Source organism: Lepidochelys kempii, chromosome 8 (genome assembly GCF_965140265.1).
Source record: "Lepidochelys kempii isolate rLepKem1 chromosome 8, rLepKem1.hap2, whole genome shotgun sequence".
Classification (NCBI taxonomy): domain Eukaryota; kingdom Metazoa; phylum Chordata; order Testudines; family Cheloniidae; genus Lepidochelys; species Lepidochelys kempii.
In genome coordinates this window covers 35247273-35313215 of record NC_133263.1, presented here as the reverse complement: position 1 = coordinate 35313215, position 65943 = coordinate 35247273, and the positions used below count along the sequence as shown (strand labels likewise).

The following is a 65943-nucleotide window of genomic DNA, read 5'->3' as shown; positions in this document are numbered from 1 at the left end:
AGTTCTGAGCAGGCTGCATCATGCTGCTTTTCCTTTTGGAGCCCAGTTTCTTCCAATCTGTTAGGTGCACCCCCTTCTCCAGATCCTGCGGCATGGGCTCATGGTACAGGGTGACCTGCAATGTGCACAGCTGCGGGCCGTAGCGCACCAGCACAATGATGACAACAGCCAAGAGGACAAACATGATCACAATGACCGTGATCATGGGAAGGGCATCAGCCTTCTTGGTCACACCCGGGACAACAGAGCCCGCAGTGAATCCAGCCAAGTCCGGAGGCTCGTGTTGCCTTGGCTGGCTGCTCAGGCTGGAGATATTCATTGCTGAAGGATGGACCCTCACCTGTGGAGAAGTAAAGCAGATTGGACATATGTAGCATGTCATTTGAACCATTCTAGTCTGTTACTGCCCAGATGTCACTTGGCTAAGTGAAGTGAGAACCCACCTGCAACTCAATGGCATTTCTCTGTTTGGAGGTAATCCGGTAACTTTTGAATGCTGCAGCTGATCAATTGCAAAATTCCCGGGGATGTTCTAGGCATCAGCAAGCAGAACCCTATTGGTTTGGGTGAACATTGGAAAAGTCTGAATTCCACTAAAATCACCATTTGATCACTCTGGATACAGGGAGAGGCAGGGGAGGGTCAGGGTTAGAGTTCACTTCACTTGACTGTGTCATTCAATACAATTTCAGTGCGATGGGTCCTCCGTTCCTGTCCTGAACTGTGGTGTGGAACCCAGCCCTTGCCCTCCTGTTCCCCTGGCACTTTTGGATCCCGGCCCCATAATGACCCTTCCATGGTATCCTCCAGAGCAGGGAGATCGTGCCGGAGGGCCCGCTATCTGCACTGTGAAGTACCTGGGCAACACCGAAATGCCGCTCTGAAATATGGTGCATTCTGGATCCTCTGTGATAGGGGTGGGATTCATCCTGGGTTATCAAGAAGGAAGAACCCTGTAGCCCTCACTGTGGGGGAAGGGCTAAGACCTGCGCAGTTTGCTTTCTCCGACCTTGCAGAAGCTATCTTGGATAAACAACATTGACAGTAAAACTAGAGCAGCACAGCAGATGTGCCATTATTATCCACGGGCAACTTGACACCAATTGCCAGCAGATTATCTGAAGAAAGGGATTATTTAAATGCCTGGTACAATGGCTGCCAGCTCACCATCCTGTGGGTGGGAGTGGCTGTTCGTTGAGTGAGGTGTTTAAACACACAAGGATGCTCAAGCTAGCAGATCATTTTTTCATTCCATTTGCCCAAATTCTGTTTGTGGGGTAGTGCTGGGTCACTGGTACCCTGCAGCGTTCTGTCTGCACAGGGCAGAGGCAGGTAGCTTCCCTCAGGGTCTACAAAGGCAGTATAGCCACACCTGTCCCTACCACTTCTTTATCAAGGATCTGCAGAGGCAGATTAAGGTTTCGTGGGGCTCTGGGCCAGAGCAAGTGGAGGGGGCCACTCCACCCCTTCTGCCTGTTGTCCCACCCCTGTTCTGCCCCTTCTGCCTGCAGCCCTGCCCACAGCCACACCCCATTTTGCCCCTTCCCCCCGCAGCCCAGCCCTTGTCCACCCACGGTCCCATCTCATTCTGCTCCCCACCCCCTGCTACCCGTTTACTCCTTTGCTCCCCCCCTCCGCCCCCGTTGGCCCAGTGGCTAATCCGCTAGTGGCAGCAAGCACTGCCCTCAGGGCCTGTTGCACAACTGGGACTGGAGCCATGGCCAGGTCCCAGCCCATCCAGTGTGCTGGCCAGCCCAAAGTCTAGCACTGCAGGCAGTGCTGGGTCTAGAGCCCAGGGGCAAGTGATTAGTGGCTCATCGAGGTAGGGTGACCATACATGCCATTTTGGCTGGGACAGTCCCTTTTTTGGCCCTCTCTTGACAGCCCCGACTTTTCTGACGAAACTGGGCATTTGTCCCATTTGCTCTTACCAACTGATCAGGGCAAGAGCAAACTGGACAAAGGCACAGTTTTGCCAAAAAAGTGGGGTGGAACCCCTAGCGCGGCGCAGAGGAATGTGGAGGGGGAGCAGCAATGCCAGCCCCGTGCCAGCGGGAGGCCTAGGGAGAGTGGCTCAGGCAGGTGGCAGGGGGCTGGCCCCATGTGCAGGGGGCTTCAGGTTGGGCTTAGGCCAGGGGAAGAGTGGGGCCTCAGGCAGCCCCCGTGCAAGGGTGGCGGGGGGCTCAGGCAGGCCCAGGGCGCTGAGGGGGAAGGAAGACCTCAGGCCAGCCCTGTGCAAGCAGGAGGCAGGGAGGGTTTGGGCTGGCCCTGCGGGAGAGGGAGACCTCAGGGTGCCCCACATGGGGGAGGGAGAGGGAAGTCTTGGGCTGGCCTGTTGGGTGTCCTGTTCTCCCTTTGGGAAAATATGGTCACCCTACTCAGGGGAAACCAGAAGCTAGCCCAGTATTGTGTCACTAATTTCATAGATTCCAAGAAAAGAAGGAACCCTGGGGGTCATCTGATCTGACCTCCTGTGTAACACAGGCCAGAGAAGTTTTGGAGTAGCAGCCGTGTTAGTCTGTATTCGCAAAAAGAAAAGGAGTACTAGTTTCCACGGTATGCATCCGATGAAGTGAGCTGTAGCTCACGAAAGCTCATGCTCAAATAAATTGGTTAGTCTCTAAGGTGCCACAAGTCCTCCTTTTCTTTTTGCGAATACAGACTAACACGGCTGTTACTCTGAAAAGTGGCACCTTAGAGACTAACCAATTTATTTGAGCATAAGCTTTCGTGAGCTACAGCTCACTTCATCGGATGCATTCATCCAATGATGAGCTGTAGCTCACGAAAGCTTATGCTCAAATAAATTGATTAGTCTGTAAGGTGCCACTAGTACTCCTTTTCTTTTTACAGGCCAGAGAACTTGTCCAAAATATTTCCTAGAGCAGATCAGTTAGAAAAACATCTTGATTTAAAACATTGTCAGCTTTAGAATCTACCACGACCCTTGCTAAGTTTTTCCAATGGCTAATTACCTCCCTGTTAACAATGTTTTCCTTCTATCCAGTCTGAATGTGTCTAGCTTCAACTCTCCATGTAAATCGAGTAAACACAACACCCAGCAGCCACCCCTAGAGGGAGTTTGGGGAAGGAGTCAGGAGGGGGAAAGGGAAACGGAAGGATGGGCTCTGACTCAGCAACGCACACGTTTAATGTCAAGCATGTGTAGTCCAGCTGAAGTTAGCGTGAAGTGAGTGGGGCTGCTCATGTGCTTAACGTTACGTGTGTGCTTACATGTGTTACTGAACCCAGACCGTGCAGAGCTTGTGTGAGTTGCTCTAAATAATCCACTGGAGGGCCCCTCCCCCCACGGTCCTCCAGCCACTTGTGTATCTCACTCAAAGTGCAAATTGCTGAAGCACTGTCAGGGAATCAACTGCTCCACAGCAAAGTCAGCCTGAACTGGGAGGCCTGCCTGTCTTTATCAAGCAGGGAATGAGGACTGTAGCTCTTCTGAGCTGCCTGGGTCAGTCTCCCAATGCTACCATATCCCATCTCCTGCCAGGGCACGCTGCGTTAATTTCAGGTGATGTAAATTACATTTGAGCAAAGAACTTATTCTGCAACCAGAGTAGAAACTGAAAAATTCTCAGCTCCCTTCCTCTCAACCTTTCCAGACTATTGTACCCCTGTCAGGAGTCTGATTTGTCTTGCGTACCCCAAGTTTCACCTTGCTTACAACTTGCTTACAAAACTACTTGCTTACAAAATCAGACATAAAAATACAAAAGTGTCACAGCTCACTACTACTGAAATGTTACTGACTTTCTCGTTTTTCCATATCATTGTAAAATAAACCAATTAGAATCTAAATATTGTGTTCATATTTCAATGTACGGTATATACAGCAGTATAAACAAATCATTGTATGAAATTTTAGTTTGTACTAACTTCACTCGTACTTTTTATGTAGCCTGTTGTAAAACTAGGCAAATATCTAGATGAGTTGATGTACCCCTGGAAGACCTCTGCATACCTCTAAGAGTGCACGTATCCCTGGTTGAGAACTACTGCTCTATACCCTGCCCCTGCTCTGTCAAATTCCCCAGTCAGGGCAGTCCAGTCTCTTCACAATGCACCAGGATTTGTGTGCAGCTTATTACCAGGACACAGAGTATCACTGAGAAAATGTGTCATAAATGAATGTGAGAAGGGAGGTTGTGAGCTGAGGGGGGAGGAAGTGACTCAGTGACAGGGAAGGGGAGGGGGGTTGAAGAGAAAAGGAAGCAAAGTGAAAGAGTACCCTGCAGCTTAGGTAATACCTTAGCTTTCCAGTCCCGGTGGGAGTCCAATTCATCTCTGGGGAGAAGCTCTGAGCCTCAGGGTAGAACTCCATAGAAATGGCTCCCGGCAGGTCAGATGGGGACTGAAAGTGCTTTACTGGAACCGGACTCACCCAAGAAACTGCCACATCATTACACACACACACACCTACTCATCCGGGAAAGAGGAAATGTCTTTTCACATGCGCTTATGCTGGACTTGTGCCATGCCACATCACACTTATGTACACACATGAGGTGGAGAGAGGCACTGCATCACACAGGGAAATGCCACATTATTACTCTTTTCAGAGTAGCAGCCGTGTTAGTCTGTATTCGCAAAAAGAAAAGGAGTACTTGTGGCACCTTAGAGACTAACCAATTTATTTGAGCATAAGTTTTCATGAGCTACAGCTCACTTCATCAGATGCACAAAGTGGAAAACATTGAGGATGTTTTTATACACACAGACCATGAAAAAATGGGTGTTTATCACACAAAGCATTCCTCTTCACTCACATGCCAGAGTTATATCCCTTTACCCAGGAAAATACCCCCTCACTGCAGCTACATGTGTGCATTCACAGCACATACACAGATCCAAAAGTTTGTCTCCTGCACCCAATCTTCCTTCATTTCCTGGGAAAAAAATCCTTCCCCCCTCCCCATTTTTATACTTTTCCTTAAACGTTATTGGGTTTTTAAATAAACAAAGTACAAAACTAGCCCAGTCTCTCTCTCTCTCTGTGCACCATGATCCTGGCCAGTTTGTCCAAGCAAACTCATCAGAGTCAGCTGAGACATTGCAAAAAGTGCCCCAGCAGGTGAGCTTTTGGTGAGCACAAGAGGTGCACTGCTGATCTCATGCCCTGGGTGGGTCCCTTTTCTTGGGTGAGTGTTCCCTCTGGTCAGTTTCCTTGTGTGTTCCCTCTGGTCAATTTCTCAGTACTTTGCTGTGGAAAGCCATTTAGGAGAGAGTGGAGTGTCACTGCCTGTTTCCAGGAGTGCCCACAAGGCGCCTGGCTCTGGACAAACACAAAAGGAGGCTCAATCCCTGCCATGCAGCATTTACGCTCCCGATACAGGCTATTCCCTTGCAGTTTTATCAATGAAAAACACCTGTCTGTATATAAAGAGATCAACAGTAGCCTTGATATTCTAGCAGGACTAGGTCCTGTTATAACACAATGGGGAAGTGGATTTAGTCCATTCAGGGCTTATTTTGAACTCACAGGTGATTTCTATAGGGGAGAAAGACTCAGTGCTGTGGAACTTCTGATATACCTCTGTCTGAAATGCCACCCTCTCGTACAAGAGCTCAGAATAGTTCTATGCTGGAGACAACTAGTCTCGCCGGGTGAAACCCACTAAGAATGCACATGATCAGCACTGCACAATCCACCCGCCCCTTTCTCTTAACATGCTTCTGCATGTGCTCATGGATCTAATCCCCACTCTCTGAATGGTCACTGGATCCAGTTTCACTCCCATTGAAACTGAGGAAAGGATGGCAGGACACAGCCAGCACGACGGCAGAAGTAACTACGGCAGGCATCGTGCCGTAAAGACTGAACAATTTATTAGCACACTGCAGGCCTCTAACTGGCTCTATAACACAGCCCTGTCCTGAACTGTTTGTACTAATATCTCACCTGTGTTATTCCACCCAGTATGATGGCTGCCCCTCTCTCAGGTACTTATCTGAGTGCCTCAACTCCTCTGTGGGGCAGGATAGGGCTGTTATACCCATCACTGTTGGGAAACTGAGGCACAGAGCAGCTACGCGACTGGCCCAGGGTCATATAGGAAGTCTGGCAGAGCAGGGACTTGAACCTAGGTCTTCCAAGTCCCATATTAGTACCCCAACCACTGGCCCCGTCTTCTCTTTTCACACCGACCAGCAACTGTGATTCCAATGACACCTGCCTTTTCCAGAGGGAGTCATAAGGGCCACACGACATACAACTGGTACGTAACAACCAGTCAATAACAGCCACTCCAGGGAACATGAGCCCTCTGACTCCAGTTCCACAGATCCGGATACACCTTCCACATCCTGACATCCCAACACAGAGTGATGGGAAAACTGGGGTTTCCCCTTCACTGGAAAGCAATCTGCTAACTAGTCCACAAATTGTCCACTCCCCCCTCTTACACAAATGATTAGAGTTCAACTGCTCTTACCTTGATGGTGGCTTTCAAAGGAGTGAGCTCAGGCAAACATCGACTCAGGACTTCATATTTATGGAGAGGAAGGGGCTGGATATGTCTCTGTCCCTTCCCAGCCCAAGAGGCTTAATGCAGAGATTTAGCTGGGTTGCGGGCTGCTGTGACCTGGAATTTGTACTCATTTCAGAATGAAGTAAAACCTTAATCTAGAGATTAATCTCTGAGTGCCACATCTGTGCAGAAAGGGCTGTAATGGATAATTTGTAAGGCTACGTTTTAGTCACATTTTTGTATTTTTAGTATCATTTTTGTATTTTAGTATCATTTTTGTATTTTTAGTGAAAGTCATGAACAGAGGATGGGCAATAAACAAAAAGTCACGGCCCCGTGATCTGTCCATGACTTTTATTAAAAATACCTGTGACTAAATCTTACCTGCTGGGATGAGGGCTCTCCTGAAGACTGTTGCTTGGGGGGGGCATCATGGGGCCCCTCTGCTGCAGGGGGCGGTCCAGGGCCCCGTGCCGCTGGGCGGGGGGGAACAGCCCAAGGCCCCCTGCCGCTGCTGGGGGGTATGGCCCGGGGCCCCGCTGCTTCTGGGTGGGAGGGGCGGCCCGAGGCCCCGCCGCCACTGCCACTGGTCCCAGACCACTGCTCTGGGGCAGCATTTGGGACCAGCTGCCTGGGGCTGCCAGAGCACCAGCCAGTGCAGCTGGCCCCAAGGCTTCCCCTGCTGCTGGGTGGTCTTGAGGTCAGCCGCACCAGCACTGCAAAATTCACAGAAGTCATGGTGTGACGTTATTGACGTGAACTGTGACTGTATAGATCATTGTTGCAACCAACGTCCTACAGTTTCACCAAATCTTGTACAAAGGAGGTCAAGTAAGGTGTCTATGGAAAGGTTGTAATTTGTTAGTTATAATTATGCTGTCTGTATGTGTGTATCATTTTTGTATTTGAAGTTATGAATATTGGCTATGTACTTGTATCTCAATGTGTTTGATTCTAAGTAGCCTGAGTGAAGCATTTGGTCAGCTTCTTGAGAAAGGACTATTCTGAGTAAGTGCCCAATCAAGAAACACTTACCTGACAATGGACTTTGGGAGATGCCAACCCACATCTGAGCTTTCCTGGGAACATTCGAACAAACATGTAAACAATGGCATAGGTCTGCAAAAAGCTGAATCATTCATGGACATGGGACTTGCCCAGGTGGCTACAAACTCCATCTTGTGATTTTGCACAAAAGAACAAAGGGGTTTCTGCCCAAATGAGAGAGAGAATATAAAAGGCCCTGGAAGCCTCTCCATTTTGTCTTCAGCTGGCTCAAGAGATGGCCTCTCCACCACAAAGAGCTGACTGAAAGAAACTGGAACAAAGGACTGTATCTATGGGGGTGTGAGTGATTTCTGGACCCAGGCTATAAATCACAACGCTGGTCTAAAAAGGATTGGCCCAGACCAGGAAAGAGTCTAGTCTGTGAAAGAAGCTTATTGGGACATCTCTGAAGGTGAGATTTGCCTGTATTCAGTTTCCTATTGTATTATGCTTAGACTTGCCTTGTTTGTTTTATTTTGTTTGGTAACTTACTTTGTTGTCTGTTCTTACTTGGAACCACTTAAATCCTACTTTTTGTACTTAATAAAATCACTTTTGCTTATTAATTAACCCTAAGTAAGTAATACCTGGAGGAGCAAACAGCTGGGCATATCTCTATCAGTGTTATAGAGGGTGGACAATTTATGAGTTTAACCTGTTTAAACTTTATACAGAGTAAAACAGATTCATTTGGGGTTTAGGCTCCCAGAAAGACTGAGTGCTGGGAAAGTCCCCATTAACTGAGAACCCCTGGGCTAAGTGAATCTTAGTTTCTGTGAACTGCAAGGGGGCATGGCCCAATCTCTTGGTCTGTGCTGTAGTTCACTGGTGTGTCTAGCTCAGCAAGACCGGAGTGAAGGGAAGCCTCCTCTGACAGGGGGGGTTTGTTCTCAGTGGTATCGCAGCAGATCTAGGGACACTCTAGAGGGATCAGAGTAGCAGCCGTGTTAGTCTGTATTCGCAAAAAGAAAAGGAGTACTTGTGGCACCTTAGAGACTAACAATTTATTTGAGCATAAGCTTTTGTGAGCTACAAGGAGTTTCTGTGGCCAAACCTGTCACACACGGAAAGTGTGACTTCCATGACCTCTGTGAATGATTTGCAGCCTTAATCATTTGCAAAGGCAGTTCTGGGGAACTAGCTAGCTCCTCTGTGTGTGTGTGTGTGTGCTTGTTTGTTTGTTTGTTTGGATAGCTTTAAAGTGGGCCATTGAAATGTAATGAACTGGAAAGCACATACCAGCCACGCCAAAAGCACCGTGCAGCCCCTGTGTGGCGTGCTCTTGCTGCAGCCTTGCCAATGGCACAGAGACCAGACGCCTTGCACGTGCCAACAGATGGGGCAGTTCTTAAAGTGATGGTGGAGAACAACACACTGGGACTTGGGGGTGCCCCAGGCATGGAGACTCCCAGGCACTTTAGCGAACTCAGCTGGAAACGAGGCAATGGGCCATACTGGACCGTGGAGTCAACAGGGGCAACGCCATTGACTTCACTCAGAGCTTCACCTGTTTTCACCAGGGTTCAGGTTGTCCCATCACACCTATAAACTTCAAGAAGGACCATTTGGATCCTGAGCCAGAAAGCAGAACCCTCAAAGTCTGGGGTGGTGGGATGCAGGGGTTTGGCACAGCTGTGGTCCAGGTGTGCACGGCAAATCTGGATTCGGATTCCAACCTCTGTCCCAACTCCACTGCAAGCCTTAGAGAGAGTTTGTAACCCATGGGTTGGTTTTAGCCCCTCCCTAATATGAAGCCCAGGGGCTGGTGGAGTGAACGAAACCCACCTCCCCAAAACAAGCCTCCTCCTAAGGGAACGACTGGCCTTTAGCCTTGTTCTGAAAGATGCCATGTTGTGTGTGGGGAAGACCCTGACTCCCATCTTCTATGTATAATTTTGGGAAGCCAGGCCCAGAGGTGGATTAAGGTTTTGTGGGGCCCTGGGCCAGAGCAAGTGGGGGCCTCCTTCCCAGCCCTTCCACCTGCGGACCTGCCCAAAGCCCCACACCATTCTGCCAATTCCCTGGCCCGCCCCTGTTCCACCCACAGTCCCGCCCCATTCTGCCCCCCCCACCCCTTCTTTGCTGCTTTCTGCCCCTCCCACACTGCGGCCCCAAGACCAGAGAAGCTCTGTCCCCCCGCCAAGGTCCCGGGGCTGCAGAGGGGTGTGAGAGCTCCCCAGCCCTGAGGCCGCGGCTTCCCCCACCACCCAGCTCTTCTCCCAGGGATGGAGTCAGGGCACTGGGGCTTCCCCCTGCCTTGCACTGCTGCCAGTGAGTGGGGTTGGGGCACAGAGATTTCCCCTGCCTCGGCACTTGTCTGCAGAGGGTGGGGCGCCCATTTTTCCGGGGTCCCCACAATTGGCCGGGGCCCCTGAGCACGGGCTCCATGGGCCTATTGGCTAATCCACCACTGCAGCCAGCCAGCCATGCCCATTTCATTCACTGTGACAGGGTAGAGGGCAGCAGAGCTGCCCGGCTAGCTGCTGCTGGAATGCTGCCAACCTCGATGGAAGCTTCTGGCTCCATCCCTACTCCCCAGCTGCTGCCACAAACAGCCTTGGGCTCTGTAATGCAGGGGCCTTGCCACCAGCCAGCCTAACTGTGGCAGAGACCCCAAGGGGCACAGGAGTGTTCCCCACCCCATGGCTGGGGAAGCACCCCTCTGCGCCAGTCCTGAGCTCTGTCAAAACACGGATGGTACCTCCGGGCAGGGAGGAGAGCCGGGGATGTCTCGGAGACTGGGATGCTGGTGGTAGGGGGCAGATAGTGCCAAAGGGACACCAGTGAGCAGAGCCCTGCAGGAGAAGGCACCTGCTTAGATGAGCCCTAAGCCATGCTGGGGCAAGCTTCTGGTCTGGCAGAGCACAGGGAGTCATCTCAGGTAACACCTTCCCTCGCAGCAGAACTACGGAGGGGTGCAGGAGCGGAGCTCGGCTGTCAGCCGGAGGGCAGCTGCGCCGCATGACCTGCAAAGCAGTGAGAGCTGCAGGGAGTAGCTCCCCTGCATGCTGCAGTCCTGGAGTCTGTGTGATCTCTGTGGCGAGCTCCTGCCCAGACCCTGAACTCCCAAGGTTCGCATGTGGGCATGCCTCAGTCCTGCAGAGATCCTCAGCCTAGGCTCTCAAATGAGATGTCTCAGGCCACAGCCGGGCTGGGAAATATGGTGAGTGAGAGCTGCATTTCCCAGGGTGTTTCGGTGGGAAGCGCAGGGATATGGGACCATTACAAACAAAAGGCCCCAGGCCTGCCATCACCTGACTGGGCCAAGGAACCATCCAACTAAACTAACCCCTTTTCCTCCATATGTTAGGGGGCTTATTCCTTCACCCACTTACTTCCCTGGTCCTTCTCGCATGAACAGAGAGCAACAATACCCGAAGTCCAAAGGTGCAAACAATTCGATGTTTATTGGGGTGAACTTCCAGCAAGCATGATTCCAGTTTCCTTCCTTAGTATCCTCCTTCCCAGCTCTGACACCACAGAGCCTTACACCTGTGTCCCTGTTCCCATTTCCCCCTTTAGCAAAACATGATTCCAATTTTCTTACCCCCATTCCCTGTTCCCATCTCCCCCTTTAGCAAAACATGATTCCAATTTTCTTACCCCCATTCCCTGCTCGCATTTCCCTCACCCACATGCCCATGCCCACCCCCACCCACACCCAGTCACTTCCTCATTGACTACAGATTATATAGTAAAACTTGAAAAGAAAAGGAGTACTTGTGGCACCTTAGAGACTAACCAATTTATTTGAGCATGAGCTTTCGTGAGCTACAGCTCACTTCATCGGATGCATACCGTGGAAACTGCAGCAGACTTTATATACATACAGAGAATATGAAACAATACCTCCTCCCACCCCACTGTCCTGCTGGTAATAGCTTATCTAAAGTGATCATCAGGTTGGGCCATTTCCAGCACAAATCCAGGTTTTCTCACCCTCCACCCCCCCACACAAATTCACTCTCCTGCTGGTGATAGCCCATCCAAAGTGACAACTCTTTACACTTGAGTTCTGCTTAGCTATACCTTAACCAATCATTTTCCTGAAATTTAACTAACCAATCCTAACATATTGTAACATGATTATGTAACCAATTATATCCCACCACCTTAATTAGTTTACACCCAGCAAAATTAATTATACAGCAGACAGGAACAATCACAGAACCAGACAGATTATACAGACAAACAATAGCAAAGTGGGAACTACAATGACAAGACAACACAGAAATGAGGATTTCACATCCCAGCTATTGATAAGTGAGTTCTTGCCAGACAGGATGCTATCAAACTAAGTTTCCTTTTACATTTTCTAGGCACTTCCCTTTCTCTGGAGGTGAAAGGAACTATCAGGACAGGATTGTATTCCTAACAGCCCGATAGCACCTTATTTCAGTGTGACTAGTTTGGAATGTGAGGATGTGACCGTTCGCTTCCCAGCTTATGGCTGCCTCTGCTGCTTAGCCAAAGGCCTTAGCCTAAGAACAGGGCCTCAGACTGTCACACTAAGAGAAGGCCCTTACACCGGCAGACAGTGATTTTGATTCTTTCTTTTATACCTCTAGAACTAGCCAAGCAATAAGAATACACCTAAATTCTTAAAGTACAGGCCTTTGCAGACAGGCCTGAATATCTATATCCTAACACCATACCTGAGAAATGTCCAGTCTGGGCTGGTTCTTCCTGAATCCAAACCTGTTCAGCCACCTGTAAGTTCCATGGGGGCTTCCTGACGGTCTGGGTAGAATTCAGAGCACAGAGTCCAGTGTTCCCCAGTCCTGCAGCTGGACAGGACACTCCTTGTCACAGAACTCAGCTCCAGAATTTATTTCATTTTTTAAAAATTATGTTTCTACCTCTTCCGGGTATGGAGTAACCCTTCCAAATGTGACCTATGCATCAAGCACTGCAGCATGAGCTGCCTGAGCATGCAGACAGCCTGCAACAATAGCTCTGTGAGGCACAAACTCCTCCCATTTGTCTCAGGATATTAACTCTGGTACATAATGATGATACTACAATGTCAACATTGTTAACGATTTCACCGTTCATTATGACAGCAGGAAATTCCAGCTGATGTTCTTAGCCAGGAAACAGTCTCCAGAATCTCCAGCTGCTTCTTACCCAGATGCTAAAACCTTCTGCTTCCCCATTGACAACTTCTAGCATGTGGTTGGCTGTTATCAATACAAAAATCTATGGCACGTTGAAAATGTTGGGGCACAGTGAAATAAACACAGCAACACTGGACTGGATCGGAGTCCTCGTCCATCTAGCCCAGAGTCCTGTCTCTGACAATGGCCAGTATCAACTGTTTCAGAGGAAGGTGTAAACCCCCCCACAAACAGCAGACAGGAAAATCTGCCCTCCAGGAAGGCCTCAGCTTAATCCCTAGGGGCTAGAGATTGAATGTAATACCCAAACGACACCAGTGTCTCCACTGAGTGCAGTGCTCCATTCACATTTAACTCTGCCCCAACCCTCTAGTTTGGTGCTTGCCTGAAGCTGCCCTAGCTGTGCACAGCTGGTGACCTTGCTGCAGAGTTTAGGCTCAGCAGGCCGCAGGGCTCACGCTGGCCTTGCCGAGCACTAAATCGCTGCTAATATTCATGCTGTAGCTCATAGGTGCTGACTCCGTGGGTGCTCCAGGGCTGGATCACCCATGGGGGAAAAATGGTGGGTGCGGAGCACCCACTGGCAACCCCCCCACCAGAACCTCCCCTTCACCCCCAGCGCCTCTTGCTCGCCGGCGGGCCCCGCAGATCAGCACCTCCCCCTCCTTCCCAGCACCTACCGCCTGCTGCGGATCAGCTGTTTTGCAGCGACAGGAGACACTGGAGGGCGGGGGGGGGGGGAGGAGTGAGGGTGCAGTGTGCTAGGGGGCAGAACAGGAAGAGGTGGGCCACAGTGGGGGTGGGAATAAGCAGGGTGGGGCTTTGGGGGGGAAGATGTGGAGTGGGCAGGGGCAGGGCCTGGGCAGAGCTGTGGGGAGCACCCCCCAGTAGATTAGAAACTTGGCGCCTATGCTGTAGCTTCCAGATGCTTCCCAGATATGAACCAGCTGGATCCCCATAGCACCCATGAGCTAGTGCAGAACTGAGCCAGATCAGCCTCTGCCAAGGCCCTGAGTCAGCAAAGCACTTCCCTTGAAAAGCGGGTGCTCAAGTGCCACTGAAGTTAAAGAGGCTTAAGCCCATGCATAAGTGCTTTGCCGAACAGGGACCTAGATCTGTGCATGCTGGAGTTGTCCCTTCCATGCAGAAGGGGTGCTCAGCCCCACCCTCCCAAGGAGCCTGCTCCATGCAGCATGGGGACAGGGGTGGCTAGACTGGGGTAAGGAGAATGCAAACCATCCCCCCCATCTTATCCAACCTTAGGATGTTCATTGTGTAGCTCTTCCCTCCCCCTGGCTCTGCTCCATTCAGAGGGACTCCATCCCAGTTCGCACACTCCACTGGGCCCACCCTGACAAGGGATGGGAGTAGGGGGACAGGCTGCCAGGGCGTTGTAGAGGCACAGGCCCTCTGCAGGGATATAGAGCTTGGTAAACTGGGCATAAGCAAACAATGTGTGTTTTAATATGGCTAAATGTCAATGTATACATCTAGGACCAAAGAATGCAGGCCACGTTTACAAGCCGGGGGACTCTATCCTGGGAAGCAGGTGTTAGGTGAGAAAAATTAAATATGAAGCAGTTATGCCAACCGAACCAAAGTCAGGCCAATAAAGGTTGCTGGGAAAGTCCCTGAACGAGATAAATAGAATAAAAGAATACTTGTTTAAGTTGCAGGGAGTAAGAAAAAAGGGGAGGCCTGCATTTTTGTACCAAATGTTCTGGGAACAGTTTGTTGAGATAGGAGGCACTGTTTTCCACTCCCTGTTTTTGTGCTTCAGACTAACAGCCGTGTTAGTCTGTATTCGCAAAAAGAAAAGGAGTACTTGTGGCACCTTAGAGACTAACCAATTTATTAGAGCATAAGCTTTCGTGAGCTACAGCTCACTTCCTCAGTGTTATGTCTGTTCTTAACTCCTTGTCTCCTGGTTGACACCCATACCGATAAGAAAGTTAGTGAAGCATTACAATTTGCTAAAAGTTATCTACAATAAGGGGTAGAAGTGCATGCATAATAAAGAGAGAGGATTTTAACTAACATAGGGGAGGGGTGGACTGCTTTATGAATAAATCTGTGACGCGACGGAACTGTCTATAAAAACCTATTAGTTTTACTTAGAGGCTGCTGGTTCTCTTTGGAGACGGGCTGCTCTCTATTGTTGTGTGCACTCCTCAATAAAGAGCTTTGTGTTCAGACCTTGCTGGTGTTGCCTGTCTCTCTCCGGTCAGACAACGAACCATGCCATCTGGGGATTGAGTCCTCGTCACAGGGACTCTGAAAAGCATTTGGGCTTCCTGGCAGATAATCAGCTGAATATGAGCTCCTAGTGCTACGCTGTAGCCAAAAGGGCTAATGTGATCCTGGAATCTCGAGCGGGAGCACAGAGGTTTTCACCTTAGTATTTGGCACTGCTGGAATCCCATGTCCAGTTCTGGTGCCCACAGTTCAAGTAGGATGCTGATAAATTGTGGAGGATTCAGAGAAGAGCCATGAGAATGATTAAGGAATAGACAACATGCTTTATAGTGACAGACTCAAGGAACTCAATCTATTTAACTTGACAAAGAGGTGACTTGATTACAGTTTATAACCCTCAGGTGGGGGATCGTTGGGGAGACTTTCTCCTACAATAGCCTTTACCCCAGCAGTGGGTGCTCGCACCCATGATGGGCACTTTTCCCATACACAGTCACCCTCTGAGATAAGCAGCAGAAGTAAATTACTCAAGGCTAACGTCAGAGGCAGGATTAGAACACAGGACCTCCCGGCTGCTAACCTTGTGCTTAGCCCACTAGGTAACACCACCAAAGCACTGGTATTGTTGTTACACAAATAGATACCATAAAGAAGCTATGTAAGCACACAGCAAACTGGGCCCGCTGTGTACATTTATTGCTGTTCACCTCCAGCCTGAGAAGAGTTCCCTGACAAAAATGCTGCCAAGGTTTCCTTTGCATTCAGTAAACTATGTCTCATATCCTTTTAAACCATAATGGGCGAAAACAGAGTTCCATGGCATGAGCTCTCCTGTGGATTCAGTCTGTTTCCTTCTATTATTTAACAGGAAGTTCCAAAAGAATCAACCCAGGCCAGCAAATTTCTCCTCGCACCTCTTTCACTCACAGTATGGATAGAGCAGGCTGTGCAGGCACAAGTTACCGAGAAGATGCTGGCCCTGAATATCCATCTGCTCTTGTGGGTATTTGGCTGCGTTCATTTTATAGGTAAGGCAATTAAATCACACTGCAGAGGGGAGGGGCAGATTTTAAAAAGAGGTTGGCTCCCATTTAGGCAGCTACAAGAAGTGTCTGTCTTTTCAAATGTTCCCAACCCCCAGCAGGTCCAATTGAAAATCTCAGAATCTGTTTAAGTGCTTATATTGGGAGATCAGCTCTTTAGAAAATCTGGCCATGTTAGCACTTGTAAAGTTTATTTCAGAGGGATCACACTGGGATAAAAGAACGCCTATCTTGTGATAACGTAGGGACATTGAGGTGGTTTATAGTATTTAATACACCACTTTGGTATAGAGATAGTTGCTAGAACTACTGCATTTTGAAATGTGCAAAATATTATTGTCCTGTAAAGTATTTTGCCCCTTCCTCTTGATTGTTCATTTCCTGTAGCTGTAAATACAAATAATGTAGGGCTGTGGACAAAACACTGAAATAAGAACATGAATCCCCATCCTTATCCAACTGAAGTTTTGGAAGCAGACAGAGATTTAATATTCCAGATTTTAACTGTTTGTTAACACCTGATGTTTGGATGCAGGGGCAGAGCAAGTGTTAATCCAGAGTCAGCGATTAATGTTTTGAAGTGTGGCCTGCTGCTTTTCCCTTTGTTGTAGGCAAGCGGGGCGTGTGTTGTATTGACAGAGTGTGGAGTAGCTGTGTTTGTTTCTCTATTTAACTGGAGGCAGTAGAAGGGACTGCAAAGTTACTTACTGCTGTTTCTATAATAAAAAAAAACAAACTCTTCCTGCATTTTTTGGATGAGAGGTTTTCCTTATATAACGAAACCATATGAAAAGTTGTCCATGAGGCCGAGGAATTGCAGTGTGGTGAGAATAGGGTTTACAGCATGCAGATCAGAAAGCCGAGAATAAGCCTGTGCAGGTCACACAGAATAATGCTATTGACTCTTCAGTTGCTAGCTGTTCATTTATCATGTCATTCTCAGGAGCAAGAGCCTATGTCTTTGAAATTATATCCAGATGATGACTAGACCAAATTCATCCCAGATGTAACACCCCTGGCTTCAGGGGAAGAAGGGATTTTTGCCCAGTAACTAGGTAAATGATTTTAACCGAATTAGAGGGGTTCCTTAGTATGCTATTAAGCTTTCTAGCAGTTCTGGAGAAGTTGGCCTCTCAGCAACAATGCTGGTTATTCCACAGAAACCTCTCCTGTGGCTTGACAGACCTGCCGTGTCACCCAGCTCTCCAGCTGCATTTTGGATCCCTTGGCTGGTATTTAAACTCAAATCCACCTGCCTGTTTACTTCTCTCCAGAAGGCCTGTATTCTTGGACTACCTCCCCGGGCTTATCCACCGTGTTGGGAGGCACTCTGGCCGAGTAGGTAGGGGCCTCAATTAAGTCAGGACACCTGAGTTCTACTCCTGTCACCTTAGGTAAATCTCTGTGCTGGTTTCCCTTTGTCTGTTTAACGAGTACACTCATTTTAAGTTTGTAGGGTTTACTGTAGGATTCAGTTACGGCCTCTGGTCAGCAGCCGGCCATTTAATATGTTGGCATATTTTGTCTCACTCTGTTATTCTTCCATTGATATGACCGTTCAGAATGTAACTCTTCCGGCTTGTCAGTTTTAATTTCAGAGCAAATTCATACGGATGTGTGTGCTGCACTTTATTTCAGTTCCCTCGCAGCTGGTGAAAGGGTCTCTGTGTGACGGCTATATGAGGCTTAGCGCAAATGGCAGAGGACTGAGAGCAGTGCTGTTTGTCATCAGATACTCATCAGCTTGCAGGGGGCAGCTCAGTTCTGCTTTTGAAACAAAGATACCACAGAAGAGCTGTATGTACCAGTATAGGAGGGTGGGAATACCATGGGGAGAGAGACTGTGCTTAGCATGTCACAAGAGTATATAACTAAAAAGTCCTGGGAGGACGTGAAAGAAGATCAGGAAAAAATTCCTAGCAGTGAAATGTATTAGATGGTGGCCTATGCTCCTGAGGAGAAATGGTGGCAACCCCATTGCATGGGCCATTGCAAACTGGGCTGAACAGTCTGGGGAACAATATGTTGCTGGCCAAGGGAGCAGTGTGGGGGACAGGAGGAGTTAAAGCTAGTTTTAGGCTATGTCTACACTACAACCTAGGGCTGTGGTTCCCCTTCTCGTGTACATAGACATATTTGTGCTAGTTCTCATCGAGCTAGCGTGGGTGTAAATAGCAGTTGTCATAAATATAAAGGGAAGGGTAAACACCTTTTAAATCCCTCCTGGCCAAAGGAAAAACCCTTTCACCTATAAAGGGTTAAGAAGCTAAGACAACCTTGCTGGCACCTGACCAAAATGACCAATGAGGAGACAAGATACTTTCAAAGCTGGAGGGGGGTAAACAAAGGTTCTCTCTGTCTGTGTGATGCTTTTGCCGGGACCAGAGCAAGAATGCAGGTCAGAACTCCTGTAAAGAGTTAGTAAGCAATCTAGTTAGAGATGCGTTAGATTCTGTTTTGTTTAAATGGCTGATAAAATAAGTTGTGCTGGATGGAATGTATATTCCTGTTTTTGTGTCTTTTTGTAACTTAAGGTTTTGCCTAGAGGGATTCTCTGTTTTGAATCTGATTACCCTGTAAGGTATTTACCATCCTGATTTTACAGAGGTGATTCTTTTACTTTTTCTTTAACTAAAATTCTTCTTAAGAACCTGATTGCTTTTTCATTGTTCTTAAGATCCAAGGGTTTGGGTCTGTGCTCACCTATGCAAATTGGTGAGGATTTTTATCAAGCCTTCCCCAGGAAAGGGGGTGTAGGGCTTGGGTGGATTTTGAGGGGGGAAAGACGTTTCCAAGCAGGCTCTTTCCCTGTTATATTTGTTAGACGCTTGGTGGTGGCAGCAATAAGGTCCAGGGACAAAAGGTAAAATAGTTTGTACCATGCCAAGTAGGTATCAACTGGTTTTACCATGTTTGTACTTGGCATGGCTCAGCCATGCCTCTGCTCCTGCCACCCTTCCTCCTGCAGCTAGTAGGGTTACCACGTGGCTGGTATTTGACCAGCCTGGCCATTTTTTTATGGATTTGCCAGTTACCAGAAAAATAATTTAATCTGCCAGGTTTTCTTTTCCGTGGGTCTAGAGATTTACATTATTATCACAATGCACTGGGGTATCGAATGTTCAAAGTGTCTATATCCAGCTAAAGGTGCTGCAGTGTTCCCACTTCTGTAGTTTAAGTGATAACAGATCTAAACTGTTGAAAATACAGCAGCTGGCTGCCCACCAACACGCAAGCGCACGGTGCAGGTGTGTGAGAGAGGGTTTGAGTCACAGGAGAGTGAGGAGACGTGCAATGTTACCAGTCTCGTCTATATATAAGATCTCTCTAGAAACTATAAGTGGCTGTTGAAAGGGCGGGGATCACAGAGTTGCCTTGTGGTTGGGGTTGTGGCGGGCCTGACTTGCGGGTGGGTGCATTTCAAAGGTGGTAACTCTAGCAGCTACACTGGCTGGCGCACTGAGAGTTCGTGCGAGTATGTCTGTGTATGCGCCAGGGGAATCACAGCCCGGCTCATAGTATAGTGTCCCACTGGCAGGTGCCTTAGCTCACTGCACTGCCAAGGGGGACCACATTCAGATCCCAGCTGTTGCTCTCCAAAGCTGCTGCAGAGGCCTTCTCTGCCTCCCTGGGTGGGAGCTCCCAGGGTTATTCCCTGGCCATCATCATGACCCACAGGCCTCGAACGTGAGTCCACAGGAGCAGCCACGCTGCAACCCTCCACTTGGCAGCCTGCTGACCTGGGACCCATGAAGCCCAGCCCCAGTTTGAGGCTCCGCCCCTGATACCCCCTTGGCAGAGTCCCAGAGCAGCCATTGGACTGCTGGCCCTATTTAAGCCAGCAACAGGAATGGAAAGCTGTCAGAACAACTGGGATCATAGAATCATAGAATATCAGGGTTGGAAGGGACCTCGGGAGGTCATCTAGTCCAACCCCCTGCTCAAAGCAGGACCAATCCCCAACTAACCCAATCCCTGCTCAAAGCAGGACCAATCCCCAGCTAACCCAATCCCTGCTCAAAGCAGGACCAATCCACCCTACTCTGGACTGTGTACCTTGTGCCTCCTGCTCCTGCTTCCCCGGCTTGACTTCCTGGCATCCTGACCTGCCTTGGCTCTGAACCTCTGACTTATGGGTCTGATCTCTGGTTTGTCTCCTGCCTCTGACCCCCTGGTATCCCAACTCAGTTTGACTCTGGTTACCGACTTGTAGTTCTGATCTCCAGTCTCTCTTCGGCTTCTGACCTCCCAGTATTCTGAGCCAGCTGACTCCCAACTTTGGACTCCAGCTCCAACCACTATGTCTGGCTGTCCACAACCCAGCCCTGACAGCCACCCCCTTTGACCAACACAGCAAGATCCTCCTCCACTCCTTGATCAAAAAAGCCAGGCCAGTCTGACGCGTAGAAGGAAGGGGGAGGGTGAAAAACAGGAGGATCCCAGGAGAACCACCTTTCAAAAACTTTGCTTACTAAGCAGATCTTCCTGAACTAGTCTAGCTCCCGCCCACACATCATTACAGTACATGCTTCAAGTTCCCCAGAGGACTCTTCAGGGAACTTCTGAAAACTGTTAGCAACGACCTGCAGGCTGTGCATCCAGGAATCCTGTTGTGTCACGGTAGCTGAGTCAGCAGCAGGTGTCCTTACGGGAAATAGTTCCAGTAACTGAATACCAGCACATCTCTGCTTTGAAAGTGGATCTTTGCTGTAACCCCAAGCCCGGAGCTGGCAGAAGGACTATGTCCTGTACACACCATAAGCAAGAGGCATCACTGCTGAGGCTTAGCCTCAGGGCCAGGTGGTCCAACCTCTAAGATTTGCTGGCTGTAAACCACGGGTGGACAAACTTTGTGGCCTGAGGCCACATTGGAGTTGCAAAACTGTATGGAGGGCCGGGTAGGGAAGGCTGTGCCTCCCCAAACAGCCTGGCCCCTGCCCCTCCCACTTACTGCCCCCCTCAGGATCCCCAACCCATCCAATCCCCCCTGCTCCTTGTCCCCTGACCGCCCCCTCCGAGGACTCCCCACTCCAACCGCTCCCCTGGGACCCCACCCCCTTTCCAAGCCCCCCTGTCCCCTGACTGTCCCAATCCCTATCCACACCCCTGGACTCCCATGCCTATCCAACCCACCCTGTTCCCTGTCCCCTGACCCATCCAATGGCCCCTGGTGTTTATCCCCTGACTTCCCCATCCTGGGAACCGCCACCCCTAACCACCCCCCCCGGGACCCCAGCCCCTATTCAACCCCCCCCCGCTCCCTCTCCCCTGACTGCCCCCCCGGGTGTCCTTGCACCTTATCCAACCCCACAGCTCCCCACACCTTTACCATACCACTCAGAGCGGCAAGACTGGCAGCCGTGCTGCCCGGCCACAGCCAGCCATGCCACCGTGCTGCCCAGAGCGCTGGCGGCATGGCGAGCTGGGACAGCAGGGGAGGGGCTGGGGCTAGCCTCCCCAGCTGGGAGCTCAGGGGCCGGGCAGGATGGTTCCGCGGGCTGGATATGGTCCGCACGCCGTAGGTTGCCCACCTCTGCTGTAAACCATGCAAGAGACTGGCTGGGACAAGCTTAACTCGGCTGCTGCTGTCTTGGTGAGATGGACCCCCCGCCCCTTTGGCTCATGTGGTAGAGCTGCTGCTTATGAACTAGGAGGGTCCTGGCTGGAGCCTTGCTGGCAATAACCTGCAGGGTATGCACTAAGGGCACACACAGATGGCTTGGCAGAGGGGTTAAATCCAGCCTAGTGTCTGAGCACCACATGCCTGTGGTAGTCTTCAAGGTTAAGGACAACATGGTGACATTCAGGGATCAGAGCCGAGAACACAAGAGTGGCAGAGATCTCTTAGATCTCATCTCCAGTGCAGGATTGTTTCCTCTAGCTAGATAGTGCTTTGACCAAGGGAGAGCACGTGGCCTTTCCAGGTCCATCTGCATCTCTGTCTAGCATCTCTAGCCTAGGAAGGCTGCGGGTGCTTGGTACACCAGACTGCGTCTTGCAGTAGTTGTGAGATGACCACACTTTTCAAGCACTTGGCCACCTGGCCTCCAGCCCTATACCTCGCCGGGCAGCCACGTGGCTAGTTGTAGGGTTTGATGCACTGCTCAGCTCCTGCGTTTAGGGGGGTGCTTCCATCTTTACACTGATGTTCTGGTGAATAGTTTTATTTTTGGATTAGACCCAGCAACTGTGTGGGGCAGTCAAGTGACTGGGGCGCCCTGATCCAGTAGCAGTGAAGGAAGAGGCATGGAATGTCACAATAAGAATTCTCATCCAAGATTCCCCAGAGTCTGGGGGTTTCCAGGCTGGGGGACTGGTCCAGGCCCATCTTGACAAGAAACAAGCGTGGCCTGCAGAGCCCTGGGACTCTACCATTGCACATGTGCTAGAGATGCAGACTGGGGCACGGAACTGGCTGCTACTGGAGTGACATCCACAGGAGCAAAGGTCCTCAAGCAACAGGAGAAATCATAGATCACTTTCTTGGGGTTGTGTGGCCCTAAAGCTAATGGCTGTGAATTACAGACCCAGTAACTGGAATGTTTAGCCCATTTTATGTTTATGTTTACACCATCTGTCAGGGGTGTACAGACCCATCCTACCACAGGAACTAAGGGGTTAACGGGCAGGTTAGACATATCCAGCTGGGGGATAAGAGGCTGCAACTCAGAGGAGAGGGCAGGCTACTAGAGACCCAAGGTACAGAGAGGAGCCACCCTGAGCAACAACCTGGCAGGAAGTCAGACCCTCACCAGGGGAGAATCAGAGAATGTGAGTCTGCAAAGGGCCTATGCGAGAGGGGAGATGGGAGGCAGCAAGGAATTGTGGGGAGCTGGTCCCAGCTTCTTAACGTAGGGTCCTGGGACTGGAACTCGGGGGGGGGGGGATTCCCTTGCCAGCACACCCCCAGCAAAGGGGATAGTAAAATCCAGAGGACACTGCAGGGGCCTGAGATTATTGGGCTCCAGTGTATCAGACTTCTTACTGCCCCGGAAGGGGAGAGACTATAAATAACCTGGCTGCAGTCATAAGAGGAATCTCCTCTGGCATGGAGACAAATGATTGTGGGTGGGGTGTGGGAAACTGAGGCAGGGTCACTGTGATGATGTGTGTGCACTGTGGTGAGAGGGTGCTGGCTGGCAAAGGCACCTCTGGACAGTACTTGAAAGGCCTGGATTGAACTTTTGGGTTAGAGAGCTGGGTGGAACTTTGCATGAGCCACCTGTGCGCTGACACTTGGCTTCTCATGGGCAGCGCATTCATCGTACTCCCCAGGCAGGCCAAGCAGCAGGAAGCAAAGAGGCCTGGCAGCCTTGCAGACCAGCCAGCCTGAACAGTAGGAGCAGTGTGTGCCCCCACCCCAGCAGCAGCCGTAAGGTGAGCCTGGGGAAGGGGACAGTGAATCCTTTGTCTCCGTGATGTGGAACAGGAAGCTAGTAACCTGGATGACTGGACTTGCCCCCTGCCTTCTCCCCCTTCCTCCTGCCTTTGCCTAATCCCGATGTAAGGGACCACAGCACAGCTATGTCCCAGCACATTCCTTAGTGCAGGCAGACTGAGGCTGCTCTCAGATGGAAGCCGGTGAAAGTGTTTACACAACTTCCCAGGGAGTGAAATGGATGAGTTCAGACAGGCCTGCTTCATCAGATACTTTCCCTTCCTCCCTCAGCTTTGGCCAGGAAGAACAGGGTGCTCAAGAAATGTAAGGGAAAGGAATTGGAATTACAAAAATCCACCCCGCACCATCTCCCTGCCCAAACCCAAACCCTAACCCTAAGGGTGGGAGTTAATGCCGGGCCAGGCAAAATAAAATGAGGGGAAAAAAACAAACGCAAGTCTCCAGGAGAGAGCACAATGTATGTTTTCCCTGTAACATGCTGCAGCAGCTCTGAGAACAAAATGGCAGCCAGCCCTGATGCCAGCAGACTCCTTTGAAATTTAAAAGTGCAGTACAAAGAGAAAGTTTTGTACAAAATAACTAGTAGCTGAAAACCTGTATTATTGCACTGGTGTAGCAACTGGGCCAAGTAATCCATCATGTGTGCAGTCTCCCTCATAGAACCAATGAAACTGTTGCATGAAAATTAGCCGTAGAGTAAAGAGGCTGATTGGTTGAGTACCTCTAATATCACAAGAGTCTAGAAAAACAACAAGGAGTGTGGTGGCACCTTAAAGACTAACAGATTTATTTGGGCATAAGCTTTCATGGATAAAAAACCCACTTCTTCAGATGCATGGTTTTTTACCCATGAAAGCTTATGCCCAAATAAATCTGTTAGTCTTTAAGGTGCCACTGGACTCCTTGTTGTTTTTGTGGATACAGACTAACACAGCTACTCCCTGATACTTGACAACGGTCTAGGACTCTTGGCACAGCCTAGATACATGCCTTGCTGCAACTGTACACTGCAAAGGTGTAATTCATAAAGTCAAAATGGCTGAGAACTTAAAAACTGGACCGTACCAGACCATGAAATCCTGGTGATTGACCCTGGGGATAATCTGAACAAAGAGTGCTCTCAGACATGCTTGTACCCGTTCTATCGCTTCACCCTGAGTCAACAGACAGTCCAGACTTCAGAATGACACATAGACAGGTGACAATCCTGGAATCTTATTAGCTAGAAATGCACCCTTTTCGGAGTGAACAGTGTCAGAACCCTGCACGATAGCTCTGTTCGTGGATAACGCTTGGGTTAGACAATAGCCATCAGCTAGCTAGGCTGGGAGCCTGCAGTGGGTTTCTGGTCCCAGCCTGAACAGAAGTTTTTCTCAGCCTATTTCACTCAAGCATGGCAAGCAGCAGATCCTTCCCCAGGCCAATCCCAGACAGACCCAAGAGGCCGAGAGCACCACTGCCATGGAAACCTAGAGCAAACACACCATTTTCCAAACAGAGGTGTCCTTAGGAAACTGGAAGCACTAGTAGGGCAGGGGATCTCCTGGCAGCAGTCAGGGACCTATTCTGAGGACACTGCTTCACAGAACGGATCTGTTTTGCTTGGACAGCTGACAATGTTAAGGAATGTTGGCATGGGGCGGACAAACGCAGGAGGCAGCTCTCCTAGGCCCAGACTTGAGGTTGGCGCTGGAGGGAAGCACATGCCCATGATTCACTGCTAGCTACTTGACTCAATGGAATTGGCAAAACAGGATTAAACAAATACCGTAACATGACTGTCCCGTCCCACACGTGCCACTTCCCCGCATTGTTTGGCTTTCGGCTTGCTGCTTTTTTTTTTTCTTCTTTTTTTTTTTTTTAAGAGTCAAATGGTTTTTAATTGACTTCCCATAGAACACTGATCTGTCTCCAGTATGAGCAGCTAGAAAGCAAACCCAGTGAGTAGTGAACAAATGAGAACCAACCAGCCCACTGCTAGGAACATGGAGTTGTGGTTAAAGCTCTTGATTGGGACTCAGGAGATCAGGGCTCAATTCTTGCCTCTGCTGTCAACTTACTGTGTGACCTTGGGCGAGTCACTTGATCTCTCTAGGTCTCAGCCCCCTGTCTGGGAACTGGGGACAATACTTCTTCCTTTCTCCTCCGCACGTTCTGCGTTAGATGGCAGACTCCTTGGGGCTAGCACTTTCTCTTACGATGTGTGTAGAACCGTAGAAAGGTAGGACTGGAAGGGACCTCGACAGGTCATTAGTCCAGTCCCCTGCACTGAGGCAGGACTAAGTAGAACATTCATGACAGATGTTTGTCTAACCTATTCTTAAAAAGCTCCAGTGATGGAGATTCCACAACCTCCCTGGGCAATTTGTTCCGGAGCTTAACTACCCTGACAGGTTTCAGAGTAGCAGCCGTGTTAGTCTGTATTCGCAAAAAGAAAAGGAGGACTTGTGGCACCTTAGAGACTCTAAGGTCTTAGAGTCTCTAAGGTGCCACAAGTCCTCCTTTTCTTTTTACCCTGACAGGAAGATTTTCCTAATGTCTAACCTGAATCTCCCTTGCTGCAATTTAAGCCCATTGCTTCGTGTCTTCTTCTCAGTGGATAAGAAGAATAACTTAGCACCCGTCTCTTTATAACAACTTTTATGTACTTGAAGACTGTTATCGTGACCCCCCTCAGTCTTCTCCTCTCCAGACTGAACAACCCATTTTTTTTTCCCCAATCTTTTCTTGTAGGTCAGGCTTTCTAGACCTTTAATCTTTTTTTTTGTTGTTGTTGCTGTCCTGTGGACTTTCCCCAATTCGTCCACATCTTTCCACAGTATGGTGCCCAGAACAAGACACAGTACTCCAGCTGAGGCCTTATCAGCGCGGCATAGAGCGGAAGAATTACATCTCGTGTCTTACTTAAAACATTCCTGCGAATACAACCCAGAATGATGCTCACTTTTTTTTTCTTTTGCACAACACGATTACATTGTTGACTCCTATTTAGTTCTAGTGGATCATAAACCCGCAGATCCTTTCTGCAGTACTACTTCCTAGGCAGTCATTGCCTCTAATTTTTCCTATCCATGTGCAGAATGAATTTTGTTATGTGCACCAATATGGAGCTGATGTGTGGCAGGGATGGGGCTGAAGGGTTTGGCGTGTGGGAGGGGTCTCAGGGATGGGGCAGAGGGTTAAGGTGTGGGGGGTGAGGGCTCCAGCTGGGGGTGCGGGCTGGGGATGAGGGGTTTGGGGTTCAGGCTGCCCCGGAGCTGGATCAGTTTAAACTCAGGCTGTGTATAGAAAAAATTCTTTTCTCTGCTTGTCTCTGAAACCCCAGTATGAACTAGTCTCTGCAAGCTCCCCCAGCTGACTGTACTTCTCTGAAGTTGTTTACAGCCTGAATGATTCCTGCAATCAGCTCCCATTCTGTTTAATGCCTGGAGGAGCTGTGGTAGCCCTCCTTCCCATAGAATTATAGGACTAGGAGGGACCTCGAGAGGTCAGCTAGTCCAGTCCCCTGCACTCGTGGCAGGACTAAGTATTATCTAGACCAGAGGTTCTCAAACTGTGGTCTGTGGACCACCAGTGGTCCACGAGCTCCCTTCAGGTGATCCGCAGATGGCTCTCTCTGAGGTGCGCGGCTGTATACAAGAGAATGAAGGGCCACCCACCTCATTAATGGAGCCACGCATGGAGAAGATGCACATGTACAGTGAGGTGGTGGCCTTGGGGGAATAAGGGATAGGTGGGAGGGGGCAGTGGGGTGAGAAGAGTGGGTGGGGGGAATTTGGGACATGCCAGGCTGCGGCAGCCAGAGAAAGAGGCGACTTTCCCCAGCTCCAGGGCTGTGGCTGCCAGGGAGAGACGGCCCTCCTTCCCAGCCTCATCTCTGTGGCTGCTGTGGTGGGGGAGAGAGGGCACATCCATCACTTTAGAAAAATAACACTACTGATATTAAAATATGAGTTGTGTGCTTTTATTTGTAGGACAAAGAAATTTTTTTTTTTATATAGCACTTTTATCCAAAGTGCATGACAATAGTTAGCTAACGATACAAACATTTGGAAAGATCATTAAGTGGTCCGCAGGAAAAAAAGTGACAACCACTGATTTAGACCATCCCTGACAGGTGTTTGTCTAACCTGCTCTTAAAAAATCTCCAGTGATGGAGATTCCACAATCTCCCTGGGCAATTTATTCCAGTGCTTAACCACCGTGGAGTTGCCTACAATCCATGGCCCTCAGTGATATATAAACTTAAAACAATATGGTCCCCAAAGTCTAAGATCCTGCATGTGGTTTCACTTGCTGTGACAGATATTAACTACAAAAATTATATACAGGATTCCACCCATCAAATTAAATTCTACTTAGCAGAATCTCCACCTGCAGCTTCAATGAGAGAGAGGATTTTCCCTCATTGCCATCATAAACTGTTCTTTACTGTTACTGTGTGCTGTTTAGAAAGATCCGCTATGTTTCACCCAAGGAGTGCATATCAACATTTTTGAAAATTGGGTCACTTAAGTGGCTAAATAATTTAGAAAGTGTTGTAGCAACCAGGCAAGGCACTAACAAACTTCAACAGGACTTTATTTTTAAAGTGGAAACCTCTTTACCAAGCTGCTGCTGCACCCTCGGTAGCTCTCACTCCGCCTCCTCAACTTCCCCCTCCCCGCTTCCTGTCTTCTGTCCTTTCAGACTCCCAACAGCCCGTGCTCCCAGTTCTAATAATTACAAGCAGCATCTAAACACCACATTCCCTCCTCTCTTAAGAAACTCTCCCAATAAAATAAACATTCTTGTTCTAATCACAGGAACAAATATGAAACAAGACACTATACTGTTGGCAGAAATATTACACTGAAAACACTGTAGATACTACATAACATAGTCTCTAGTCCAGACAGGTGGTCGTCTGGGTCTGACAGGCAGTCTCTCAAGCCCTGGTTCCAGTATAATGTCTTGTTGTGTTGATACTACGGTGAAGTCATCCAATGCAGACTGGGTGTTCGCCTAATCTCCTCTTGGTGCATAGGCAGGTGCAAGATAAGAAGCATTCCATACCTGCCCATCAGAAGGGATGTAAAGTCCCTTCTTCTCTGATTTTAAGAGGAGCTGTGAATTTATGGTCCCCTTTATGTAAAATTCCAGATTTTCGTATTCTAACAAAGGAACCACACTCAAACTTTGGTTCCTTAGCAGCCTACCGCTTGTCTGTGAAAGCCTTCTACTTTGCTTGGTTCTGTTCAACTGTTTTTCTCACATCATCCTCGATTGGGGCATCAGGTCATGCCTTTAACAATCCAGCAATGTTCAGTTTAGTATTCATCTGTTTCCCATGCAGTAACTCTGCAGGTGATCTTTGCATTGTGGCATGTTGTGTAGCTCAGTATGCCTGCAAGAAATCAGTAGTGAAGGTTATACACAATCACCCTTCCAGTTTAGCCGTTTGCAAACTCTCTTTCAAACTTCTGTTAAACTGTTTGATTTCCCCATTGGCTTGAGGGTAATATAGGGATGACCTTCTGTGTAAAATGTTCCCCTCTGCTAGAAAAGTTTCAAACTCCAGGGAAGTAAATTGACTACCATTATCTGAAACCAGTTCTTTGGGGTTACCTTCCCTGCTAAAAACTGGAGAGAGGAACTTAATTACTGTAGCAGAAGAGATTTGCAATGTAAACACTACCTCAGGCCATTTACTGAAATAGTCTATTAAAGTGATGGCATAACAGCAGTCACTTCATAGAATATCAGGGTTGGAAGGGACCTCAGGAGGTCATCTAGCCCAACCCCCTGCTCAAAGCAGGACCAATCCCCAATTTTTGCCCCAGATCCCTAAATGGCCCCCTCAAGGATTGAACTCACAACCCTGGGTTTAGCAGGCCAATGCTCAAACCACTGAGCTATCTTGGAGCAGCATCAAAGGGTCCGTTAATGTCAATCACCACTTTTTCCCATGCAGATTCAGGAAGAGGAACAGGCTGTAATGGAAGGGTACGTGTCACAATGGAAGGGTACATTGGCCACCAATACAGATCCCATAGTCGTTGTTTGGTTCTGACACTTCCTTGATGAGTATCATGTGCCAGGTGTATGAGTTTTGACTGTAATTCTTCTGGCACAAGTCACCAGTGTATACCTCATAGCACACAGCCATCAAGCAAAGAAAATTCATCCCAAACCCTAAAATAAGGCCGCAAAACTGGGTCAAGGTGTTTAGGGTTACTGGGCCATCTCTTTGTCAGAAATTCCTGTCGTTTTTGTTGAATTGGACACGCTGAACAAGCAGCTTGAAATTGTTCTTTTGTAACTGCAGTAAGAGTGCTTGTAATAAGCGCAGCTACTACATCCTCATCCTCCGGTGGACCATCTGGTGAAGGCAAAGACAGGTGAAAAAGGCAATCAGCTACGACATTTTGGTTTCCAGGCTTATATTCCAGTTCATAATTGAAAGAGTAGTCTTGCAGACCATCTAGCAAAACAATATCCTGCTCTTCCCAGTCCTTTAGTAGTGAGCAATGTCATCAAAGGGCTGTGGTCTGTGCGCAACTTGAATGTGTGGCCCCACAGGTAAGTTCTCCATTTTTCAGTAGCCCAGACACAAGCAAGTGCTTCTTTTTCAACTGTAGAATATTTTCTCTCAGCATTACTTAGTGTCCTTGAAGCACATGCAACAGTCCTCTCTGTGTTGTCCTCATGAAGTTGTGTGAGGACAGCCCCAAGTCCATAATCAGAAGCATCAGTAGTTACAATTCTGGGTAATGCAGGAGTGAATAGTGCAAGTACTGGACTATGTACAATCAAGTCTTTCACCGTTTCAAAACTAGTTTGTGCATCCGTTGTCCACACGCAGGTTGAACTTCTCCGTAGTAACTCTCGTAATGGTTCAATGACAGAAGCATAATTGGGAATGAATTTTGCATACCAGGAGGTAAGACCTAAGAAGGAACGTGATAAAGAAAAGAACCAGAAAACAACCCTGTAATCATGTAAAGCTAGGCTTCTGTCTTTTTCCTATGCTTATCTGTCCTTTCCCTATGTTTATGGGTAGAAAGAATTTGAACTATGTGTAACCTGTACTCCCCGTTTGGGGAAGGAATTCCTTATACAGATGGGCCTCCATGTTCATACCTCAGGACTCAGACCAACAGGGATTGACCGGTTTGAACTGGAAGAGATATCACAAAGTATGTTGAACCAAGCTATAAAAGCTCTACCTTGTTCTTTGTTCTGGGCTTCGCCATATTCCTCTGTGTAGGAATTGGTGAGCCCTGCAGCTGTCGTACTTGTTAGCATTAAAGTGCCTCATTTTATCTAAGAGTCCTGACTCTGTGTTTGTTTGGCTAATACAGAAGTCCAGGGAAGGCTACCCTCCCAACCCTAGACGGGAGGGAAACCCTTTTTCCCTAACAAACGTAAGGTTTGCAAATCTGTTGGAGGAGGAGCATTTGAAATTGCCAGGATATGATCTGGATCAGGATTTTAGTCCAGCCTGTGAAATTGTATGCCCCAGAAAGGAGAGTTCAGTTTGTCTAAATTTGCATTTGGACATATTGAGCTTGAGGCCTGCTTTGCTGATGCAGTTTAGTACAGACTGCAGGTTGTCATGCTCCTCAGAAGTATTTCCAAACATGATAATATCATCCAGATAGCACTGAACTCCACGTTGATTCTTCAGAATCAATGACATCATTTTTTTGGAAGGCACTTAGGGCTGATGCAAGACCGTATGGAACATGGTTAAAACGAAATAGCCCCTCATGTTTAATAAATGCTGTGAGGTCTCTGCTATCTTCATGCAACATAACCTGGTAGTATGCGGTCTCCAAATCAAGAGTAGAAAACATCTTTGCTCCACGGAGTTCTGCAAATACTTCTTCTGTGTGAGGAAGAGGATGGCTGTCAATCACAATAGCTTTATTTGGCTCCCTTAAGTCCACACAAAGCCTCCACCCTTCTTCTGCGTCACTACTATAGGTGAAACTATTCCGAGGAGTCAATCTCTTCAATAATGTCCTTTTGAACAAGTTTTCTAAGTTCCTCTGAAACAGCTTCCCTGACTGAAAATGGTAAGCGCCATAACTTCTGTTGTACAGGCATCACATTATTCCATATTTTAACTTTATGCAGAAACCCATAAGCACAGCCAAGTTTCTCCTCAACCTGGTGTTGGGTCCCAGCTGAAACTGGTGTGTATACTGCAAGAGTGCTTTGCTGAGGAAGATCAATTCATCCATTAACTACCCTGAGATTTAAAGCAGCCAATAAATCTCTGCCACGGATAGGAGTGCCTTTGTGGACAATGAAGAACTCTGCAGTTACACAGCAATCACCAAAAGTAACTATTGCTGGCAGGCAGCCATGTACTAGAATATGTTTTTTTCAAATAGCACACCAAGTGGAGTTTGGGTTCAGTAAGAGACACATCTTTAAAGTAATGCAAATAGATGGAATCCGGTAGTATAGATACTGCAGAGCCAGTGTCCAACATTAGCTGAATAGAGTGTGATTTGCCTGAGGGTACGGCGGAAACGTTTACAGTGCACTTTATTTGTTCTGGAATATGTGCAGTAGTGATTATGTCCATGCTCAGCACAGTAACATCTGGTATTGTAACTGCATGCACCTGTTGATTGAACTGGCTGCTCCGAAATACTTTAGCAAAATGCCCAATCTTTTTGCAATGATTGCACTGAACTACTTTTGCTGGACATAGAATCATAGAATATCAGGGTTGGAAGGGACCCCAGAAGGTCATCTAGTCCAACCCCCTGCTCAAAGCAGGACCAATTCCCAGTTAAATCATCCCAGCCAGGGCTTTGTCAAGCCTGACCTTAAAAACCTCTAAGGAAGGAGATTCTACCACCTCCCTAGATAACGCATTCCAGTGTTTCACCACCCTCTTAGTGAAAAAGTTTTTCCTAATATCCAATCTAAACCTTCCCCACTGCAACTTGAGACCATTACTCCTCGTTCTGTCATCTGCTACCATTGAGAACAGTCTAGAGCCATCCTCTTTGGAACCCCCTTTCAGGTAGTTGAAAGCAGCTATCAAATCCCCCCTCATTCTTCTCTTCTGCAGGCTAAACAATCCCAGCTCCCTCAGCCTCTCCTCATAACTCATGTGTTCCAGTCCCCTAATCATTTTTGTTGCCCTTCGCTGGACTCTCTCCAATTTATCCACATCCTTCTTGAAGTGTGGGGCCCAAAACTGGACACAGTACTCCAGATGAGGCCTCACCAATGTCGAATAGAGGGGAACGATCACGTCCCTCGATCTGCTCGCTATGCCCCTACTTATACATCCCAAAATGCCATTGGCCTTCTTGGCAACAAGGGCACACTGCTGACTCATATCCAGCTTCTCGTCCACTGTCACCCCTAGGTCCTTTTCCGCAGAACTGCTGCCTAGCCATTCAGTCCCTAGTCTGTAGCTGTGCATTGGGTTCTTCCGTCCTAAGTGCAGGACCCTGCACTTATCCTTATTGAACCTCATCAGATTTCTTTTGGCCCAATCCTCCAATTTGTCTAGGTCATTCTGTATCCTATCCCTCCCCTCCAGCGTATCTACCACTCCTCCCAGTTTAGTATCATCCGCAAATTTGCTGAGAGTGCAATCCACACCATCCTCCAGATCATTTATGAAGATATTGAACAAAACCGGCCCCAGGACCGACCCTTGGGGTACTCCACTTGATACCGGCTGCCAACTAGATATGGAGCCATTGATCACTACCCGTTGAGCCCGACAATCTAGCCAGCTTTCTACCCACCTTGTAGTGCATTCATCCAGCCCATACTTCCTTAACTTGCTGACAACTTGTGGGAGACCGTGTCAAAAGCTTTGCTAAAGTCAAGAAACAATACATCCACTGCTTTCCCTTCATCCACAGAACCAGTAATCTCATCATAAAAGGCAATTAGATTAGTCAGGCATGACCTTCCCTTGGTGAATCCATGCTGGCTGTTCCTGATCACTTTCCTCTCATGCAAGTGCTTCAGGATTGATTCTTTGAGGACCTGCTCCATGATTTTTCCAGAGACTGAAGTGAGGCTGACTGGCCTGTAGTTCCCAGGATCCTCCTTCTTCCCTTTTTTAAAGATTGGCACTACATAAGCCTTTTTCCAGTCATCCGGGACTTCCCCGGTTCGCCACGAGTTTTCAAAGATAATGGCCAATGGCTCTGCAATCACAGCCGCCAATTCCTTCAGCACTCTCGGATGCAACTCGTCCGGCCCCATGGACTTGTGCACGTCCAGCTTTTCTAAATAGTCCCTAACCACCTCTATCTCCACAGAGGGCTGGCCATCCTGTGTAGCTTGCAAGGTATTGTGAGGATCCACAACGAAAGCATACTTTTACTGTATTTTGAATTTGCTGATTCAGTGGTTTTCCATTAGTTTTCCTCTTGTAATCATTTGTCTGCAGCGATAGTGAACTTTTCTGCAAAGGAGTCATAGCCCAGACTGTGCCTCCTGTATCCATGCTCATTATTTTGGCTTCAGCTGTAGCTGACTCAATCTGGGTAGCAATGGTTATTGCTTTTTCTAGTGTAAGTTGTGGTTCTAGAAGTACACGTTCTCTTACAAGAAGCATGGTTGTTTTCTCAATGAGCTGGTCTCTAATCATCTCATCTGCCATATTCCCAAAGTCACAAGTTACAATCAAACTCCTCAGGGAAGCAATATACTGCATTATAGTCTCCCCTGTTTTCTGCTGATGCTAGCAAAATCTGAAGCAATTACTACTACATTCACTTTTGGCACAAAATTCTTTAATGCAGAGAGTGCAGTCTCATATTTATCATCTGCAAGGGGAAAAGTGTAAAATATATGCTGCCCTTCTGCTCCAAGGCAGTGGATTAGCATAGCACGCTTTCTTACTTCAGAAATCTCTGTAGCACTGATTGCAAGCAGATAAGTCTCAAACATATGGATCCAGGCAGTACAAGCAATTGGAGGCTCAGCTGGGCTTTGCAGAAAGGGTGCAGGTGGGTTCAGAGGCAGAAGATCCATCCTCAGCACCAAAATGTTGTAGCAACCAGGCAAGGTACTAACAAATTTCAACAGGACTTTAAAAATAAAAGTGGAAACCTCTTTACCAAGCTGCTGCTGCACCCTTGGTAGCTCTCGCTCTGCCTTCTTAACTTCCCACTCCCCTTCCTGTTTCCTGTCCTTTCAGATTCCCAACAGCCAGTGCTCCCAGTTCTAATAATTACAAGCGGCATCTAAACATCACAGAAGCCTAAATTTAGGCTCGTAATTAGGAAAATCTTGGCTCAAGTGCTTTGAAAGACTGAGATGAAAGGTCAAAGTATTATTTGATGATTCCACTCTCTTCTCTGGAATCATGTACTCTGTACCTCATAAAAAACAAAGGGGGGGTGTGGATCTCAGGGCAGAGGGCCGCTATAAGGTAACATAGGCCCTGTACTTACCATTTACAGAGCAGAGTGGGGGGGAGAATAGGAGAGCTCTCTGCACACTGAGAAAGGAAGGATTTCACCCCACTCCCAAACAGGCAAGAATCAGGCCAGGAGAGGGGCTGCTTATGTGACTCCAGTGGCATAACACCCTATATGTGTGATGCCAAGGCACAGGGTGTTACACAGCCCTCCTGCAGCAATGGGATGGAGTTCTGTCCCTCCAACCACATACAGTTTGCCCTCATAAAGCCCAGCTCTGCGTCTTTTTATGGGTGACATGAATTTCCCCCCATGAGGAATCCAGCAATCTGCTAGCATGTGTCACTGAGCAGAAGCCTTCTGGGGCCTGATTCAAAGCCCAGTGAAGTCAAGGGAAAGATCAGGCCTCTGGTCCTGAAGAAGAAAATGAACCACAGCTGTTTGTTAAGTTCCTGCCACTGACTGTAACCTTCTTAAAGAGATCAAGTGCCTCTCTTTATGCTGCAGCAGAGCAGCTGGGAAATATGCCTGAGAGCAAAAACTCTTGAAACATCTGAAGTTCCAAAAATAAAAACCGACCGGGAATATCTAAAACCCACCACATCATTGTTTTAACGTGTGTGTGTGTGTGTATCTCTCTCTCTCTCTCTCTCTCTCTCTCTCTCTCTATATATATATAAAATAGGATTAAAGAAGAAATACCACACATAGAATCCAAAATTCTCCTGCCTCTGGGCTAAAAAAAGTGCTCCATGAGTGAGGGAGGTGACATGTCTGTAGCCCTCTGGGAAGCCTGGATCACTGTTATCAGGACTTTCCTGTTACAGCAGGGCCAGAAACTGCAATATTTCCCGTCATGACTCACTCAGCAGCCTCCCATCCCCCACCTAAAACTGCACCATTTAACCGTAAATCACTCCAGCCTCAAAAAAAAAAGGGTAATTGGGCAGCACTTAAATTCAGTGGCAAGTCATTTGAATTGCTCTGAGGTTTATTGTAATTGCAGCCCTGCTGGAGGCGACCTACCTATTATTGTTACTTACTTCTATTTCAGTAGTGCCTAAGGCTGTTTTCGAGGGTTGGGACTGTGGTATGATTGAGAGGCATTCTTCAAACACATAGAAGAATGTGTTGTATGACCCGAGTCACTCCGCCCCACCCCCTGCAGCGGACAACACGCACATTCTTTGTCAGCATTATTCCCCTCCCCGCACACAAGGATTCACCACGTGGCAAGCCTGGCAACAGTGAGCCTGGATGCTTGGCATTTCCTTTAAACATACCCTTTGTGTCTCACTCCCATGCGTCGTTTGGGCCGGCTTTCATTGGGCCGGCTTTCATTGCTTCCCTGCCTCAGGGTTTAGTTGTCTATCTTGGGGTCCGTGCACTCGAGATGGAAATTAAACCTTAGCTCCAGTGTAGACATAGCTGTAGGTATGACTTGATTAGCATATAAATACTTTCCCCAGGAGAGAATACTGGGTACTAAAGGGCTCTTTAATCTAGAGGAGAAAGGCAGAACAAACAAGTCGGGACATTAAAGGCAAATTCAAATTAGAAATAAAGCACACATTTTCAGTGGCAGGCTTACAATGGCACTGTGGTGCTGGGCCCACACTTAGAAGGGGCCCCGGCCCCCGGATAGTGTCCCTGATCCCCACTATGCCTGCACTCTGCCCTGAGGCCCCACCCACCGCTTGCTCCTCTCCTGCTCCTCTCACCTGTGCGAGTGGCAGGCAGGGCCTCAAGGGGAAGAGGTTGAGCATGGGCGGAGCCTTGGGGAAGACACCAAGCAGGGGCAAGGCCTTGGGGCAGAGCATGGGCAGGGCTTCGGGGGGCGGGGGGAAGAAGCTGAACAAAGGTGGGGCCTCTGAGTGGAGCGTGGGTGGGGCCTCTGGGGGCCAGGCCACGGTCCAGGCACCAGAGCCCACAAAAGATTCATCAGGCCCTGCACATTTTTAATGTGAGGTTGATTTAACCATTGGAACAAACTACAAAGGAAAGGGGCAGATTCTCCATCTCGAAGACTTCTCAACAAGACGGGCTGCCTTACTGGCGTAGATGCTTTATTCAAACTCAAGTTATTGGGCTCAGTGCAGGAGTAGCTGGATGGAAGTCTCTGGTCTGTGTTACACGGGAGGTCCGACTAGATCTAATGGTCCCTTCTATGGATCTCTGCCCTCCCCCTGGCAGACCACTCGTCATGACTCCCTGTCTGAGTGCATGGTACTTCCATCAGGTAGTAGGGCTGATCAGCCCACTGCTCAACAGGTCAGCTGACTGGATGAAAAATCCCATTGTGTCTTTCCTGCTTTAAAGGGCCAGCTCCTAAGTGAGGCCAGGAGCCTGGCTAGCTCAGTCTCACTGGTGTTCTGCAGTCATCAATCTTACAAAGGTCTCTGGGAACTCTCAAGCCCTTCACTGACCTTCCTTTAACTAAAAAGAAAAGGAGTACTTGTGGCACTTTAGAGACTAACCAATTTATTTGAACATAAGCTTTCGTGAGCTACAGCTCACTTCATCGGATGCATACTGTGGAAAATACAGCAGATGTTTGTTTTTATACACACAAATCATGAAAAAATGGGTGTTTATCACTACAAAAGGTTCTATTCAACTGGGCTGAAAACTGTATACATCAATTGCCAACTCAGAAGCCAATTCTCTTAAAAGTGCATTAGGCCCCAGCTAAGCTGTCTGGAAGTTACCAAGCATAAACAATAGCTATTGTAGAAATTCCAGGTGCTTGGAGTGACACGCATGCTCTAAAAAATATGGCTTAATCTAAAAAAGCAAATGCGATGTTACAGGCAGTTAGTCCTCCAGGCAGGGTGACAGAATGGTGCCCTCGGTTTGGAAAAGTGATAGTTTGGGGAAAGAAGAGCTATTTGTTTTTGGGGAAATTTCTGTGGTACATTTGCAGCAGAGTATTTTTCAGGTAAGATATTTACAAACCCTGATGTTTAGGGCATTAATATTGCATCAATGCTTGTTAAGAGGTGTGGGAGGGATTGTGGCCCAGCAGCTGTTGTCAGTGCAGACTAACTTCCATTGAGATTGACGCAAATTGTTTTGCAGCCATGAAACGGAAAAGCAGGGGAGTATTTTCTGGGTAAGGGTGTTTTGTTGGGAGAAACTTTAGCTGGAAAGAAAACTATGGCTTAATATTATTCATCAAATTGTACGTGCTGTTACGCTCCTCATCTGGCTGGGATACTTTTAAAATGACTTTGAAAAAAACCTTCTAGCTGAGGAACTTCCATCTGAAAAATATGTGCTAAGCATAAATTCCCAGGGGCCACACAAGCACAATCCAGTGGCTGGAAGTTGAAGCTAGACAAATTCAGACTGGAAATACAGTATACATTTTGAACAATGGGGATAATTAACCATTGGAACAACTTACCAAGGGTCATGTTAGATGTTTTTCTAAAAGATCTGCTCTGGTTCAACCAGGAATCAGTCCAGGGAAGTTCTTTGGCCTGTGCTATACATGAGGTCAGACGGATGGTCCCTTCTGGCCTTGTAAACTATGAAAGCCCCATAAGCTTGGGTTCAGCAGGGCCAGGGTGTGATTTCACATCCACACCCACTAGTACTGCCCTGTATGGGTATCACTTCCATTACTCTACTTGTGGGAGATCAGGGTCTGCTTGGCTACTGCTCCCTTCCCATGCAGGTGGGCGAGGGGGGGTATGCTGGTGGGGAAGGGGACTGACCAGAACTTTGACTCCACTCCTACCCCTAGGGGCTGGTCAGAGAGTTTTGCTGCTGTGGAGGAGATATTAATCTGCGGCAGGCATAGGCAGGGTCAAAATAATGGATAAGCAAACTAGGCACGTGCCTATGGCCCAAATTAATGGGGGGTGCCTACATTTTAAAAATGTAGTTATTTTATTTAACTGATGCAGATTTGCATGCAAAGTGAAAGACCGTCACTCCCCTGGATGAATGGCATTGTGACCTTGTAAAGCTGTTCAAATGTGCGGTTTCAGAGTAGCAGCCGTGTTAGTCTGTATTCGCAGAAAGAAAAGGAGTACTAGTGGCACCTTAGAGACTAACCAATCGGCACCAGTGGATGAGTGGGCAGATAATTCTTACTCACAGCTGAGACTCACTTTGCCTTTCCCAACCCTGCCAAGGAGAGGGGAGGGGACTGAGTAAAGAAACCACTTCCTCCTCCAACCAGATAGGGGCCCAGGCATGTGTGTCTGCCTAGGGCCCAGTGGTGGGTTAATCTGGCCCTGGATATAGGCTGATTTATCGCTTCTCTCCACGGGCAAAGGGAGAACCAAATGTGAGGTCCAAGCCTCCAAAACGATTTCTCTGGCCTGTCTGAAAGGGATTGGGTGGTCTTAATTATTCAGTGATGACAATGGGTCAAATTTTCAGAAGGGCCTAAATCCCATTTTTAAATAGAATTTAGGCCTGCCCCTGGGGCCTAAATGCCATTGACTTTAGGGTCCTAAATCACTTAGGTACTTTGGGTCAAATTTTCAAATGTGCCCAGCACTGTACAAAGCTCAAAAATGCAGTCAGCCCCAGTATCACCAACCCTAAACTTTCAAAACTCACAAGTTAGACCCCTCCAAGATCATGAGATTATCTTAAAAATCACAAGATTGCAAAATAAATAGAGTTAGAGTTCTTTTGTTTGCCTTCTGAGCCTCTAAGGCAGTGGTGGGCAACCTACAGCCCGCGGGTCACATGCAGCCTGTCAGGATAATCCGCTGGCAGGCTGCGAGACACTTTGTTTACATTTGCACGGCCGCCCGCAGCATCCCAGTGGCTCTCTGCATTGGCCGGGAATGGCGACCTGCGGCCACTGGGCGCTGCAGGCAGCCGTGCAAATGTAAACAAACTGTCTGGCGTCCCACCAGCAGATTATCCTGATGGGCAACATGCAGCCCGCGGGCCACAGATTGCCCACCCCTGTTCTAGGGTACATTCAAGTGTCATTTTCAAGCATCTTCCCACAATCAGGAGGGCTAGATTTTTTTTTTTTTTTTTTTCATCAAATGAAAGGAGATTCTCATGTAAGCACAAGTGTCCAGGAGCTGGAGTGTGAATGAAACAGCAAACGCCTAACGGACAGTGCAGAGAGGCCAGGCACCCTGGGGAATCCAGGGAAGGGACTCATGGTAAAATTGTTAGTTAATTATTATTACGTCTGAACTCACATTTTGGGGGCATTGTGGAAGGTCAGTTCCTAGCGAACAGGTGTGCACATCGCCGAATCCTGCACTCAGTCCATGCTCTCTGGGCTGTTATAATTCACCGGGCTCCAACCAGCGGGAACAACGTCAGTAATGTGGTTTGCAGAGAGACGATACAAGAACAAGGTGTCAGCCGCCCGTTTGTCGGGCTACTCTCTGGCTTTCAGCCACGGGACCTGCATGGGAGGAGAGGCCCAACGTTTTCATTCTATAACCATGCTTTGGCAGAGGAATTATGGAAGGGATCATTATCATTCCTTCTGTATTTTTCCCTTCGTGTGTGTGTGTGTGTGTGTGTGCGCACATGAGTGCTTAATGATAATCCTGGGCTATGCTCCGTCTGTGTGTAATAGCAACCACGGTGGGATACGCTCTGTGTGAGCACACAGACGCGTATGTGCCTGAGAACAGCAACGCTAGGGTACATCCTGGGCTTGCACTGTGAGGACAGAGCCTGTGTCGTGATGGGGCTGATTCAACCTCTGGGCGCTGTCTCTCAGCACCTGCAAAACAGTTTTCACCTGAGTATTGAAGAACTGACCTGGAACAATGGGTGCAAAGTCTCTGTGGCCTTGGCCTGTTTCAGGTTATATTACGTGCAATGATACTGCCGTGCATGGGACTGATTGGAGCTGTAGGAGCCTAAGGATCACTTCCCCTACAGGATTCACTGCTCTTAGAGCTATATGTGACTACTCCCTCCAACTTCTTCTACTTCTCTGGTCTGGTGGGAGGCCAGGTTGTGCCTAGAGAACAGGGAAGGGGAGATAGGACTCCTGGGTTTTCAGTCCTGCCTCTGCCACTGAGCTGATGGGGGTTTTGATCATGAGCAAGACATTCCAGCTGTAGACAGTTCCCTGGCTATGGCGGTGCAAAGCAGCTGTAACCTTAGTTACACCCAAGGAGACGGTGCTTGTGTGAGGAAAGGAGCATTGGCTAGGGTGAATAGGGGATGTGCTGCTCCACTGCCTCCCATCTACAGAGCCTCACTGGGAACTAGACTCACTCCCCTAGCAGAAACCCAGAGGGTGGGGAATGGGGATGAGAACAAGGGATGAAGCACTCCTTTGGGAATAGGGAGGGGCGAGGTATTCCTGGCTGCACCCGCTTCGCCAGACTTGATCCACAGAATGCCCCACAGGCTATGAGGCTGCTCTTTGCCTAGGCAGCTGGGGGCTTTCCCACCTACACAGAGCCAGGTGCCTAGGGGTGGATTTATAGAGACCTGTTACAAATGGAGCCAGAATGGCCTGAGGGGCTCTGCCAAAAGAAATTCCCTCCCTGCCAGCCTCAAGGAAAATACCAGCCCATTGTTTCATTGACAAGCTGCCTTTTTTCTCTTTCAGATGCTGAGAACATAAATGCATCTCTCACTAAAGGAGGCCCAGCAGGTAAAAAACAAATCATCCTAGGATCTCAGCCCCTCCCTCTTCATATGTGTCTCTTAGAACAGTCACTAACTAGAGAACAGCTGGGATTATGCTTTAGGATGAAATTTACTCCTGGCTGCAGGGGCAATATAAGGTCCCCAGCATAGTGGGGTACTTCTGCTATCCAAGGGGCAGGCACATGGAGGTGGACTGGCTCCCCCTCCACCAACCCCACCCCACCCCACCCCGCCTGTGGTGGAGCTGAGCTCTGCACCAACTCCACCAAGCCCACCATGTAGAATGTGGGGAGGGATGGGGGCATAGCCATTGGGAGCCCAACTGGAGGGGTGGAGAGTCTGTCAAAGAGCTATATTACTTGAACTGCCCCCACACGCAGGATCCATCCCCTGTCCCCACGTAGGTTCCTACTTACACTGCCTTTGTGCTGAGGCACGGAAGGCATCATAGTGAACAATCTGGCCCTCAGTTTGCAGACCGAGGGCCTGGCTTTCAAGGGAGTACAGTGCCCAGCAGCTCCCATTGTGACAGTCAGCATGCCGGGCATGTCAGAAACCCTAGCCCTGGCTTTAGGTGATGGGCTCACCTGAAAATCCAGCATTAAGACCCAGATCCTCAGAGGGATTTAGGTGCCTAACTTTCATGGAAACCAATGGCAGTTAGGCACCTAAATACTTCTAAGGGTCTAGGCCTAAGAGCCAGGTTTGTATAAGTATTTAGACATTGAGAGGTGCAGACAGGCACCCAGTGGAACAAAGCGGGTTGTTTTCCCCCATTAATGCGAACACTTTTGAAACTGCGGACCTTTAAAAATTCCACGCATGAAAACCCGCAAGGGCGAGGGAAACTGGAGCTCCAAGGAGAGCAAGGCAGGTCCAGAAGTGGGACAAACTAAAACGAGCTTTGTGCAATGCAGGAGAAATTGGGGACTCAGCACTGGTGGGTGTTGGCTGTGCTGTGCATAAGGAAGTTTACAAGGCCATTGGTTCTCTCTCCACAGCGGTGCAATCAGTTTTCCCACTACCTCACTCCAGATTCCCCTCCCCAGATGTTATCTCCCTGTTTACCATCAGAAATGTTGTATCTGGAAACCGGAACGTTATCTGTAAAAAAAGAATGGTGCCCCCAAGCTCCCTGGCTGGGGACTAATTCCTGTTGTGTCCCTTGTTTTGAGCTTCTGCTGCACATTTGAAAGCTGCTGTCACTTATCTAGGCACCATCGAGTTAGGAGCAGTGGATGCAAACTTGGACTCAGTATTGCTAACTTATGCATTCAAAAATCATGGGTTAGGCTCCCAAAATTATGAGATTTGAACCAAATATTATAAAAATAATAATAATAAACTTCTGGATTTATTTATCTGGCCTTTGATTTCTGAGCTTTTAGGGGGCACTCAGCTCTTCTCTATAACCACGAGGACTAAACTTACTTTTTTAAAAAAATGGAAGCTGAGACCCTGCCCTAATCACAGGATTCCAAGAGCTGGGGGTTGAAGGCAAACACCAAATAGCACAAGATTCATGGTAAAATCGTGAGAGTTGGCAGGACTGGCTAGATGTGGGAAATGGTGCTTCTCACACATCCAGAACGGAGCTATCAGGTGGGAAGGACAACATGGTCAAGAGAAGAAAGGAAAAGGAATTGGGGTTACCAGAACCCACTGTGTCTCCAGCTCCCTGTCCCACCCAGGCCCTAGAGTAGGGGTGGCCAACCTGTGGCTCTGGAGCCACATGCGGATCTTCAGAAGTTAGTATGCAGCTCCTGGTATAGGCACCAATTCCGGGGCTGGATCTACAGACGCCAGCTTTCCATGTGCCTGGGGGTGCTCACTGCTCAACCCCTGGCTCTGCCACAGGCCCTGCCCCCACCTCATCCCTTCCCACCCCCTCCCCTGAGACTGCTGTGCCCTTGCTCCTCCCCCCAGAGCCTCCTGCACACCACGAAATAGCTGATTGGGATGTGCGGGGAGGGAGGGGAAGGTGTTGATTGGTGGGGCTGCCGGCAGTTGGGAGGTGCTGGGAGCAGGAGGTGGGGAGCTGATGTGAGGGGCTGCTGACGTATTATTGTGGCTCTTTGGCAATGTACATTGGTAAATTCTGGCTCCTTCTCAGGCTCAGGTTGGCCACCCCTGCCCTAAAGCATAGTGTGAGAGTTAAAGCTGAGCCAGGCAGAACCGGGTCCGGTGGGTGAGGGGCCCACTGGGGCAAAGACACCCCTCCCCAGACAATCCTGGGGGGCTGGGCCCCTTGCCCCCACACTCCATCCACTACAATAAGTTTTTGAGAGGGTGGCTCTGACTCAGTTCCCTAAGCCCCTGGCCTCTTTGGGTATGTCTACACTGTAATTAGACACACGTGACTGGCCTGTGCTAGCTGACTTGGGCTAAGGAGCTATTTAATTGTGGTGTGGATGTCTGAGCTAGGACCCCATGAGGGGGGAGGGTCCCAGAGTTTGGGTTGCAGCCTGAGCCCAAAAGTCTACACCACAATTCAACAGCCCCGCAGCCTGAGCCCCAGTCAGCTGGCAGGGGCCAGCCACGGGTTTGTAGTTGCAGTGGAGACATACCCTTAGTCTTCCCCTACAGCTCATGCTGTGGGAGCTAACCCAACCCCAAGGCTGCAGTAGGCTTCCCAAAGCTGAGACAAAGGGGCCAGGAACCACAAAGAGCTGCTCAGGGAGTGGGGAGCTCTTTGGCAGCAAGGTGCTAATGCAGCCCTCGGAGCCCAGAGCTCCCGCATAAACCCTTTGCATGCCAGTAGGGACCAAGGTCACAGTCTTTACTGCTGTTGGCACAAGCAGCAGCGTGAAAGATGCAGCTACATTGAATGCCCCCTCCTCCCACTGCCACATCCACAGGCACTGAGATGGGCGTTTGGCTTCCAGGGAACAGCTTGTGTGCGTTGTGTAAGGGGGGGCGGGGGTTTCATTCCTGGAAAGAATACGAAAGAAGAGAAGATGGATGCTTGTTCTGTAGCAGAGATGGGCCTGACCTGGATCTGTGCTCTCCCAGGCTCTGGGGTGAGCGTTGTTCTTGAGATTCCCAGTCAGGAATGGCTCCGCTCTTCCATCGCCCCCCAGAGAACAGATTTGCCTGAAAGGTTTCTGCACACACAGGGTAGGATCCCATTCTCCACCCCGCATGGCAGATCTCAACTCCTCTGTCCCTGCTCACATGGAACTTTGGGAGGGTGGATCTGACAGCCAAATGTTGGCCTTACTTTGTTCCGGCCAGTCTAATCCGGGTACAGGGACACTCCCTGGCCCCTCGAGAACAAGGGGTTAACCTCAGCTCAGCTTCCCCCTCCCTTTGCAACACTGCTCAGGAAAAGACCCATAACTTGGCTGCTGGGGAAAGGAGGGAATGCTAATGGGAAGGTGGGTTCCTCCCCTAAAGGCAGAGGGCTGGGTTGCATCATAATCAGTGGGAATTTTGATAGGTTTCAGAGTAGCAGCCGTGTTAGTCTGTATTCGCAAAAAGAAAAGGAGTACTTGTGGCACCTTAGAGACTAACCAATTTATTTGAGCATAAGCTTTTGTGAGCTACAGCTCACAATTTTGATGTTACTCTTTTTTGCTTATGTTAACTACAGTTGATTTCCACTGAAGGACATCCTCCCTGGAGGACAAGCTCTTGCTTGACTGTCCCTGTGTTTTCTTTCTAATGGTTGCTCCACCATCATAGAGGTGGGAAAGGTGATTGTGACAGCACAAAAGAGAGGCTTGGGAATTAGATTTCAGTAGTGTTAATGGCACCTGTCCTTGCCAGAACTGGTCAAGGGCATGCAAGCCCTTCCCCAAATACTGGAAATACTTTCCTTCCCCCGTCCTCCAAGGGGCTTTACTATGAAATATTGCTGATTTTCATATGCTTATTCCTGTCCCCTGAGGTTTATATTTTAATGAATTACTGGAAAGAAAGGATCTGAGAAGTTGCAGTTGGAAAACCGCTCTAACTAGGGCCCAAGGTAATTCTGGCATCTGCAGTCCAGTCCGGAGATGAAAACTCTGAGGAGACAGGCAGATTTTTAAAGCACCAGGTGGGATGCCTAGCTGCTTTTGAAAACCCCATTGAGCACCCAGCTGCATCTTTAGGTCCCTAAATATCTGACCCATGGTGCTCAACAGCATTAAGATCCCAATTTAACAAAGTGCTTTAAGTATTGCCTCAGCTCCAGAAAACCTCTCAAATGGCCTTTCTCCACCAAGATAGAGCAATGGGCACTAGTTTATTATTGCACGATGCCAAGCATTGGAAACACCCCAAGGAGCAGCACAAGAACAATAAGAGACCCACAAAAAACAGTTACCCTAAAATGAAGCACTGTTATACCCTCCTCTTGTAGCCCTGACCATTAGGAACCTGACTGATTATATTGCTGAGTTATACGTACCTGTGGGCCTTGTTCTTGGGGGATGAATTCACCCCAGGGCAGAGGTGTGGCACAAGACCTAGGCACCACTTAAATGAATTTCCACATGAGCGAAATCATATCTGCACTTTTTGATTAAATAGAGAATAAAAATAAGATAGATTCCAACGGTGAAACATTGTGACCATCTAGTCTGACCTCCTGTAGCACACAGGCCAGAGAGCTGCCCCCAAATAATTCCCAAAGCAGATCTTTTAGAAAACTTCTAATCTTGATTTAAAAATTGTCCGTGGTGGAGAATCCACCTCGACTCTGAATAAATTGTTCCAACGGTTAATTATTCTCCCTGTTATAAATTTACTCCTTACTACATATACCTACAGCTCCTTAAACAATACCAGGTGTCGCATTCTAAACAGTTCATCACCTCTCACTATCTGCTGCTTTTGGGAAGTGGGATTAAGTGTCTTCTGAAGCCTGACCAGACAGAAGATGGGACAGAGGACACAATCCAAACGATTAGCGGAGAAAAACATGGGAAGTGGGGTAGCTTGACTCTCCAGCCGTGACTCTGCACAAACTACCTTGGTCATGTCATTTCAGATACTACAGCCATGCCACGAATCACAGCCAGCGTCACAGCAGGTACAGTCAGCGCCTCGATCCAGTTACAACATCCAGCACTAGCCGGTGGTGGTTTGAGAATAAATGGGGCCCAGATCCAATACAACCTGAGGGCTCCCTTCCTGCTGAAGGGTCTCTGTCTTTCCTATGGGACTGCATTTCCTCTCCAGTGCTGACTGCTGTGCAATGCAACCCCTCCTCTCTCAAGTCTCTGGGGTCAGAGGAAAGAGCAGACCCCTAATGGGGACATGAAGCATGGCCCCAGTCTGGCTCCTCCTCTCCTGGTCTGTCTGCCCAGGAGCAGTGAGTGGGAGGCTTAGCTTGGCTGCCTGTGGAAGGGAAGACTGCTAGCTGGGAGGAGAGTGAGCCAGAAGAAGCTATGAGGCAGGGATGGGGCCTACAAGTGGTTGTGTGGTGGCCCTCCTGGCTCCGTGCCTTGCCAATGCTCACCAGTCCCCTCTCTCCCTGGGGCAGACCTCTGTGCTCTCTGGCAATGGGCCCCCACCCAGTCCAGGGGCTGGACCTGCCCTTAGCTACATCAGCCTGTCTTAGGTCTGGTGATGGATGAAGTCCTCTTCACTGCTGCTTCCTCCTCACCACATCAATTTCTGAACCCTATGCTGCATGGAAGGCCCCTTCCCATCGACCCATCGCAGCCTGCCTTGGGCCCAGCAGGATGACACCTGCTGCTGGGGTGTGAAGGATCTAACTTCATCACTTTGCTCCTGTTTCAGCTAGTGTTTCCTCACCATCGCCAGTCCCTGCAGGCCAGAACCACAGCTCAGGTAAAGTTGGCCAAAGGGGAAGAGCCTGAGGGATACTATGGACGTATAGACCATGTGGCACTGGATGCCAGCAGAACCCACAGAGCAGTAGTGGAGGGAACATCCTGGCTGGCTTGTCCAGTAATTGGCCTGTGTTGTAGCCTGCTGGGCAGCTTTTGTGTTCAGCCAAGTGAAAACAGAAGCCATTTAGCAGGCAGGTGAACGGGCCAATTGTGGGCCTGCATTCAGGAGGCCTGTCTGCTATGGCCTGCTGAGTGCCTAACTTTGAGGCAGGTCTTGCTTTCAATGCTTACCTTCTCCTCCCCCAGGATTGAGGATTTTTTTTATCCACCTGCTGGTTCACCATATGTATTGACTGTGAGCTCTTCAGGGAGGAGACTTGGTGTGGGTATGTGGGCCAGAAGGATAAAGTGTCCCTGGTGTCTGGCCTGGGCCTCTGAGTGCTACTGCAATAGAAATAAGGATAGCAACCACATCCTTCATTAGAAGAGGCTTCCCTGCACCACGCTCACTTTATAAAAAATTAAGTTTGAGTTACACAGGTGTCACTTTTTCATTCAAACAAGCTATTAACAATGTGTGGTGCTTGACACCCACTAAACAAACACCCCTGCCGGGTTGTTATCTCCATTTTACTGAGAGGGACATTGAACCAGAGCCGCCCTGTGAGAGTTGGGACTAAACCCACGCTCTAGGCTCCCAGTCCCAGGGTTAATCCATTAGCCCATGCAGGTCTGGCTAGTCAGGGCCGGCTCCAGGCACCAGCTTTCCAAGCAGGTGCCTGGGGCGGCATTCAGACTGGGGCGGCAGTCCGTGTCCCGCCGCGGCAATTTGATGGCAGCTCTGCTGCTCTTCCCGCCACGGCAGCTTTTAGGCGTCAGCTCCGCCGCTCTTCCGGGCGCAGCGGCAATTTGGCGGCAGCAATACGGCAGCGACTGCTTGGGGCAGCAAAATTGGTAGAGGAACCTTGTGGCCAGTAGAGGGTTCCTGTGTCTAGTTCCATGGAAGCAGCTGTCAAATCACTTAGAATGATGCAAAGGATTGAATCAATGGATTTTCAAACGGAAAGTGCTCCCTTACCTTATTTTTGCTTCTCTGCCTTCTGGTTCCACTGAAACTGGCTCAGGGAGGCTGCTGCAGGTGGCTAGAAGCAAGGACTCCTCCCCAGGAGACGGGAGACAAAGGCTGTCAACAGAAAGCTACAAGCTTCAGTCTGCAAATATAAACCCATATGGTAAGCAAGTCTGAATTTTTCCTATTTCGGGTCCACGTTTGCTATCTGGGTAGATTCCTCTGGAAATATACTGCCCCTTTTGTCTGAAAAATTCCTTTAAAAACATAATTTTTCCCCAAACAAGCAAAACAAGTTGTCCTGGCTTAGAAATACCCAACAGTCCTTGGCTGTTCAACTCTGTGCTCTTTTTAACAGATTACCCATAACTCCCAGGAGGCCTGAGGACTTCCTGGGAAGGGCACTGCCTTTAGCTGAGCTGTTTCTAAATGAACATGGGTGACGAGAGCTAATCAAAAATAACCCTACATTTATTCCACAGCTTCAAATGTGTTGACTTTAATTACACCAACTCCCATGCCCTCAAAGCAGACAACAAAAGGCCATCTGTCTGGCCCAGCTGAGGGAAAATCAAAATCGGCATCAAGATCAGCTGCAGTTGGTAAGTGCCTGCTGTGTTCCTAGCACGGTACGGTACACTTAATTGTAGTCACACTGGGACTTTGCACACACCGGCTATGTCTACACTGCATGTGGAGGGTGATTGTAGCACAGGTTGGCATATCGGTGCTAGCTTTAATCTAGCTAGCAGGGTAACACCAGAAAGATGCACGCTAGTTGCTACACTGACATATCTACACTGCGCTACATGCCAAGTGTGCTACAGTCTCATCTTCCCTTGCAGTGTAGGCATACAAAGAGAGTTAGATTGTATACCCCATGCTCCTGTCAGTGAGTGCTTCCTTATACAAGTGATGCCAGGAAGACTGTGTCAGGAAGACTGTGTAAGTAAAGGCCAGATTGTTGCATACCTAGCACCCAGTATCCCTTTGGAATAGCAGGCTCTAAGCGCTCACCAACAGGAGTATGAGCCATGCAGTCTGGCTCATATACTGTCTAGGAACTTCTCAAACTCTTCAGGAAGTTTCACACAACTTTCCCCTGTGTGGCTGTTCAGTTAGGCAGAAGAGTTATAGAATCAAAGAGCCATAGGATTAGAAGGGACCGCAAGGGTCATCTAGACTAACCCCCTGCCAAGATGCAGGATCTGTTGTGTCTAAACCATCCAAGAAAGATGGCTATCCAGCCTCCTTTTGAAAACCTCCAGTGAAAGAGCTTCCATGACCTCCCAGTCTGTTCCATTGTCCTGCTGTTCTTACTGTTAGGAAGTTTTTCCTGAGATTTAATTTAAATCTGCTGTGCTGTAGTTTGAACCCCTTGCCTCTTGTCCTGCCCTCTGTGGTAAGAGAGCTATGACTTTTCTCCATCTTTTTTATGGCAGCCTTTCAAGTATTTGAAGACCACTATAATGTCCCCCCTTATTCTCCTCTTTTCCAAATGAAACATACCCTGTTCCTTCAGCCTTTGCTCATATGGCTTGCATTCCATCCCTCTGATCACCTCCCTTGCCTCTGGATCCTTTCCAGTTTGGCTATATCCTTTCTATACATTAGTGACCAAAACTGGACACAGTACTCCAGCCAGGGCCTAACCAGTGCCGAGTAGAGCACTGAGTCTTTAGTGTAACATCTCGGCCGGTATCGCTGATGGTCACACAGGTAAGTGAATGCATGCCATGGAGGGTTTATTGGCAGGCTATCTGATTTTGGGGGGAAGGGATGAGGAAGAGACAGCGCTTAGTTTCTAACGAAAGAGGTACGGAGGCTGCAGCAATTTTTTTACTTTCCTAAAAGAAGCAGGAAACCCTGGAGTGCCGGGGCTATGAACTGCCAAGCTAGAGGTGCCAGGACTATGAACTGCCAAGCCTAGAGGTGCCAAGGCTCAGCCCAAGCAAGCCCTGGCACAAATTAAGCACTGGGAACAAAGTTTGTGGTTAAATTCAGGTTGAAAAAAAAATCATCTGAAAGAATGCAGTAACAACTGCAGAGTTTTTTCCAGCTTGCAGTGTTCTCTTGTGAGCTGACTTTTGTGGGAGGTTTCAGTGAAAGCGACAGTTTCCCCAAGGAACTTTAAAAAACAAAGGGCAGCCCTACAGTTGACTCCCCTGCGCTGACACGCATTGTCTGGTGCCTCTTCAGACCACGTTCTCCCACACTGCTGCGTTCAGGGTTTGCACTAATTTGTTCCCAACCTTGGCATTCAGCGTGGCAGGGTGGGGACTGTGGCACTGCAGAGGCTCAGGAAGCTCTTTGGGGTGGAGGGTGGTGGCAGCTGGCCAGCCGAGGGGTGGAATTTTCAAAAGCACCTCAATTGACTTATGATCCTGAGAGATCAGTGGAACTTGTGCTCTTAGTCACAAACACTTATGAAAATATGCCTCCCCCCGGCCTTTTGTTGGTGAGCTGGCACACAGCCAGCATTAAAGTTGAGCCTTCTGATCAGTCAGTAGCACAAATATCCTTGGCAAATGGCTTAGATAAGTTTTTGATCAGTCACAGGGGAATTTTTAATTCCTTGTTTCCCCATGGTTTCTATCTAACTTCAAAGCATGGAATAGGGGGTGGGGATGGGGTACAACCACAGTAGGGGTTTCGTTTTGTTTGGTGGGGAAGGTGTTAAGCCTAAAAACAAAGCCCTTTTTCACTGGGTGCCACCTTGGTTAGGGAAAACCAGTATTTACCTCCATCTTGGTCTATAATTCTTTTAATCGCTACAAACTGTCCATTGACAAGTCTCGTGCCTTGTGTTTTCCTCATCCAGATCCAGAGTCCAGGGGAATTGGGAGCACAGGCTGTGTCCCTTTATTTAACAACTTTTAATTTAAACAAGAATTCATTATGATTGAACTAGTTGGTTTATGGGGTCCAGTGCTCTAAATATAGTCTGACCTTGGGCTGTCCATAACACCTGGAATAAACAGGGGTGTCCTCCTAGCAGTCAGTATAGACCAGATGACAAAATCCAACCAATGCACCCTGACTGGACTGTGTCTGAATGTGAAAAGAATGACCTCACTTTGAGAGTAAAATGCCCCCTGTAATGTCTTGGAAAGACCTTTGCCATGCTTCTGACATAGGCCCTAACCCTGCAGTCCCTTCAGAGCAAGATTCCTGTAGACTTCAGGGAGAGTTCTCCCAGAGTAAAGGCTCGATCCAACCCTGAAGTCAGTGGAAATACTCCAATTAAGTTCAGTGGGAGTTGGATTGAGCTCTAAATCCTGAGTTTGGGCTTTGAACCCAAGACTGTGGAACAACCAAAGTCCACCCCTGTCCTCTTAAGGGTCCATTCCAGATTTTACACAAGACCCAGTGCATGTGTAAATTAGTTCCATCTCTGTAGATGTTTGTGCTCAGTAAAGCTAATAGTTCTTTAGGGTATCACAGAGCCTGGTTTTAATTTGAATCCTGCTTTATGTAAAAGCTCAGTGCAACTTTAAGTATGGAGTTGCTACTGATATTTCCATTTTTCCAGGCTTTTGGTGTGGGATCTAACATTTCCCAAATACTAAGTACCCAAGCCAGGCTCAGCAAGCAGAGTAGCAAAGAAAGTCCTATAAGACAGTTGTCTAGTGACCATGGATAAATTAGAAGATGCAGCATTTCAGCACAAGGCAAACAACTTGATGACTAACAGAACCATTGTACAGCAACATCTGCAATCTGGATAATCCCACTACCAGTTATGTTCCTCCAGCACAGTTTTACTCTGGGAGGCAGCTGTTGAAGGCTGCTGGAAAATTTCAGTCAAAAAGGCGGTGTGTTTTGGGTTTGGGGGTTTTTGGGGGGGGCGGGGGAATGCGTTGTTGGGAAATACGTTTTGTCTACATTGAAATTTTCCATGGGTAAATGTCAGTCGGCATTAAAAATTTCTCTTTTCCAAAGTGACATTTTGAACCAAAACATTTCCATTCAAATTAAAATTTTATTTCAACTAAAAAGTCAACATTTTTTATTTCAACACTTCCAAATGGAAGTTTTTCAGAATTTTTCATTCCGTGAACATTTTTTTGTCTTGATTTGGACGAAAATAAATGTTTAAACATTGGAATGTTCCACAGGACAAAAATTCCATTTTCTGACTAGCTCCTTTGGTTTCCACTTGTTAAATCTGTTTGTGCTCCAGTGTAGAAGCCCAAAGACGGTGTTACAACCCTTTGCACAGCATATCCTGGATTGGTGCTGTTACATCACTGTGTCTCTGCCTCTGCTTATGGCAATGGCTTTGAGAGCTAACCAGTGTGTCTGATAGTTCCCATATGCTCTCTGGAAAACCTGAAAACACTACAGAAGTTTCCCTTCCTTGGGATGAACTGTTCAGGCGTGAAGGTCAGTTGGTTGAGCTAGGCAGGAAAGCTGGTTCTCTGAGAGGAATGCTGGTCTTGTGGCTAAAGCACACAAATGGAAATTGGGAAGTATGGGCTCTATACTTGGCTCTTGCTGCAGACGTGTCATGCCGCAAATCCCTCAGCCTCTCTGTGCCAGCTGTAAATGGTAGGTTGTGAGCATTCACTCATTCATGTAGATCTTTTGATGAAAAGGGGCACAGAACTGCAAAATACAGTCCCGCTCTCATTGAGGCTAATGGGAATTTTGCATTGACTTCACTGGGAGCAGCTCAGTCTCTCTCTGCAGTAAGGCTAAATGTTCTTTGGGGGAATGAAGGCACCTTGCCAGTGTGGCCTTGGAATTACATTCTCCCTGGATTCTGAGTAGAAAGTCTTTAAGTAAAACTACCTTTTCCACAGGCACTTCGAAACAAGTAACCTTTACAACCATTGCCTCTGACTGGAGCACAGGACCTTCCCTCCCAGACCCTGCCCCGACGGAGGAGAAATCGGCCCTGACGATGGCAGCATTTGGTAAGGGCCTGTCTTTTGGTGACGTGGAGGCGAAGCTTGGTGATGCAGTTGGTTTCAACCCTGGTAGGATTATACCAGGAGTAAACTCAGCCTTTTGGGTTAAAGGTTCATTGGAAGTCAAGATGTATTGTCATTTGAGGAAAATACCAGTGAAGACAAAAGAGCAAGAGGTTTCTCATTCTAGGGAATATCACTTCTCTGGTCAATACACTTTGGTGTTCATTACAACAGAAATAAAAATCTGCTTAATGTTTTTCCTTAAGGATGCAATTCAAGTCCCATAGAAGTGGGGGGGAGGGATAGCTCAGTGGTTTGAGCTTTGGCCTGCTAAACCCAGGGTTGTGAGTTCAATCCTTGAGGGGGCCATTTAGGGAACTGGGGCAAAAATTGGGGATTGGTCCTGCTTTGAGCAGGGGGTTGGACTAGATGACCTCCCGAGGTCCCTTCCAACCCTGATATTCTATGATTCTAAGTCAACAGGACTAACTCATTGACTTCAGTAGGAGTTACACTGGGCCCCAAACAGACCCGTTACATTAACATTGACTAATTATTCTTTTCTCCATTGCTCAGGTGTCATCAGCTTCATAGTCATTCTGGTAGTTGTTGTTATCGTCCTGGCCAGTGTGGTCAGTCTGAGATTCAAGTGTAACCGTTCCAAAGATGCAGAAGGTATTTGCATATGCTTGTGTTGTTACAGTCATTCCAGCAGTTCTATAGGGTGGTTGTATCCAGAGCTAAATGGCATTTCTGGTCCAGATCCCTGTTTTCAGTCACAGATGGGCTTCAGAACTGGGCCGATGTAATTTTGGTATAAAAAGTCTTTGTAGGCCAAAACTGTCCATGTTTGGTCTCATCCTGGAATTATTCCTTTCCCTCTTCCGCTTTACCCCCACTAATTAGCAAAAAAATTGATCTGGCCACTTTGAGTAGAGGGGGAGGGGAATGAGCTTAAGATGCTTTTATTAAAAATGGCTTTGTCTTTCAAAATCAAACGTAATGCAGCGGAGAGGAGTCATTTTTGCCTATGTAAATAAAACAATCCAGTGTGAACGTATATTGAAAGACCAAGTCCTACCCTACACATATAAGGGACAGAGGTAAGTCTGGAGCTGCCTCAGTGCAATTTGCAGATTTTACTGGGTTTAAACCTCTTGCTCCACGTTGCATTAGCACAGATTTTTGCACTGAATTTGTAGAGCCTCAACAAAGAAAACCGACCTTGCGAGCTGCCATCAAGAAGCCTGCCCCCGTCGCCAGGCCAATGGAACAGGAGGCTGCAATCGAGAAGGTACCTGCTGCTTTGGGGAACATTACCCAGGTCCTCGTCAGCAGGAGGCCCGTCTCACCCTCTCATGTTGCCAAGCAAATCTCCATACTGAGACGACTTAGTGCTACCTTGCCACCTGTCCAGCATGTCCCGGTCCCCAGAAGGATCAGCGCCCCACCGCGCATAGCTGCTTGAGATCCTGTCACCGGAAGAGTCAGCGCCGCCCCTCAGACCGCCCTGCAAACTCCAACCACCGGAGGAGCCAGAGTCACACCTCAGACCACCCTATGAGCTCCAGCAGCCAGAGGAGCCAGTGCCAAGCCTCAGACCGCCCTGTGAGCTCCAGCCACCGGAGGAGCCAGCGCCATGCCCCAGATTGCCCTACAAACTCCAGACGTTACTGGAGGAACCAGCCCCGCAGCCACAGCAAAGCACCTAGTCTTCATCGCCAGACGGCCCAGCACGGCCCCCAAGTCCATTCTGTGGGACGCTGCCTATGAGAGATCTCACGCTCCAGCAGCAACCGCCCAGGCAGCAGCCCCTTCTAGAAGGACCAGCGGTGTCCCAGCAACCCCTGAGCCAAACTGCGTCTCTCCGACTGCTAGCAACGCCAGCATCCCACCAGAGATCCCGCCCCAGCACCCAACCGAAGGGAATCCTGACCCACGAGATAGACAGCAGGCCGACCACGCAGGCTTTGAGCCTGCACCAGACGAGGTTGAGGACCATGAGGGCCAGCAGCCGATGGTGAGGGTTGCCACTCCGTGGCAGACTGCCTGGACCAAGGAGCTACAAGCGGCAGCTTCCTTTGACGACTTTGACCTCCTCATAGACAGGCTCACCCAAGAACTGTCTGAGGAAATCACACCCAGGAGAAGTTCGAACCAGGAGAACGCCCCGCCTGCCCACAGAACGCCTGCTCCAAACCACACCACCACCACCAGGGGAACCAGAAGTAGAGACGCCAGCCGCCGCTACGATCCATCAGCGGCTTCAAGGATGCAAAAGCTGTACCGGGTAAACTGCTCCAAGGCCATGAGGGAGATCCTAGATGGGCCCTTGCCCTATTGCACGATCCCATCTAAGCGTCTCTACAGCTACTTCAAGGATGTATTTGACCGCATAGCCCAGAATGACACGCAGCGCCCAGAGTGCCTCCACCCCCTGCCCCGTGTCGACGAAGCAGGTGTCCTGGAAACTGACTATACGCCCAAGGAAGTAATGGCCAGATTCTCAAAAACAAAAAACACCACTCCTGGGAAAGATGGCATCCCCTACAGCCTCCTGAAAAAGTGAGATCCCGGCTGCCTGGTCCTTGCCACGCTCTTCAACCAGTGCAAGCGATTCTGCCCGACTCCCAGCTCCTGGGTGAAGGCCAAGATGGTACTGGTGTACAAGAAGGGCGAGCAGGATGACCCCAGCAACTGGAGGCCCATCTCCCTCTGCTCCATGATGTACAAGCTCTATGCCAGCTGCCTGGCATCGAGGATCACGGAGCGGTCGGTGAGCGGGGGAGCCATCAGCTCCATCCAGAAAGGCTTCATGTCCTGCGAGGGCTGCTATGAACACAACTTTGTCCTCCAAACCACCATCGAAATGGCCAGAAGGGCATGGAGGCAGTGCACGGCAGCATGGCTCGACCTGGCTAACGCCTTTGGGTCCACACCCCACCACCACATCTTTGCCACGCTCCTGGAGTTTGGGATGCCAGAGAACTTCCTTCATGTGATCCGAGAGGTGTACGAGGGATGCAGCACCACCATTTGCTCGGTCAAAGGGGAGACCGCCGAGATCCCGATCCGGAGCGGAGTTAAGCAGGGCTGTCCACTCAGCCCCGTCATCTTTAACCTCGCCATGGAGCTGTTGCTGTGAGCGATCTCCAATGGCACAGATGGCTTCAACCTCCACGGTGAGAGGATGAGCATCCTGGCTTACGCGGATGACCTGGTCCTGACCACGGACGACCCAGAGAACCTCCAACGTATGCTAGATGCCACCAGTCGAGCTGCCAATTGCATGGGGCTTCACTTCAATGCAAAGAAGTGCGCAACTCTCCACATCGACGGCAGCAAAGGGACTCGGTGCAGACGACAGGATTCCAGATCCAGGGCGAGCCCATCATCCCCCTGGCAGAGGGGCAGACGTACCAGCACCTCGGCACGCCAATGGGTTTCCGTGTCTGGCAGACACCCGAGGACACCATCCAGGAGATCTTGCAGGATGCCGCCAAGATTGACGCCTCCCTGCTAGCACCGTGGCAGAAGATAAACGCCCCGAACACCTTCCTTATACCCCGCATCTCGTTCACCCTAAGGGGATTCGCCGTGGCGAAGGTACCCCTCAACAAGGCAGACAAGATCGTCCGGCAGCTGGTGAAGAAGTGGCTGTTCCTTCCCCAGAAAGCCAGCAACAAGCTGGTCTACATCACCCACAGGCATGGCGGTGCCAATGTCCCCCGCATGGGTGACCTGTGTGACACTGCGGTGATCACCCACGTCTTCCACCTCCTGATGTGTCCCGACGCCATGGGATGGAACATCGCAGCAAACGCCGTCCATAACGCAACAAAGAAGTGGATCGGCAGAGCCCCATACAACCAAGACATCACCACCTTCCTGAGCGATTCCCTGGATGGCGAATTCGGACGGGACGGGCGCGACATCGCTTCACTGTGGTCCCGTGCTCGCAATGCCATGCTTCGCCTGGGGAAGCGCATCGGCTGCCACTGGGGGTGGTGCGAGGAGCGCCAGGAGCTGGGAGTCCTGGTGCCGCAGATCAGGTCCGACGACAACACCATCGTCACCCCGAGCGCCAGGGGCATGCTGGAAAGGACCCTGAAGGCAGCCATCTACTCACTGTACATGGAAACCCTGAAGCGTAAACCGGACCAGGGTAAAGCCTTCGAACTGACCAGTAAGTGGGACGCCAGCAACCACTTCCTCGCTGGGGGCGGCTTTCGCCGACTGGCAGTTCATCCACCATGCCCGGCTCAACTGCGTCCCGCTCAATGGAGCCGTCCACCATGGGAACCGAGACAAGCGTTGCAGGAAGTGCGGCTACTCCAACGAGACCCTGCCCCATGTCCTGTGCACCCACTCCAGAGCCTGGCAGCTGCGCCACAACGCCATCCAGAACCACCTGGTGAAAGCCATCGCACCGCGCCTTGGGGAGGTCGCCGTGAACTGCGCCATCCCCGGTACTGACAGCCAGTTGCGACCTGACGTGGTAGTCCCCGATGAGGCCCAGAAAAAGATCATCTTTGTCGACATCACGGTCTCCTTTGAGAACAGGACCCCAGCCTTCCGCGAAGCCCGAGCTCGTAAGCTGGAAAAATACGCCCCCCTGGCCGACACCCTGAGAGCGAAGGGCTACGAGGTGCAGATGGATGCCCTGATCGTCGGAGCCCAGGGTGCTTGGGACCCCTGCAACGAGCGTGTGCTGCGGACCTGTGGGATCAGTCGACTCTACGTACGGCTCATGCAGCGCCTCATGGTCTCAGACACCATCCGATGGTCCAGGGACATCTACATCGAACACATCACCGGCCACCGACAGTACCAGGAGGCGTGAGCCGGTACGACATCATGCATCAACTATGGGAAAGGGACTGAGAGACTTTTTCCATTGGACCATATGAACTGGAACCATAAACTCACTGAACATTAAATCCCACCAAATGAGGGTAAATCCATCCTCATCATCGTATCCACTCATTATACTCCACACCTGAACACAGCCATTATATGAACAACATACCCCCATATCTCAATGTCTGTACTTTGACCCCTTAACTTTTACCCCCAAGCGGGGAGATTGCAGATTATGTATTCCTTACACCACCTGTTCCTAAACCGAATTTTGCACCCCTTGATAATCTGTACCTTATTCCCTGATAACCAGAAACGTCTATGCTTAAACTCTGTACCGTTTTCTTTTTACGTCAACATCATCTTAATAAGTTTCAGAGTAGCAGCTGTGTTAGTTTGTATTTGCAAAAAGAAAAGGAGTACTTGTGGCACCTTAGAGACTAACCAATTTATTTGAGCATAAGCTTTCTTGAGCTACAGCTTATGCTCAAATAAATTGATCATCTTAATAAGATTTCCTGGTAAAGCCTATATTCCAGCTCAAGCACTGTCCACTAGGGGGCAAAGCAGCTCAACCAACAGGACACATCATCTTAGCCAAAAGGCTGAAAAGAAACCAGTAAGGCAAACATCAGCACGCTGTTCAGCTCACTCAGCTTTATACAGTTTTCTCTAACCAGGGCTGAAATGCCTGGCAGAGGCTTTGCATTCCATTGATGGCCATTTACGACACTACTAGGGTCATTCTGAATAACTCTCGCTTTGCTCATTGATAGATTTTTTTTTTCACCCAGCATCAACTTTGTTTTCCCCCCCCCCCCCAACAGATAAACAGAAACCGGGGAGCTCCGTCGTATCAGAAAGGTAAGGCTGCTCGGCAATCACGGCTTTCTTCATGGCCACTATGAAGCATCAGGGATTATTATCACTTATTCGTATTGCCATAGCACCTGCAAGCTCTAAGCATGGACCGATCTCTTTTTTTTTTTTTTTTCAAAACTCACTCTAGCAAGGGAGGGGAAATGTTTAGTGCATTTGGAGTGCAGGGGGATGTTATGATATTTCTTTGGGATAGGTGAAAAGTGACACTGAGCCTGATCCTGCCCCCAATGGAGTTAGTGGAAAAACTGGATCTCGAGCCACGTATATGGGTACCGAATTTCTGAGATGCACTGAGGCCAGTGGGAGCACAGCACCTTCAGGAAATCAGCCTACTTATATTTGGGTACCTAACTCCTGTACTTAGATGCCTACGTTTAGGCCCCCAAATTTGAAAGCATCTTCACTGAGACAGGAGTGGTCCTAAAGACTAAGTTTATATGACACGCCCCATTACCACAGTATCTGAGCACCTCACATTCTTTAAGGTATTTACTCCCAGATTACAAATGAGGGACTGAGAGGCTAAGAGTCTTGCCCAAGGTCACTCAGAAAGTCTGTGGCAGGGAATTAATTCAGGTCTCCCCAGTCATAGGCTAGTGCCCTAGACACTGGACCACCCTTCTCTAAACGGTCTGACAATCCAATATGAATCAACAGAGTAAAGGTAAAGGATGCCTCTACCTGACTCACTTTTTTCCACGCTCCTCCACAGCACAAACGATAGAAATACCCTTGAATGCTGCTGCTACTTTAAAACCATATGTTCCTGGAGCTTCTTTGTACAACACAATCAGTGCCTAATGCAGGGGTCGGCAACCTTTCAGCAGTGGTGTGCTGAGTCTTCATTTATTTCTAATTTAAGGTTTCGCGTGCCAGTAATACATTTTAACGTTTTTAGGTCTCTTTCTATAAGTCCATAATATATATATATTGTTGTATGTAAGGAAATAAGGTTTTTAAAATGTTTAAGAAACTTCATTTAAAATTAAATTAAAAATGCAGAGCCCCCAGAGCAGTGGCCAGGACACAGGCAGCGTGAGTGCCATTGAAAATCAACTCATGTGCCGCCTTTGGCACACGTGCCATAGGTTGCCTACCCCTGACCTAGTGATTGCCAAAGCCCTGGAGGCTGAATGCCACTGTGTAGCCCCAGAACAGACACAGCATGAACGACACTCAGGGCAAGACTCCCCATGCCTAGCAATGTGTTCAACCACGATGTTGAAGGACCATGTAGTGAAAGGGTAATTCAGGCACTCTATCCATTGTGTCTTTGGCCTCTTCACGGAGTCTGCCAACGATGGTGCTAATTGTGCTGATAGATTTGTTACACGAACATTTATCGACTTAGGAATTGGTTTGAAACCACAACTTGAGACCACTGAGGAGACATCGGATGAGAAGAACTTTCATTTATAGCAGAAGAGATGAGTCAAAACCAGAACAGTGATTCCAAGTTCAGATAGAAATTTCACAGGACTGTGCTCTCTGTCACTGATCCAGTTTGGATCCATTAATCCAGATGCCTCCTACCGGGGTGAAAGTAAGTCTAGGGACTTACCGGTACGGGGCTGGGCTGGAGCCGGCTCTGGCCCCCGGAAGGGGCAGGGCCTCAGGCGGAAAGGGCAGGGCTGGGGAGGTCAGAGCCAGCCCTGGCCCACCCTGTACCGGCAAGTGCCTCCTTCCCCCTCCCCGGGGCAACAGCAGCAGCCGGAGACTCTGGCAGCGGTTTAAAGGTCCCGGGGCGGTAGCGGCGGCCGAGCCCTGGGCCCTTTAAATCGTCCCCGGAGCCCTACCATCGCTTCCCCAGGGCTCCGGCTACCATTACCACGTCGGGCCCTTTAAATCAGTCCCTGGAGCCTGCCAGAGCCCTGGGGAAGCGGCGGCGGGGCTCCAGGGTCGATTTAAAGGGCCCAGGGCTCAGCCACCGCTACCACCCCAGGCCCTTTAAATCACCGCCCCAGCTCCGCCGCTGCTACTCCAGGGCTCCGGCAGCAGGGCTCTGGCAGCAATTTAAAGGGCCAGGGGCTCCAACTGCTGCTAGGAGAAGCAGGCCCTTTAAATTGCGCCTGGGGAAGCCAATCCACCCCAATACAGTGCACCGGCTCTTGCCGGTACGCCATATGGGGGCGTACCGGCTTACTTTCACCTCTGTTTCCTACCCATAACTATGGGGAGTGCCAGATCCAGATTTGAATTCTATAGCTTGGGCACCTTTCTTTGTGGATTGGAAATGAACCAGCAACCAAGAGGGGGAAAGCTCTAGCAGCTAGTCTTGGTCCACTGAGCCATCCTTTTCCCTAGCCTTTTCTGATTGTGATGAGAAACCTCTCCTCTTATGACAGTTGCTTTAATGTTCCAAAGACAATAATTGGCCTGCACCTTCTCTTGTTTGGCAGTTGTTCTGCTGCTACAGTCAAGGACAGCATCACTCTGATCTCCATGAAGAACTTAAGCACGAACAACAGTACGAGTTACCCCTCTTCGGAAAAGGTTTCTCTTTCTAGCCTTGCATTTTAGAGAATTGCTTAAGATTTTGTTTCTCTCCGTGGGCAGAAGATCCCTTTGCTTTCTTAATCCACCGGAAAGGTAGTAATAAACAGGTTCATGCAAACTTCCATAGGTCTGAGTTGGTTCAGATGAGCATGGACGAATTTGGGTGCTTATCCAAAGCTTACCTGAACTATCTGAGTCCTATTTCAGAGTACCAGCCGTGTTAGTCTGTATTCGCAAAAAGAAAAGGAGTACTTGTGGCACCTTAGAGACTAACCAATTTATTTGAGCATAAGCTTTTGTGAGCTACAGCTCACTTCATCGGATGCATACTGTTGAAAATACAGAAGATGTTTGTTTTTATACACACATCATGAAAAAATGGGCGTTTATCACTACAAAAGGTTTTCTCTCCCCCCACCCCACTCTCCTGCTGGTAATATCTGAGTCCTATGAAGCCCCATTGGAATGTACTGTCTGTCTTTGTGGGTATAAGTGAGGGTTACGTTGCCATCTAGAGGCCAGCTGACAACACACTGGAAAGGGACTACCACTATGGGCTAAAAAAGGTCTTCTTTAGCTGGAGGTAGAGATCTGTGTTTGAGAGACAAGGATCACTGCCAGAGCCCTGCTCCCAGCTCCCACTGTGGGTATGATGTATTGTGATTGGTGTTTGCAGTATATTGTTTCATTAACATATATGCCCTCCCACAACAGCTGGGCCATCACTTCCCTAGGGCTTACTATTTGACACCTGGTCTAGCATTTGGGATTGTTGGAGGGATGGACAGAGTTCCCAAGTGGCTCTCCAAGGGTTAGTCCCTAGGGATACTTTGCTTGTTTTCTTTTGCCTGCCAAGAAAGCCTGCTGATGCATCATGTTTTGGTTCTTTTGTAGGTGTTATGAAGACAGTGACATGACAGGAGCCAGGAGGAAACACTACTAGCCAATCTGCACTGACTTTCTATTTTGGCAGGGGGTGACATTTCCTTTATAAGTTATTACATCCTTTCCAATCAATATATGTACTCTAAAATCAAGCACAGTAACCCCATGTAGGTTATAAGAGTTTTCTCCAGCCAGAGCCAGCATCTCACAATGTTTCATGTTCTAACTATATTTCTGATAGGCACACAAACTTGCAGCGTGTTCTAGCAGCTCTTAGGGGGAGGAGAGCCAAACAACCTACAGCTTCACCGATGACACAGACCACTCCCTTAATGACTCTTTGGCATCCATGCCAGACAATCATTGGCTTGCCCCACAGCTGATCACAAATGACCCAGTTCAGCTTTGCACTGAAAGGCATGATCCAAAGCCCACTGAAACAAACAGAGAGACTCCCATTAACTTCAGCAGGCGTAGATCAGGCTTGAAGTGCTTTTGCTAAATTGAGGCATAATTGCTGAAAGTCCCTCTCCATGCCTCAGTTTTCCTATCTAAAACAGGAATGATATTTACCTACCTCCCAAGGGTGTTGTGAGGCTACATCAATTAATGCCTGGAAAGCAGTTGGAGATCCATGAATGAAAGCTGCTGGAGAGGTGCAAAGTACTTTTATTATAAATTACTACAAATTAAACTTCAACCAGCAGATTAGCATGTTCCTGTGACTACAGTATGCTCCCTGCAGGGAATAGCCATAACCCTTCCTTGATAGCAAATGTGGTCTTGGAGTATATGATGCTTCCAACAGGCCTGTGCTCTGATCCCTTCTGAATGGGGACAGCAACATCTCTCAGATAAAAGGATTCAATTACTTGGAATAACAGAAGTAAAGTTACTTTAACAGAATGCAGCTCTCTCTTTTCTGCCAGTCTTTGGTTCCTAACAGTTCCAACAATCCACCATACTTAAGTCTATATCTACATTTAAAATGCTACAGTGGCACAGCTGCTCCACTGTAACACTTCAGTGTAGACAATACTGACAACAACCAGAGGGATTCCCCTGTCACCGTAGTTAATCCACCTCCCTGAGAGGTGGTAGTAAGGTCAACAGAGGAATCCTGTCACCTAGCACTGGCTACAGCTCAACTAGTTTGCTCAGGGGTGTGAGTTTTTTCACACCCCTGAGTGACACAGCTGGGTCAACCTAACTTCAGCATAGACCCAGACCACAGGCAGAGAGACCTTGGCACATAATCACTATACACTGGTCGACCTGAACACCAGCCTGGGACAAACAATCAGCCACATGTAGTTACATTTTAGCCCTTTCTTCAGGGCTCTATTTATTCTTCAGCCCACAAAAAGAAATGTGGAATAACAACACAACCAAGTCCTGTTTCTGACTGAGACTGGCCTCCAGTAGCAAATGGGTCTAATCTCCTCCAACCTGGGGGTCTGCTTGCTCCTCAGAGCCTTCTGCTGTAGCCACCAGAGAGGGTATACTGAACTCTCTCCTGGACCCTCAGTGATATCCCTCAGCTGGGAATCAGACCCAATCATTAGCTGCTGTCCAGCTGGGTCAGCTGATCCGCAGCACCTGCCTGCTGGGCTGCCCTCCACAACAGGGCCAGGTGCTCCCTGGCCCAAAAAGCAACACACCACACCCTTGTTACACTCTCTATACAACACTTAACAGGAAACATCAATGACATTCTCTGCCTAGGCATTTATATCATGATCATCACTGTGATGTTTGAGCACTGGTACCTCAGGTTTAACACAGACGTTTCTTTGCTAACATGTCTGTGACCAGACCACCTCCAGAGTTTTGAACTTTCAAAAGCTAAGTGATGCTGAGCCAGGGTAGTATGTAGATTGGAGCCCTCCAAGGAAGATGAAAAGTGCTGCAGGAAATTATATTGATGGCTGCTCCTTCCACCTGCAGTCAGTGCTGAACACTGAGCATGCTGGAGGTGGTATCCTTTGGGCAAGACATAGAACAGAGATCCTGGGACACTTTTGGTAATAGCACAGATGACCTGTTCAACTTCCCAGCCTCCTGGTATGGTAGAATTACATTGTACCTACCTCCTACATTTTCCTCACTTTCAAAGGGATCTGGGGATGTTCTACAACCTAATCCACTGTGCACTGTTAAAGATGATATGCAAAGAACTTTGTAAGTCAGACTTGCTCCTTTTTTTTTTGGCTCCTGTGTGATGTATATGGAGAGTTGGATAGGGTTAATTTCAAAAGTTCTGTTAGTTCACCTTTAATAACAGGAATTACTATTATTTACAAGAGGGTCTCACCCTTTGTTGCTTGTGTTGGCTAAGGCTGAGCTGTACATCCAGTGCCCTTGCAGTCTCCAGTGTGATCTGAGAGATATAGAAGAGAGACAATAACAAAAGTATGCTGTCTCCTGGCATGTGTGTATGCGTGTTGCCTTCCTGCTTATTGCGTCCTGCTCCCTTCCTGGTCCCATTCCTGTTTGTTCCCTGGTTCCTGAACTCAGTGTTCCAGTTCCTGGGGTGTGCTGCTACATTCCTGCCAGTTGGACTGCAGTTAAATTTTGTTTGGACTGTTTTGATCTAATTGGTTCACAGTTGTTACATGTTTTGATTAACCATCTACCTGAGGGCCCTGCTTCCGTTTCCTTGTGTTTAGAGACTGCTCTTCTGGAGTGCATCAGAGTGTAACACCTGGCTCCCCAGAGCAGCCTGGCCTGTCTAAGGAATCCTCCAGCCAGGTAACACATGATAATCCTCGAGGATAGCCCAGACTCTTGTGACTGGCTCCCTGGGTAGCACACCAGCCTAATCCAGATAAGGTTCCTGCAGCCAAGACATCAAAAAGGTTCATGGGTGAGCACCACAGAACCTACGAATACCCAGATGACTAAGGTGCCTAAGGTAACCCCAGCAGAAATCCCCTTGAGGCCAGACAGCACCTCCACTCAACGTAGCCAGCAGAGAACTCACAAAGGCCCTAGCTCAGCAAAGTGGCACTGTGTGGCTATGGGTTATAAACAGGTAGGGGATAAGACAAAACCCACCTACCCCAGTGGAGTTGGGGCACCCCAAAGTTGGTTAAATGGATCCTGAAACCCCTCTGCACTTGCCTCTGATTGGGCCTAAACACATTGGTTCCCTTCTGCAACCTTGAAGAGGCAGGAACTAACCCCAGGAACAAGCACTGCACTCAGCAATGAAACAACAAGCCCTCCAACAGCACCAGAGATGATTTGGGGGGTTTTCTGGAGGGCACGCACACAACTCCCCCAATCCCTGCAATAGTACAACCAAGAGCCAGGCACAGGCCTCAGGGCAAGTGTACTCTTTCTAGCCCCACCCCGGGGCTGGCGATCAGCCCAGAGCCAGTCCGATGTCCTGCAGCCAATGCCCTGCTCCTGCTCTGGAGGGGCATTCCTCCTCTTCAGTGGGGCAGCTGGCGGGCAGCAGGCTGTCGGAGTGGGATTTCCTCCTCATCCTCTAGGGCTAGCTCCTTTTTCAGCCTACCCGCTCCTGGGGACAAAGCTGACCCTTCCACGCTTCAGCCACTCTGCACCAGCACTAGGTCATTCGAAAGGCGCCCTGGGTCAGTACAGGGCCCCCCCCCGGGTTACAGCATCCAAGTCTCACCGCCTCAGTGCCCAGCTCCCTGCACGTCTCCCTCCTTCCATCCGCCACAGAGCTGCTCTTGTCAGCAGAAGAGCATTGTGCCAGTTTCCCATACCCAGGTATAGTGGTGCTTTCACCCTGGGCTTG

At 48.9% G+C, this 65943-nt stretch overlaps 1 protein-coding gene across 3 annotated transcripts; it reads left to right on the top strand.

Moving 5' to 3' along the window:
• The first annotated feature begins 15774 nt into the window (after positions 1-15774).
• On the top strand, positions 15775-64586 carry ECSCR (endothelial cell surface expressed chemotaxis and apoptosis regulator). Of its 3 annotated transcripts, XM_073356027.1 has the most exons (11): positions 15775-15870; positions 41243-41287; positions 46259-46300; positions 47014-47064; positions 48191-48298; positions 48618-48737; positions 52941-53054; positions 53628-53726; positions 58739-58775; positions 61193-61286; positions 62184-64586. In XM_073356027.1, exons 1-11 carry the CDS (start codon positions 15813-15815, stop codon positions 62190-62192), a joined length of 777 nt encoding a protein of 258 aa, XP_073212128.1. In that variant the 5' UTR covers positions 15775-15812; the 3' UTR covers positions 62193-64586. The 3 variants fall into 3 exon arrangements, with proteins under 3 accessions (XP_073212128.1, XP_073212129.1, XP_073212130.1); XM_073356028.1 differs by lacking the exon at positions 47014-47064; XM_073356029.1 differs by lacking the exon at positions 48618-48737.
• The last annotated feature ends 1357 nt before the right edge of the window (positions 64587-65943 follow it).

What these genes read in the sequence shown, in the direction of transcription:
- ECSCR (XM_073356027.1), top strand. Translation starts at nt 15,813, where the DNA reads ATGCTGGCCCTGAATATCCATCTGCTCTTGTGGGTATTTGGCTGCGTT. An exon ending in CACTAAAGGAGGCCCAGCAG is followed by an intron (nt 41,288 to 46,258) that starts GTAAAAAACAAA and finishes ATGTCATTTCAG; the next exon opens with ATACTACAGCCATGCCACGA. An exon ending in CACAGCCAGCGTCACAGCAG is followed by an intron (nt 46,301 to 47,013) that starts GTACAGTCAGCG and finishes CTCCTGTTTCAG; the next exon opens with CTAGTGTTTCCTCACCATCG.